This window comes from Mya arenaria, chromosome 8 (genome assembly GCF_026914265.1).
Source record: "Mya arenaria isolate MELC-2E11 chromosome 8, ASM2691426v1".
NCBI lineage: Eukaryota > Metazoa > Mollusca > Bivalvia > Myida > Myidae > Mya > Mya arenaria.
Window position 1 is genome coordinate 23414239 of NC_069129.1, and position 55393 is coordinate 23469631.

The 55393-nt window shown below is 33.4% G+C and overlaps 2 protein-coding genes across 3 annotated transcripts; both read left to right on the plus strand.

Annotated features, from left to right (window-relative positions):
- Positions 1-7407: 7407 nt before the first annotated feature.
- Positions 7408-15591, plus strand: LOC128242941 (uncharacterized). Its single transcript, XM_052960393.1, has 5 exons — positions 7408-7613; positions 9428-9771; positions 9995-10031; positions 11848-11967; positions 12426-15591. The coding sequence occupies exons 2-5, from the start codon at positions 9484-9486 to the stop codon at positions 12839-12841; spliced, it is 861 nt and encodes a 286-aa protein (XP_052816353.1). The 5' UTR covers positions 7408-7613; positions 9428-9483; the 3' UTR covers positions 12842-15591.
- An 8138-nt stretch (positions 15592-23729) lies between these two features.
- On the plus strand, positions 23730-40562 carry LOC128242943 (uncharacterized). 2 transcript variants are annotated; one of them, XM_052960396.1, is made up of 7 exons: positions 23735-23844; positions 24897-24959; positions 25772-26114; positions 26333-26375; positions 26923-27042; positions 28648-28866; positions 40437-40562. In XM_052960396.1, the coding sequence occupies exons 3-7, from the start codon at positions 25827-25829 to the stop codon at positions 40484-40486; spliced, it is 720 nt and encodes a 239-aa protein (XP_052816356.1). In that variant the 5' UTR covers positions 23735-23844; positions 24897-24959; positions 25772-25826; the 3' UTR covers positions 40487-40562. The 2 variants fall into 2 exon arrangements, 1 of the variants encoding a protein (XP_052816356.1); XR_008262739.1 differs by lacking the exon at positions 40437-40562 and having other exon boundaries at positions 23730-23844; positions 24897-24953; positions 28648-36770.
- Positions 40563-55393: the final 14831 nt, after the last annotated feature.

Below are 55393 nucleotides of genomic sequence, written 5' to 3' on the forward strand. Positions count from 1 at the left end.
TTATGCTCCTGTAAAATGGAAATATGGTGACTTTATTTATGAGTAAGTACTTTGAACACTTAAATTTGACATCCAAAATGGGACAGCTTATTTTTTAAATAGTTAAAAAATATTATTAAATAGTGCTGAAAATAACTGAAGAGATCATGTTTCATTCGATTTTAAACAGAAACAATGATGATATAAATAAGCAGAGACTAAACATAATTTCATGAGGTTAATTATACATGATTGCACTTTTAGTGCCAAGTTGAGGTTACTGCAAACCTATGGGAAGGAACATAATTATACAAACATATATATACATGTATGTTACAAACAAATTAACAAGATCAAAGAAAAAGATTCAAGATAATTTGGTCATTAATGATAAACATAACAGATGTCGCCTATAGTTTAATAATCTTATGAATTTGCAAAGTGGTTGGATGCAGCATTCAACAAATGACATTTCACAAAGATCAAGTTCACTTATAATATGTGTCTGTATTGACAATAAAAGAATCAGTGGTGTTTGCTTACAAATATTCTTAATTTCAGCAATAATTCAGTTTAAAATATAACAATGGACCCCCAGCTTTAATTATCAAATACATGGAATACTGAAACAATGGTACATATTAAATTAAAGATATGAATTATTGATCACTTTAACGAGAATCAATTCTATGAAACTCAGTGCATCATTTTTATGATAAGTTGAAACTGACTATAAATTCCTGAGAAAAACGGACGATATTTTTTTTTATTTTGTGTAAGCAAGTATAATTTCTTGTCAGTTAATTTCTATTTTTAAATTATTCAGATATATTGTGTCATTATGACTTGCATATCATTGCAAAACTGTTTGCATTTTCAAGCGGTATTCGTTGACCGTTTTGTATGAAGTAAAGAGTAACACCCTTGAATTCAGAATAAACCTACCCCTTGAAATGTTGCGTGTGTTTTATTGATCAGCAACGGGAGTAGCTTAAAAATACTTTGTACTGTTTTGTTGAATATTTACCATGTAACTTGTTGGACTGATTTAATGAATTTTGTCATAAACCTGCCTTTTAATAGTTTTTTTTTTATAAAAATGGAATGTGGACGTTCATTTTTTTTTATAAAAAAAGATACTTCCAATCTGACAGCTGTGCGGGAAAATGACGTCACTCTATTGCATTACGGGACATTTTGGTAAAATTTACCCTGGTAAATTTACCGCCTTGGTAATTTCTTTTATACAACGTATTTACCGCCATGGTAATATTACCACGGAATTTACCGGTGGTTTTACTTACCGAGGTAATTATTTACCATTGTTTATACAATTGGCTGCTGGTTTGACTTTAATAAATGCTTGTAAAACAAATACATTTTTAGCCATTAATCGCAAATATTTCAATAGAAATGACCTATTGACTACTATGAATTTTATTTCAAATTAGTTAACCTGTGTCGGTAAGGATAATTGGTCAGTACTAATCAAGTGTCCGGTTAGCGCAGTGGTAAGCGTACTCGCTTCTCACCAAGGCGACCCGGGTTCGATTCCCGGCGTGGGCGCATGTGAGTTTGGTTTGTGGTCACTAAGGTCGGCTTTCTCCGGGTACTCCGGTTTCCCCAACAATACAAGACCACACTCTCGCGCAACATCGTGCCAACGAGAGTGACTAAGTATAAGCTATCATAGCTTCCTTCACAATCGTTGTAAAATATATACTGTTAAAAGTAATCAAGTGCTCATGAGAGAATTCCAATATTTGATGTACGTCAAACACCTGGGTTAACAGCGGAACGCTATGAATTCACACGAGCTGTGGTATATGGCTAATTATGGAAAAGAGCTTTTGTGGAAGAATAGTTAACAACCACAGTCTCTGCGTAGTATTGAAACTCTTCATTGACATATAAGCGTATGCTAGATAATATACTTTCAAGGAAGGCAATGTCACGGTGCTGGATGAGTTGTATATATAGGACCATATATTTGTCTGAAATTCTCCGGGATCGAGCCGGCCTTCTGCATGTCAAGAGAGGTTTCATTGCATTTGAATTTCGACTAATGACACATTGAAACTGTTTAAGCTAAAAGACAGTGTAAATGTCTTCCTGCTATCATGTAGATTACTTCTGGACACATTTTATTGGTGTATATTAGTGTCTACTAATGCAATGACTTAAACAATATTTTACGACGCCCTTTAATCAGTACACACGTTTACTGGCAACTGCCTGAAACACATTTGTAATCTGTATGTAAAAAGGCACACCCTCGTTACATCCAAGGGTATTGTCATATGTCTTTGTAGTATTTTATTTTCTTAATCAGTGGCGTAGCTGCCGTTACGCACAATACGCCCGTGCGTACAATTCGTCGCACAAGTCAGAAAATACTTGGGGCCAAAAATGCAATAAAAACTTAAGGCTAAGAGGGGTGAAGCGTTCGCGGGCCGCCTTTTTTGAATATGTGAGACAATACAATCTAAAAAAAATCCTTTTATTCAGTAACAGCCTCGTTTACCGTTTAGTTGAAGGAACGCCTTTTTTATTTTTTAGTTTCGCTTATTGTTCAGTCATGTATGAATCGTCGATAAAAACTGAATATATCCGAATGATGTTTACAAAGCGGCAAGTTTCAAAATGTCAAACGCCGACCTTGAACCTCCTCATCTTGATAAGTTCAAAGATAATCTTCAAGCAGTTGACAATGCTGATAAACTAGACATCTTAGCAGTAACATAGAACATTTCTATGAGATTTTTAAGGAGGTGCATTTTGTTTAGGTTATTTGTGAAGCATAATAATATAATATTAGAGAACGATAAAGCACACTTAAGATAGAGGTGTCTGTTTTAACTGTTAATATTCATGATATATTTTGATTTTAAAGATGTGATGATAGCTATTTATTTCATATATCAGATAAACAAATATTCTAAACAGATATTGACAAGACCCATTTCTCAAAATTGTCGAATATACTGCGGATAAAATGTATGCTTCATGAATGTTCACGACTCGGTAAAATTTTAATGGCTCACTGCAGCTCATGTTTATACTTATGAATACGACAGAAATTGTCCTTGACTTTTTCTGGGGTATACCTTCTGTAACATCGCATTACAATGTAAAGGATCTTTTTTATATCACCCCCCTCGCAAATAATATTTGTCGTCACTTGTCCTGTCTGGGACTGTTGAACGTTTACCGTGAACGGGAAATCGAAATTCAACGGGTAATAAAGATCTTCGCCCAGAAGAAGCATCGACGTATTGCATTACTCTTTCGGATGTAATTTTATGGAGTAATCGTTGACAATTTCCTTCAGTGCATACTTTAAACGACCTTTTGCAATAGAAGTTTGTTTCGTGTTGAAAATGTTAAATGAGCTTAGAAAAACCTTTTAACAAACGTTCATATGCATATTCATTATTTAAGACAATTACCATTTTTGAATTGCATACGAAGCTGTTTTAGACATAGCATTTTTGAATTGAATATTCGTTGATTTAATGCTGATGATCCTGTACTAAGAATTTTTTTTTGCTATACAGTATCATTCTGACATATGACAAAACCGAGAGCTCCGGGGGGGCGAAGCCCCCCTGACCCCCCATAAAGGCATTCGGGCCATTTCAACTACAATTGTGCGTATACATCGAAACGCCCTAGCTACGCCCCTGTTAATCCTACGAAAAATCTTATTTCTATTTAAATTTTATTGTTCCCGCCTGCATATATATTTATGATATATATGTCTTGATTTCATTTCCTGTCCTCTTTTTGGGGAATCTTACAATTACGTTTACAATCTAAAGATCACAGTTTCTGGCATTTTAAACACATTCTTCTGTAGACTGATTTATCCCGTTAAAGGTTCCACCACAACACGTAGTTCTATTCAGATAAGCGTCTCAACTAACGCCTGGTAAGTTTAACACCTTCGTTAATTTATGAACCGCATTTCCATTAATTGTGGAAACATCATTATTAAAGAAGTATGGGATATTATTATGGGTATCTCGTCTGTAGACAAGAGTGTTTCTTCATACGAATTTGCCTAGTCAGATATCAACATCATGACAAGGCACAAGGAAATCATTTTGGTTTCGAATCCGAAGATACAGGAACGTTTGCTATCTCCCAAAGGCCTGATTAACTTGTAATGAGGAAGAAAAACCTGGTAGCAAAAGGCAGAATGTCACTGGGCAGCAAATACGCCATCGTATAGAAGTTTGAACTCAAAGCCTGTTATCATTCTGTGGTCAAACGGATGCAGAAGTCGGATGTTAAATGTTTCATCTTTGTACCCTTTTGGCCAGTAAGTAGCTTTTCCGTATAAAGCCAGATAACGAACGTATAATTGTCAACAACGGAACCATTAATTACCATACTGTATGAACAAAAATAACTTTTATGGACTAGTCTGACATTGATTGGTCATGGCAAACCTATATAGTATTCCGTATTTGGTATTTTAATCATTTTAATGCTTGTAAAGTATTCAACGAGTATTTTTGTTTAATACTCTAATAAAAGAATCAATGTATTAAGGAGCTCATTATTAACAGCTGACTAAACAAACATTAAACTTTGACATAGTCATTCGGAACAACGATTTTCCAATTGGGGGATTTCTCGCACACCGGACAAGCATTTCCGGCTAGTATTGCCTTGTTGGAAAATGCCGTCTGGCTACCCTCAATGCCAGATGAGTCACGCGCAACATCGCTCCCTTCTTATTTCGTCTACTTTTTGCTTTATGAAACAAACATAATGTAATTTAATAACGCACGAATTACGTGCAAATAAATTAATGTATGTAATAAAAATATCAATTAATGTGTCTCTGGCTCAGATAGAAAAATTCGACCCTAGGGAACTCTGCATGATCGGTAAATCGACAGGACTCCTTACCAGCTTACCGTCGTACCTCTGGGTCGGGTTTTGCCCACTGAAACGGAGAAAAAAGAGAAATTTTATTATTATTATTTCGGTGAATATGGCCGTGCTGTAAAATATAGATATGTATTTGAATGCCTTCCATTCATATAACTAGTAAACTAAAGTTCCTTTTTGTGGGCTGGTGCGTCCTCTTTTCACTAAACCAGTCTTCAATTTAATCCAATCACCAAATAGTCATGCAATAATAGTGTTTAAAACCAATATGAAATATGGCGTTCCGAAAGTGCTATTAAATATTTCAGGCACGGATATTACCGAGTAATTTAAATATCTGTACAATCATAGCAAGATTGTTGGAGTCTGACTACCTAATTCAAATCGAGGTAAGCAAAACATCTCAGGTTAATCAATATTGCTATTCTTACAAAAATGTAGAACAAGGTCTATTCGCAATATTTACACATTGGTTAACATATTAAAATGAAAAGTTGGCAGCATTGGCGAACAATTGGCCTAGTCAAAGTGTGATACGTTTGACACAAATAGTACCTTTGTCCTCTATATCATTATAATCAATAAAACTTGTTAATTGCCTCGAGGAAAGAACACAAAACCCCAACATCTTATGTGAAGCCTAAATATTTCGGTTTTTGTGAGGTGGAGGGGAGAAATCTGAGTTGCACCCTCCCCAAGTTTCTATCCCCTCTTTCTTTAAATCCTGGAATACGTTTAGTATTTTTTCGTAAATGCACTTTAAGTTAAATTTACGTTTAGACTTTTAATCAAATGCAGTTAAATGTAATATAAATATGTATGTGAAAAACTACAGAAACAAGCTCAGTAGCCAAAGGTTTAACCGAAAACCTCATTTAATGGCACAGGCTAAACGCCAAAGACATAGAACAAAAAAACAAACAAAAAAAATCACAAACAAGAAACATGGAACAACAGCACAAAACTCTACAAACAACACAGTGCATATCTACTATATAAAAAACTAGGTATGTTTATCAAATATTGTTAGGTAACCGCCTTGGAACGGTCAGTCAAATGTTAATTTACTGGGGGTTTAAACCAGTTAAGGTAAATATTTCCAACCGTTTGTGAACAGTTGACAAAATAAACAAAGAATAATGGAGTTCTTTAGAACGCTAATTTCAAACAAGTGAAAAACCCCATAAATTTTATCACAGTTGATATAATTAAGCATAATTTACACTGCAATTATACATTGTATTTAAAAGTCAATTATCTTATTGCTATCAAAAATAAAAAAAATCATTCTCGTACACAAGATTGATGATGCTATGCGTTTGATTTAATATTATTTATCTCTGATGATCGAGAATGAAGAAATTAAGATAAACAAGATTCAGATACAACCCTTTTGCACAAACCTGTATTTTGAGATATCTTCATTTTTTCGCGCCAAACAGATAAAACTGACTCTTTTACATAAATCAACTCTATCTAAAATCTAAATCAAGGTGTAAATGCAATTTATTCATATAAAGTGCTCGGACTTGAAACTGTATTAAAAAAACCAACGTGTAAGTGATAGGAGCCGAGAACCTAGATCAGTTTTTACGCTGTGCTGAACAATTTTCAAATGTCAGTTATAAACGTTACGATAAGCCCTCAAAGATCGATTAACATTATTATTTTTTTAAAGTTCCATTATGTTTTAGCAATGTAAACTGATTTAATTATCCGCATTACTTTTTTAGCCTTAAAAAACGACAATTTTAACCCCCAAGATGATAAAAAATGCAGTTATCTCAATTACAAACAAACAACAAATCTAAAATATATTCTAAATCAAGCGCGTGTAATGTCAAGAAGAAATTAGCGTATCACGAGACTTTCATAATACACATGTGGTGTGGTTTATGGGTTTATTTATACTCGTAATCGGGCAAGGTCCATTCGGCGAGTGCTCCGATAAGATTGTTTGACATATTAGTTTTTTGCACAGACATAATGTAACGTATTTTTTTCAGTGGTCCTGCGACCTCTGGATTGACAGTCAAGTATGTTACCATTTTACCACGGCTATATTCCTTTATACTTTTATATTATATAATTTTCATATTTTAATCAAGAAATTATTAGTTTAAATATATATTTTAATAAAATAATCATACTCACACCGTTATTTTCAGGTCCTATTTCAATTTACAGCTGAATTAAATTAATTGTTATTGAAAGATTAAGCTTGAGACTTTTAACTTAACAACATTGATGATTTGAAAATTTGAACATCACATTTATTTTAGAAATAGGAGATTAGTATTCTGAATGTTAAATTTCATTTCAACATGTTGTGTTTTTTAGTTATTTATCCTCTCTAAAACTGTAAAGGAATACGGAATTAGGCAACTCTCCAATACTGTTTACAAGACGCTATGATCCTCCTTCGAATCTGCATCATTATCATATATTGAGTGAGTGAGCGTACTTAGTGAGGTATTTCCCATACTTTTCCGTTAAAAAATCACCATGGTGACCTCGATGTTTTATCATACCTTATCTGAGACTCTTTCATAGTTTGATACGCATTTTCATTTTTTCCTCTACTTGTTCAACCCTAAAAAAAACTGGCCTTTGATAACAGTTTAAATTCCTGGTGAATGACGTGGATCTACGTCGATAAATTATGCAGTATTTTCTGGAAATCGGAGTGTTTGCTGTTAAGAAAATGGCGGAGTATGGAACGTCTATATTTTGTAAGTTTTTACTCCTTTCTTAATCAATTTTAGAAATGCGAAAGCATACAACAAAATAAGTTTAATCTTTACTTTCTCAATCATATAACTAAAGTAGGTCACCTCGCAAATTGTTGTGTAAATGTATTGCATTTTGGAACATGTACACGCAAGTAAACAAAATGCATTAAACTTTGACCATCGAAATAGTTAACCTACTCATTCACTTTTTATTTGGTGTTATGAATAAAGATATTTTATATCAGATAAGTTTTCAGCGTATATCAAACTCTAGCATAAATATATCAAACATACAAATTGTTTGAAAGATCAAACGTTTTTGTTATCAATGATATCAACGTTTATTTTAGAACTGTTTGTATGTAGAAGAACGACCTTGAATTAGCAAATACATTGAGCGACGGTTTATACTGTTAATCTAACAGCTGTATGCAACATATTTGTCAACAAACAAAGGCGGTATTCCCATTAAGTCATGTGCTATAAATATAGCATCACTGTAATCGGAGCCTGAAATGCAATAAATAGATTGTGACTCAGAAACGAAAGTAGTTATTTCTGAAATTGTATTTTCTTATTTAAATGTGTATCGAGCGTCTCTTTTTTCTAATTATTTTTATACAAATTACTTTTAATTTAAAGGTGCACTTTTACTCCCGATTTTTACCACAATAAATGATATTATTTTGATATTCCGAAAAAGGATGAATATATATATGTCAAAAACGATGATTCTTATGAAGTTTAATTTGAAAGAAATGGCCATTCAACACGCTATTTCAACATTTTGAAGCTATAGTAGATCACAGTAAGCATTCACCAATCATTTAATATTATTGCGTGTTCAGCTATAAAATTCACGGCTAAAATCTTATTATCAGTAATATTTTCCATAAATGCATTATTGAGTAAGTAGTTAAAGGTTTATCAGTCAAAATTAATGTCTGGTACACATCTGTATGTATTGATTTTGAATAAGAGTGTCACTTTAAATGAGTTCGGACTGAATGATACGCGCATCGTGTACCTATCTGTCCTTTTAGGGCCTTTTCGAAAATAAAAATGATAACCAAAAGAAACATGATCTCGATACTAGAATATATCGCAAGACATTTTCCATTCTATGTATTTTATTGCATTACAATATTTAATTAGGCCCGCAGCTGTTTTGTACACGATGTACACGAAATCGAAACGGACTTCCGGAATTTCCTATGTAGAATACTTATAGATGCTATTTCACGTCACTCAACCGAAAGCAGATTACGAAAGCGGACTGCGCATCATGCGTGCATATGAAGAATGGAAAAGATCGGCCCAAAATACAATAAATACCGGTGTTAAAGTATGCTTTTTTCAAGTCATAAGTAGAATATTTCGACACGGAAAGGTTTTTACGAAATGATACAAACCGAAGCCCAGATAATTTTAAGGGGACGGTAGTTAATATATTAACAGCAAATTTAATTGAAATAATAAAATTTTAAATGTGCTTGTTCTTTTGAAGTGGTCTGCGTCTTATAAGAAGCAGACAAGTATTAAATAATTGAATGAAAGATACTAATTTCCTAAATATCTACTATTAAGAAATATATGCGTGTATTATTTATAACATAATATATGCGTTTCCTGTTTTTAGATGTTGGAAGTAACACAGTTTGCTTACGTTTCAAGATGGCAGACAAAACACGGCTTTGCATCTATTACTTCATAAACATATGTGTCAACAAAAACATATGATCGCTTGGAAGATGCTGGGTGTTTTCTGAAGCATTAGCGAGACCCTTCAAGCTTTATCTAATTTTCTCCTTCAGTATTTCCACCAATGCAGTAGGCTTCAATACCATCGTTAACAAGGCCATAGCGGACAATGGATTTTGCTTGTAAAATAACGGTCAAAAAGAGGCATGCCGTCATTTGCATTGTGATAAACGTTCTTTTGACGGCTGCTTTTTTGATACTTATAACAATCTGGGCGTGTGTAAGAGCATCTCTAACGAGTCCTCATGGAAGCTCATCGTGTATTACTTGCGACAACATGATGTCTAAAACTTACAAAACATCAGGCCCAAGAGGTAGTCATTATGCTATCAAGATGAGAGAAGATGGGATTTGCTGTGGACCCGTCGAAATCCTTGCTCAGACTTTGTTACAAAAGGTACAATTAAAAAAATTGAACATAAAGCATTTTAAATATATTATATATTTTAAGTCTAAGAACATGAAACAATGCAGAAGTTAAATTTGAAATACTGATATTCTTGAAAATATTTTTTTGTATTTCAATTTTGATTATCATATTTAGTTAAACGTTGATCACATCCTATGCAATATGTCCATTTTAACATCATGGTATTTTATGTCCTTTATATCGGCACTAGGAAATAGTTGAACAGTACTACGACTACAGCAGCCAAAGTAAGCATATTTTGTCAATCCTACGATAAGGAATGAGAGACGATAAGTTAGTTTCTTAGTCCTTTTTCCTTATTCCTTTTCGAAATAAGAAATTTAGAACCAGTTCCTTATTCCTTATTCAAAATGCATTATTGTAGATATGCATACACTCACTTTGTTGATTTTTTTTCTTACTTTCATCCGAATTAAAAAAAAACTTTTTGAATAAAGTAATGCACTGAAATAGAAATAATTAGGAAAAGGTAACTAGTTCCTTATTCCGTATTCAACAAATTAGTAATGTGCTTATTTTCTCTTTTCTTTTGCATTCGTTAAAGACAAAACAGTATAAAAACAAGATAAGTTAAAGATTTACTTTTCAAGACTTCGAGTTCCTTATTCCGTATTCGACTTATTGCGCGTTTGTTAGTACTTGAAGCGCTCTATCCCGCTGAAAAAGACAATGCATTTATTAAAACGATTGGTTAAGATCAATGTGACGTTGATAGTTCGTCAAAGAATGAGCAAAATAAACATTAAACAGTTTTCCCCAAAATTATGTTTCTTATTCGCATTTTGGAGCGTTTTTATAACACATTAAGCACTGAAATCACTTTGAATTGACACTGCATTTCTGCAAACGTTTTATGAAGACCATTTCTGCATATTTATTTCAAGTTCCTTTTTCCTTGTTCGCAGTTCCGTGTATTGTTAATCACTTTGGGCCCAAAGAAACGTATACAATCAACGCAAGTTTTTTATGTTGACCAATGTTGCAAAGTCAATCCGAACATAGATGAAGAAATAATAATTTAAACTCTTTAATAGTTCTGCTTTTTTGCTTTGAATAAGGAATAAGGAACCAGTTCCGTATTTGAGTTGAAATAAGGGAAAAGCTATCAAGTGCCATGTTCCTTTTTTATGGGTTCCTTGCTTGTCATAAATGGGCGCAGATTATAGAAAATACTTCTGATGTATTTTCCAGATACTTTTTTGTCTTTAACGGACGCAAAAGAAAAGAGGAAATAAGCACACTACAAAGTAGTTGAATAAGGAATGAAGATTAAAAACCCTATTCCTTATTCGATCTTTTTTTCTATTTTCGTGCATTAATTTATTCACAAGTTGTTAAATTCTTATGGAAATACGAAAAACACTCCAATGAAGTGATTTTATGCATATCTACAATAATGCTTTTTGAATAAAGAATAAGAAACAAACTTATCGTCAATCAAGGAATGATATTGTGAACGTTGTTTTGATTTTTTATTCAGAAACGTTTACATTTAATTTAACGAATAGTAAATTCTACGTAAATCTATATTCCGCGAATATTTTGGTTTTCATTCTACCTGTAAGAACCTCGGAAAAAGTCTACCAACATACCACATTCACTATCAACCTCCATTTTTTAACCTAATCGGCTCCACAACGGGAGACACACTGGAGCATTGTATACACATATAACAAAACATGTTGGTTACATTGATTGCCGATCTTGATTGACAACCTTGAAATGGGAAACCATCAAACATGAAAGTTTATCATGTCATAAAGGGAATCAGTAATACCAAGTTCATTACATTAGTGACGATTGACGGCAATTGCCGATGATATATTCGTATACTCTTTACAAAACCTATAAAAATCATAGTTAAAGCATATTGGTTTCTTTGACTATCTCATAAAACTCACTAATGTTTATGTCGATATAAATTTAAGACAAGTTATAGAAGAAATTAAAGAAAGAAATTAAGCACGTGCCAAAAACATTAGGGCAAAAATAAATGAATGTTTCTCATGTTTCATTTACTGCTTTTATCATTTCAAAATATAGCCCTGCTTGACATACTAGACGAAGCGATGCTTGTTGATTGTGAAAGAGAAACAAACAACAGACAGCCCATCTCGAAAATTGTCGGAATTGTAGAATTCAAACCTAGCTACACAGTTGACGGTAGGTTAACACTTTACAATATGTGGGATTCGTTTAAATATACACTCTTACTCCCAAATAAGAATTACCACAATTAATACAATTGTTTTAATAAACCGGAAAAACATGAATTAATGTCGAAATTATTGGTTCTTATGAAGGATAACGAATTTTATTTGAAAGAAAGGTGCAGAAAACATGGGATTTCTACCTAATGAGACGATAGTAGATCGCACTAGATCTTTTAACATTCACCAATTATTTAATAATTTTGCTTGTTCAGCTATTTAATAAACGGTAACAATCTTTTTATCAGTAATTTTTTTCCATGAGTGCACTATTTAGTAAGAATTTAGGTTTAACACTCAACATTTATGTTTATTATACATGTGCATGTATTGATTTTAAATAAGATTGTCACTGTATTTTTATGGTTGTATCCATCACTGATGATATATTAAATTCTAATTTAATTTAAGGTCATTACAGAATCCTGTGGAATAAAAACGGGCGCACATTTTCAGCGAACAATTGCATCCACTTGGAACTTGAAGGAGAAATATTTGTCAGACAACCTGGCTACTACATTGTTTCTTCGCAACTGAATCTTAGACGACAAAAGGAGACAGGCACGTTTAGAAATGAAACCAGACCGACGATCTTCAATCATCATGTCGATCTCCTTTCACACCAATATGGTACGACGGGTATCCTGATGCAAACCAAGAAATCGATTGAAAGAAATGACGGTTACTATTCAAGTTTCCTGTCAGCGGTGTTTAAGCTAAATAAGTATGATAGGCTCTCAGTGTCTGTGTCGAATCCTGAACTTTTAAATATTAACAACCTCAACGATCATTTTCTGATTTACTTTACGTATGATCTGCCATACTAAATTTGGACTTAATTTTATCAAGCAATACTTTACTTTTAAGACCTATGTGATGCCCTTTTATTTCCACGCAAACGAATTAAATATTTTTTTTTTATATAAAGTTAGATTATAAAGTTATATTAGCAAAATAGAAAAACAATCTTAGTACCAAAACATATTGGGGTATATATAGGCCATACTATAACATGGCATATGCTATTAAGCAAGATTTGCAATGCGCTTAATTTAAAACTTTCTGTTATTAAGCATTCTATGAATGAAAATATGTAGTGTTTGCTGTACAATTAATATACAGTGTCTTTTTTTATTTTTGCTGACCAGTATAATCTTAAACACGCAGACTAATATAAGAAAAAATACTTATAAGCTATATCACTTGCAAAATAAGTATACATAAGCCTGTAGGAACACCATCAATTAAAATGTTTGAACAACTGAAAGGGGATGACCTTTATCTAACATATTCAATTCATTACTGTGTATAAAACCTTAAACAGCTAATGCCCTGAATATATGAAGGGTCTGATTACTTTCTCGAATAATGAAACGTAGAATTAACGATTGTCCAAATTAGATTTAAAACACAACACATTATTTTCTATTCATAGCTGGCTTTTCTGGAACGATTTTACTAAAAATGTGGGATCTGCTTTGACGGTGCAATCTTTGTAATCAAAGGTAAAAATTATTTACTTAACATCGATCTGTTTAGTTTAAAGAGATCAGACAATAATCATAGGCACCAAAAGAACATTATTGCTAGACTTACAAATAACAAGTTAGCAATTTAGAAATCAAATACTAACTGATTTTATTTGAACTTTGTTGTTGGTTTTATGATAAATATTTATGCAAAAAGGTACAGAAACATGCTCAGTAGCAAAAAGTTTAAACATAAACCCGGTTTAATGACAATGGGCAAACGCCAAAGACATAGAACACAAAAGACAGTTTGCCCTTAAATAGATCAGTAGATGTTTATTTTAACCGATTTTGGAATCCCACAACACTATTGTGCCACAAATACTAACGGGGGTCCTAACCTAGCGACTCTCAAACAGCCAATTGAATTGTAAATGATTGTTTTGCAAACATTTTTGTAAATATTTGTCTTTGTGAGGATAATCTCTATTGCTATTTTTATGCGTGGTGATTAACTCAGACGTGAAAGCATATGAATATATAACAGGGGTTAACTCTGAATAAAAGTACTAAATAAAAGGGTCTGCGTGTAAATGCTCCTTAGAATCCACATGTTCGACATTGGAAAAGTAATCAATATTTAAAATCGTAAGCGAACATGATTGTAACCTTTACTTCAAATGATTCATCATTATTTATATACCTTAAAATTCTTACTTTTTTGTTATTATCAACATGTTTCAATGTCTCAAGGTTGTAACTTTTGTTTGTAATTAATTTTCGACATGTACAGTGATTCCATGTTTGATGGTGATAATAACTTTTATTTGTTATGATTTAATGATATCATGGTTTATTCAAATTTGAAAACGGTAAATTGTATCGTTATTTAAGTGTGTCCATGTTTTTTGTTAAGGTGACAACCTTTTTTGGAGTGAATTATAGATGTATATTGTATATTAATATGTAAACCACCAACAATCCTTTTTATTTTTATTTATCTATATCCATGCTTCGAGGCGGTTACTTGTTTGTTAACGATTGCTGTATTATAATGTATCTATGATTCAAGCCAGTCTATTTTGTTCTTAACGAGTTATCGATACATAAAATGATGTATAGTGTATCCATGTTTGAAGGCCGAACCTTTTTTTTAATGTTTACTCGATATGTATAGTTAATTGAAGTTTCAATGAGGTAACTGTTATTGTGAACGATTTGTACTGTATGTTTATATGAAGGTTATGGCGTTGACATTGAACGATGTATTGACATTAATGGAATGTTCATGTTAAACATTGTCAAACACCTTTTGCCTTTTGAAATTATTGTAAATTATATTTGACACTATGATAAAACGTATGTTGTGTTATGGGTCCCAGATTTGGGGTTATGAATTAAGTCCTAATATGAAATAAATACAAAATATGTTTGCAGGAAACATCTTGGTATTAATACTATTTTGATTGGGATTCTAATTGCACATATGTAACTTATTTACTCTTTTGTAATTAAACCTTTCAGAAAGATTACACATTAATATATTTTGTATTGAATATAAATAGTTGAAGGGAAGAAATCATGCTCAATATTTATAATATGCTTGAATGAATGCATTCCCATGACACAACTTATCATGTGCTAATTCTGTATGCTATGTATTTTGGACCGGTGGCAATATATATTGTTTTCTGCGTTGGAGTAAGACGAATTAGAAGACAATTAGTTTTCATTGTCTGTAATGGATTAACCGCCAGTTGGCGTTTTATAAGCACGATTGATCTATAATTTACAAGCAAATGTTTAAGGTGAAAGATTTGTCATTTTTCAATTTCATCATATGAATGATCTATTTGTTGATCTTTTTTTCAAAGCGTTGTAATTGCCAATTGAATAACTTGATATAGAACGTATATATAAACCATATACATGATTTGTTTTATACATAATTGTAAAGTAGCTTACGGGTGATGAGGCCCGACATCTAGTGATACTAGACAAATCCTGTAAATCTGGATGACAAACGGGCAGGTGTTTTGAGTTTTTCCCCAGAAGGAGAGTTATCTCAGTTTCTCCACGGCCAGTAACAAATTAAACAATTGAATTTATTTGACTTGAGTGAATCCATGTTTCAAGGTGGCACCTTTAATTTAACGATTAATATATCGATTAGCTATATATACAGTGTATCAATGTTTTAAGCTACTAACAAGATTTTTCTTTATTTAAGTTTCAAGATGGTAGCTTTTATGTTAAATGATAAATCGCTGCAAACGCTGTGTTGTATTTTGCATGTTGGCTTGTCGCTTAATCCTTATAAATAAAAAAACGCTGAGGTTGTATCTAAGTTGCCCATTGCAAATTATAAAAAAGGCATAGCAGAGTTAACTCCTACTCTCGATTGTTCATTTTGTTTTGATAATGGTCTTACTCAACAGTAATCAAATTTAATGATGTGGGCCTTGCTATTCATGTGTGACTTCCCTTTGACAGCACTTGTACCTAGTTTCATTTGAATACCTTGAATGTGTTTTAGTAATAGCTAAGGTTAAAGTGTGTTCCTGTTTTTGTCGAAAGGTATATTTCAGAGTAATTGGCTTCGGTAGGTAATGTACATTAATATGTGGGAACATGTATACAAACTTTGATTTGAATACCTGGAAGGGTTTAATAGTTGGCTTGTGTTGAAGTTTATGCAAAACGCAGACACTGAAGACACCGAGGCCGAGGACGAAGACTCTTATGACAAATATACCAAGGCTATGAAACTATTTTGACTTTTTTCTTCGGAAAACAAAAGAGCTAAGAAGGAAAAGGGATAATATGCATTGACACAGTAATCTTACATTTTAGTACATTTACTTGCTGTAGTTTATATACAGGTATTAACATTAAATACAATGTTTAAACAATCTGACAAAGAAGTATTAAGATTATCATCGTCACATTTTTCTAAACGACAATGTTTAAGGAATGTACTTGACTACTGTTGCGAAGTAGTTTATTGTTTAAATGGCTTGGTATCTTGTTTTAACGACCTAATACCTCTTTTAAATATTTAAACACGTAACAATGGTTCAATGAACGCCCTTACTTACCCCAGCCCTTCCCAACTCCCCCGTGGGCCCCCCTTACGTATTTTACTGGACAAACTCCTGGGTATATAATAGTACTTCGATAGAAACAAAAATACTTGGTACTGATTGTGTAAGGAGGAACCACCCTCATATCTAGATGTCATGATTGCTTCTGTTCATTTGATACTTATTTTGAAAAAAGTATCATTGTAGTCCTTAAAGCATGTCTAATTAATTCCAATACGACAACCATACCGATTAAAATTGTATTGATCATTGCTATTAGGTTACACCAAAATAATAGGAACAAGTGATTTTAAGCAAACTTTGAAAAGAATGATTCAAAATCTTAAACAAAGTCAAAGGCAATCTTCAAAATGTCAACCATCCTACAATTAATTCGTTAATATCAAAACCATAAGAATATATAATAGAACATACATTTGAAATGAGGCGAATTAATTCCAAGGATGCAAAAGCGAGAGCTTGTTTAATATGAAAGACATCTACTATAATCAAGTAATAGTGTATCATTGAAACTCAGCTAAGTATGAGTTCGTGGCCCCATGGCATGAGTCGATTAAGTATGACATATCATAGTTTTACGCGCGGCAGGACCGGTAATTTTCTAGAAATGAAGCTCAGAGTTGTCTTAACCTGTAGATTGCGACCTTTTAAAATCAAATCAGTAGTAGTAATGGGCCATTTATTGTATTGTCGAGATCGTAAATAAATTAAGATAAATTAATACTGTAAGTCGGATGATACCTTGGTGTCTGTAACGTCAGTTATTTTGAATACTTTAATAACAATAAATTACTGAACGCTTGACAAAAAGCGCTGGAGACTTACTCTTTAACGATGAGTTAATCAATTGATTTTACCGAGAGTCACAACAGGTCTGAGCCAAGATATTTGGCTACCTGGTCTGAGGTTGAGCTACAATATTTGGCTACCTAGTCTGAGGTAGAGCCATAACATTTGGCTACCTGGTCTGACGTTGAGCTACAACATTCGGCTACCTGGTCTGAGGTTGAGCTACAACATTCGGCTACCTTGTCTGAGGTTGAGCTACAATATTTGGATACCTAGTCTGAGGTAGAGCCATAACATTTGGCTACCTGGTCTGAAGTTGAGCTACAACATTCGGCTGCCTAGTCTGAGGTTGAGCTACAACATTCGGCTACCTGGTCTGAGGTTGAGCTACAACATTCGGCTACCTTGTCTGAGGTAGAGCCACAACATTTGACTACCTAGTCTGAGGTTCAGCTACAACATTTGACTACCTGGTCTGAGGTTGAGCTACAACATTCGGCTACCTGGTCTGAGGTTGAGCTATAACATTCGGCTACCTGATCTGAAGTTGAGCTACAACATTCGGCTACCTGGTCTGACGTTGAGCTACAATATTTGGATACCAAGTCTGAGGTAGAGCCACAACATTTGACTACCTGGTCTGAGGTAGAGCCACAACATTTGGCTACCTGGTCTGATGTTGAGCTGCAAATTCGGCTACCTGGTCAGAGGTTGAGCTACAATATTTGGCTACCTGGTCTGAGGTAGAGCCACATTATTTTGCTACCTGGTCTGAGGTAGAATCACAACATTCGGCTGCCTGGTCTGAGGAAGTCACAACATTTGGCTACTTGGTCTGAGGTTGAGCTACAATATATGGCTACCTTGTCTGAGGTAGGACCACGACATTTGGCTACCTAAACTGAGGTAGAACCACATTTGGCTACCTGGTCTGAGGTAGAGCCACAACATTTGGCTACCTGGTCTGAGGTAGAGCCACAACATTTGGCTACCTGGTCTGAGGTTGAGCTACAATAGTTGGCTACCGAGTCTGAGGTAGAGACACAACAATTGGCTACCTGATCTAAGGTAGAGCCACAACATTTGGCTACCTGGTCTGAGGTAGAGCCACAACATTTGGCTACCTGGTCTGAGGTTGAGCTACAATAGGTGGCTACCGAGTCTGAGGTAGAGACACAACATTTGGCTACCTGGTCTAAGGTAGAGCCACAACATTTGGCTACCTGGTCTTATATTGAGCGACACCATTTAGCTATCTGGTTTGAGGTTGAGCCACAACATTTGGCTACCTGGTCTGAGGATGAGCTTCAGCTCTTGGTTACTTGGTACTCACATTTCTATTTATTCGCTGCATAAGGCATACTATTACAAGTAATTATGTAATAAGTAATTTCTTTACACACTTAAGAATTCACTTGAAAGAGCAACAAAAGTGAGAAAAGATGTACGCCTTAGCGTCACTCTTAATGATTTTATAATTATATTTTTGCCTATATCCTTTGTCAACTTTTTATGTGTAACTACCGCCTTATATCATTCGATTATACGTATATTTTGTACGTCCTTAAGTGCTAAAATGGTTGAAATAAATATTGCTAAAATCAAGTAATTCTGTTTGAATTGTTTAAGAATGCGAAAATAGAGTTGTCTTTTTCAGTCAATAAATTATGTCCGTACGTTTCATATTATTTTAATAATAATATATTGTTTGTATTATTATGTATTTGTATTCGTTTAAAGTGGATGATGCATAAAACAAAATAATCACGACATAATTGAGAAAAGACGTTGAAGCCTCTATAAGTTCGGGTGAGTAATTTTGTTTTTTTAATCTTTCATTGTAATTTTAATGTACTTATGAACTTATGTATATAAATGAAAATACATGCTGTTTTAATGATTCATTCATTTCAATAGATAAACATCATCTAGCGCATTCAAACAAATATATAATATAAAAGTAACCTAAATTGGCAAGGGAAAGTCTGCTAATTCACGAGGCTCGATACTAACTGGAATAATCTACTGACATATGAATACATAGAACATTCAATGACAAACATCCCAGATAGAACGCCGACAATGCTGAACCAACTGGCGTAATGACGTTGGCCCGATATTCTTTTCCGACGTTACCTCTATGACATGTTTATCGGGCAACCGTTGGTCTAGCCCGACGTTGGCCTAACGTCGATGGTTTCGAAATGATATTTTCCTTTAATTGTTTTGTCCTTGTCATGATATGCGCTTCCTTTTTTTGTAGGTGTTCTTCATTTGTATTTTCAGCAACTGCTAGATCACAAACATTTGTGCTGTTCTGGTTCAAAACCTGCAAAAGAAATAATTGTTATATTTAATTTTAGTTCAAGGCAGAGATTGAGAAAAAGTACAAAATATTCAAGTTTCGATAACTTAAACACCATTAAGTAGATTCAAACCTGTTTTAACTCACTTTTAGCAGACTAAGCATCACTTTATGCATTAAACCAAGCGTTAAGCAGCATATGTAGCTACAAGTAATTTAACGAGATATGGTATTTTAAAATAACCTGTTGCCACTTCAGGGTGAGGAATCACGTGACTTCAACGGGGTTCTCACATGTGTCACCACGGTTCAAATCCGATGTAAACAAGCAAGAAAGTGACAGTTATTGCTATATTGCTTTATTCTTATTATATTCATATTTTAATCAAGAAATTATTGGATTTATTATATATTTTAAAAAAAATATCATTCTTACACCGTTATTTTCATAAAAAATATTTGAATTTACAGCTGAATTTAATTAATTGATATTGACAGATTGAGTGAGTGAGCCAGTGGTCGTGATAGTTATTCCCTTGGTATTTCCCATATTTGTCGTGTTTACCTCGAGGTTTTATCACACCATATCTGAGACTCTATCATAGTTGTTTACGCATTTTATTTTTTCTCTTATTATTTCACCCTAAAAGAAGCTTGACCCCTTAAAAACTGTTTGCATTCAAAGGTTAATGACGTAGACATCGGTCGATAAATTATGCAATATTTCCTGAAAATCGGAGTGTTTGATGTTTAGAAAATGACTGGATATGGAACCTCTAAATTTTGAAAGTTTTTCTTCCATTTCAAATCGATTACAAAAATACGAAAGAGTTAAACAATATTATATTTACTTTCTCAATCAGAAAGACTTAAAGTAGATTATCTTGCAAATTGTAATATCAACGTTTTAGGAATGTATGTATGCAGACGAATAACCTTGAATTCACAAAAACATTTAGCGATTGTTTATACTGTTTATCTAACAGCTGTATGCAACATCTTTGTCAACAGACAAAAAGGGTATTCCCATTGACAGGGGGGGGGGGGGGGGGTACACGTATTCCGAATCTGCAACGATTTAAGTGAGGTTTTGGAGTCTGATATGCAAGATGGCGGCGAAGCAATGACAACATAGGATAGGAACATATTTTTTATAGGAAGTATTCAACACCTCGTAGTATTACATTATGGAACGTTTGTCACAAGTTTTATTTGTCACAATGTATGTTATCACTTATAAAAGCTAATCAAATTTCTTTCAGTTCAGATGCCAAAGGGTGGCCATGAAGGCTCTTGTACAGTAAAGGAATTGTCAGGAAATAAAAATACCACATTAAAATAATGTTAAGTAGAATCCATTGCAAAAATTTGTTTTTGGAGCATAAACGCCCTCAAAATCATCAAATTCTCGCTTCCCACATTTCTAAACAATAGACTGGTCGAAGGTTTTCCTTTAATAACTTTTTTATTCCGTAACCTAGAAGCATGAAATAAAAAGCCGAGTGAGGCATGGCGATTGTAGAGCCGAATGCGGGTCATGATATTTTGGAAACATACACTTTATATTACTTACCAGGCGAAAACAGGTCCCGAAAATCTCATTTTGTCATTGTTTCGCCGCCATCTTGCATATCAGACTACAAAACCTCACTTAAACCGTTGCAGATTCAGATTAATAGTAACCTCCTGATTTAGTCAAATGCTTTAAATATAGCGCTGTAATCGGAGCGTGATATGCAATAAATAGATAGTAGCTCATCTTTTCAGAAAAACGAAAGTAGTTGTAAATTTCTGAAATTGTATTTTCTGAAAATGCTTTCGATTTTCAAAGAATAATATACATTTATAATGTGTATTGGTGTGTGGTTTGGATTTAAGCGCAATATCGAACGTTACTTTTTAGAAAGAAGTTTCAAATCGATTGCACAAATACGAAAGCGTTAAACAAAATAACTATTATCTTTGCTTTCTTAATCAGAAACACATACAGTAGGTCATCTTGCAAATTGTAATATCAACTTTTTTAGAAATGTATGTATGCAGACGAATAACCTTGAATTAACAAAAACATTTAGCGATTGTTTATACTGTTTATCTAACAGCTGTATGCAACATCTTTGTCAACTAACAAAGGCGGTATTCCAATTAAGCCATGTGCTATAAATATATGTAATAGTGTGAGATACAATAAATAGATTGTAGCTCATATTTTCAGGAAAACGAAAGTAGAACTTTGTTAATTTCTGAAATTGCATTTTCTGAAAATGGTTTTGATTTTTAAAGAATAATATACATGTAAAATGTGTATTGGATTAAACGTGATATTGAACGTTACTTTTTCGTAAGTAGTTTAAATTGTGTCGAAAATGCCTTAGTTGTTACCTAATTTTTTTCCTGGTTGCTGAATCAGTCCAATCTTTCGAGTCATTTAGAGCGAATTATTGTTTTCATTTAAATAAGTTCAGACTGTCTTATTCGCGCGTCATATCTGTCTTTTTGGGGCTTTTTCGCAAATTAAGTAATCCATGCATTTATTGAAGTAGTGATTATAATGAGAAATTGTTGAATTAGAAAGTGTAATCATTATAGTTTAAACACTCAAAATAGATAGAGCAACCATAAAACATATTTACTATTAAACAGGAAAACATGAATGAAAACGATAAACAATAGAAACGACCCCGGTATACATACTGGAATATATCGCATAAACAGTTACCATTTAAACTTGCACTCTCACAGATATACCATTTTTATAACATCACAAAAACATTTAGCGATTGTTTATACTGTTTATCTAACAGCTGTATGCAACATCTTTGTCAACAGACAAAATGGGTATTCCCATTGACAGGGGGGGGGGGGGGGGGGTAAACGTATTCCGAATCTGCAACGATTTAAGTGAGGTTTTGGAGTCTGATATGCAAGATGGCGGCGAAACAATGACAACATAGGATAGGAACATATTTTTTATAGGAAGTATTCAACACCTCGTAGTATTACATTATGGAACGTTTGTCACAAGTTTTATTTGTCACAATGTATGTTATCACTTATAAAAGCTAATCAAATTTCTTTCAGTTCAGATGCCAAAGGGTGGCCATGAAGGCTCTTGTACAGTAAAGGAATTGTCCGGAAATAAAAATACCACATTAAAATAATGTTAAGTAGAATCCATTGCAAAAATTTGTTTTTGGAGCATAAACGCCCTCAAAATCATCAAATTCTCGCTTCCCACATTTCTAAACAATAGACTGGTCGAAGGTTTTCCTTTAATAACTTTTTTATTCCGTAACCTAGAAGCATGAAATAAAAAGCCGAGTGAGGCATGGCGATTGTAGAGCCGAATGCGGGTCATGATATTTTGGAAACATACACTTTATATTACTTACCAGGCGAAAACAGGTCCCGAAAATCTCATTTTGTCATTGTTTCGCCGCCATCTTGCATATCAGACCACAAAACCTCACTTAAACCGTTGCAGATTCAGATTAATAGTAACCTCCTGATTTAGTCAAATGCTTTAAATATAGCGCTGTAATCGGAGCGTGATATGCAATAAATAGATAGTAGCTCATCTTTTCAGAAAAACGAAAGTAGTTGTAAATTTCTGAAATTGTATTTTCTGAAAATGCTTTCGATTTTCAAAGAATAATATACATTTATAATGTGTATTGGTGTGTGGTTTGGATTTAAGCGCAATATCGAACGTTACTTTTTAGAAAGAAGATTCAAATCGATTGCACAAATACGAAAGCGTTAAACAAAATAACTATTATCTTTGCTTTCTTAATCAGAAACACATACAGTAGGTCATCTTGCAAATTGTAATATCAACTTTTTTAGAAATGTATGTATGCAGACGAATAACCTTGAATTAACAAAAACATTTAGCGATTGTTTATACTGTTTATCTAACAGCTGTATGCAACATCTTTGTCAACTAACAAAGGCGGTATTCCAATTAAGCCATGTGCTATAAATATATGTAATCGGAGTGTGAAATACAATAAATAGATTGTAGCTCATATTTTCAGGAAAACGAAAGTAGAACTTTGTTAATTTCTGAAATTGCATTTTCTGAAAATGGTTTTGATTTTTAAAGAATAATATACATGTAAAATGTGTATTGGATTAAACGTGATATTGAACGTTACTTTTTCGTAAGTAGTTAAATTTAAATTGTGTCGAAAATGCCTTAGTTGTTACCTAATTTTTTTCCTGGTTGCTGAATCAGTCCAATCTTTCGAGTCATTTAGAGCGCGTTATTGTTTTCTTTTAAATAAGTTCAGACTGTCTTATTCGTGCGTCATATCTGTCTTTTTGGGGCTTTTTCGCAAATTAAGTAATCCATGCATTTATTGAAATAGTGATTATAATGAGAAATTGTTGAATTAGAAAGTGTAATCATCATAGCTTAAACACTCAAAATAGATAGAGCAACCATAAAACATATTTACTATTAAACAGGAAAACATGAATGAAAACGATAAACAATAGAAACGACCCCGGTATACATACTGGAATTTATCGCATAAACAGTTACCATTTAAACTTGCACTCTCACAGATATACCATTTTTATAACTTTTTTTGTCTCGGAAAGTTCAAATTTTTGGAACCAAGAATAAAAGATTGCAGATATTCATATTTCAGTTCGAAAATGTATGTTTTATGGCTTAAACCGTTACTAGTTTTTTTTGTCAGCAGTCTTTTATAACTGGTTTCCATGGATTTTCGCAAAAATTGGCTCGTTCCAAGACAAAAAAAAAAAAAAAAAAATGTCAAATCGTTCAATCTGTGAAAGTGCAGCTTTAACGCATTTTATAACATTGCAGTATAAAATTACGTCCGCAGCTGTTTTGTTTCCGTGAATAATCGCTTAATGCACGGAAACCGAAACGTATACGAAAGCGAAACGGACTTCCGGAAATTTCCATGCAGAATACTAACATGTGCTATATCACGTCACACAAACATAAGCGGAATACGAAAGCGGACCACACATCATGTGTTCATATGAAAAAGTCAGAATTATCGGCCAAAAATATCATAAATACCGATGTTAAAGAATGCTACTTTCAATTCATTAGTCGATTGTTTACATGGAAAAGTGTTTGCGAATGAATACAAACCGACTGTCAGATATGTTGATATATATATATATATATACAATGTATATAGATTCAAATCTTACCAACGGTAGCTAATTTCAGAGCCCATGCAACGGAAGTTAAACCTGCCAATCTGCTGGTCCGAAGCCCAGAGAAAAGGTGACGGTATGTAATTTACTGAATTATTTACAGCAAAATTAATCGAAAAAAAAGAAAAGAATTATAAATGCGTTTTCCTTTTGTCCTACGACTCATAGGAAACAGACACGTGTTCAATAATTGCATTTATAATACCAATTTCGGAAATTATCGAAGATATACTATAATATTAAGAAATAAATGGATGTTTTATTTATCAAATTGTATATGCGTTATTGTGTTTAGATGTTCGAAGTAATTTAAATAACAAATTACATTACACGTGTGCTTACGTTGCAAGATAGCGACAACACAATACGGTTACGCATCTTTTAATTCATACACATATGTGTCTACAAAAAATAATGATCGCTTGAAAGGTGTTGGGTGTTCCTATTTGTTGAATGGACTCACTCATGCGTTGTAAAATGCACTCTTTTTATAACGAAATAAAGTTTGGTTAATTATGAGAAGTGTATACACTTAAACACTGACGGCGGTTGGATCCCGTACACAAATTTGAAATATACTCCAATGTTTTTGAAGTCAACGATTATGAAAAGTTTTTCAAAAAAACTTAATTGAAAAGTTATTTCTGAGTTTACGTAATAGTCCTTATAAGCAAGCGGTATGTTGTCAGTTGTATTCATGCCTTTTCCGGCGTTGGGTATCTCCCCACAATGACCAGTTTTTAATTGTATTTGTATTTTCCTGTAATTTCGGTATTTAAGAGAAAACTATTTGTAATATTAGTGTTTTCAATTGCATTACCGTGAAAGCTAATGTTGGTCAGAAATATGAGAGAGTCTCTTTAAGCTTTATCTAATTTTCTCTTTCAGGATTTCCATCAATTCAGTAATTTCAATACCATCGTTCACAAAGTCATAACGGACTATGAATTGTGCTTGTGAATTAACTGTCAAAAAGAGGCATGCCGTCATTTGCATTGTGATAAACGTTCTTTTGACGGCTGCTTTTTTGATACTTATAACAATCTGGGCGTTTGTAAGAGCACCATTATCGATTCCTCAAAGAAGCTCATCATGTATTACTTGTGACAACATGATGTCTAAAACTTACAAAACATCAGGCGCAAGAGTTGATCATTCTGCTATCAAAATGAGAGAAGATGGGATGTGCTGTGGACCCGTCGAAATTCTTGCTCAGATTTTGTTACAAAAGGTTCATAAAACACAATTGAACATAAATGATTTCAATAGATTATATTTTTTAGTCTAACAACATAAAAAAATAAAGAATATACATTTGAAACGCTGTTTTTCTTTAAAGTAATCTCCGGAGTTTAATTTTGAGTATCGTATTTAGTTAAACGTTGATAACATATAGTGTAATGTGTCCAATTCGATATTATGCTAATATATACTTTATTTCGGTACTAGGAAATGGCTGGGCAGTACTACAACTACAGCAAAGTCAGTACAAGTAAGCATGTTTTGTCAGTGCAACGACAAGGAATCGATCTTGTGAACGTTGTGTTGATTCTTATTAAAAAACGTTCACATTTTACACCAACGCATGGTCAATTGTATGTTAAACTACATTCCGCGATTTTTTTCCATACATCTTGTATGAACTTCTAAAAAGGTAAACCAACATACCACAGTTACTGATAACCACCATTTTTAACGTATTTTTTCCATAACGGAAGACGCGTTTAAGCTTTTTTTTATCACATAACAAAATGTTGTGGCTGCATTGATTGCCGACGTATATGAAACTCTTGAAAAGGGGAACCATCAAACATAAAAGTTTCCCCTGCCATAAAGAAAATCAGTAAAACAAAGAGTAATACATAGGATTGACGATATATGTATCTCATACATAATACGCAATAATGTTTAAGTCGATACAGAAATAAGGCATTTTATAGACGAGATCATGATAACGAGCGAAAAACAATAGCAATGACATTAATTGAATGTTTTGCATGTTATATTTATTGTTGTTTTTTTATCATTTTAAAATAAAGCTCTGCTTGACATACTAGACGAACCGATGCTTGCTGACTGTGAAAGAGAACCAAACAACAGACAGCCCGTTTCAAAAGTTGTCGGAATTAAAGAGTTCAAACCTAGCTACACAGTTGACGGTGAGTTTACACAATATCGTCCCATTGGTGCAAAAAAGGTACTGCATATAAACATTGTTTTGGGAGTTTCATGTAAGCCCATTCAGCCGGAAGTATGACGTTTTAAGTTCATCTTGTGTTTTTCCAGCTATTGTGTTAATATTCTATTACCAAACAAGCCGATAAACATTTCCCCCAGGTCGAAACATTATTTAGAAAGCCTAAACGTGATTCAGTAAGTCAAATAAATTCATCAAACCCCATAAGGGTGCAATTTCAAATTGTCTCTTGTAGACACAATAGGTCCCGAGCAAACCTCTATATCCTTATTTTTGTTACAATCAATCCGATCCATTATCAAACAAGCTCCAGACGGGCACTACAAAAGTCAAACCAGAGCTCATTCAACCACATTATGACAACCATCAAACCATATCTACCCTGCAGTCACTACATTACAGACTGTTCTTAAGTTCATTGTGTTTTCAAATAAAACTTTTTGCCAAACAAACAATAAAGGGGCTCTGTGACGCTCTATTAAGTGCCCAATTGACAATTATTTTGTAATATTTGAGAATATTTAGTGTACAGAAATCAAGTCAGTTCGGTGCCCTCTGAATCCAAACTCTGCTGCAATGAGGTTTACCGATTGTAAGACATACCACAGTAGGTCTCTGCATCTGCCCTTTTTGGACGCGTTTATATGGTAATTGACAACATAATATCCATAATTTTTGTTGAAAAGAACATTTAACATAAAAATGAAGCTGAAACTATTCACGTAAGATATCAATATATTGAAAAATGTATTCATACTCCTTATGACCATAATATGTACCTTGAAGTGGTGAATTTTTTGGTATATTTTAAGTATAAATTTTAGAGAAGATATATCCATGCAAATATTCATCTTTATCTGAGTAAAGAAATTTTCCATATTTAAAAATACATTTTTTTACTGAATTGAAATTTTATTTTTTTGAACGCTATCCGAGATTTTTCGGGGATAACAAAGCTTTGTTAATTTAGGTCGTCATTCCCTTTGACTACAGACGTTGCCGGTCATTAGGATATATAACAAACAAAATAAACAAACATTAATGAACTACAATATCCATAACATTAGAAAAAAAAATCTTTTGTGGTGAAAAATGGAAGCAAAAAGATTATTGAATAGATACAATATTTGAATTTCAAAGATTTTTGGCAAGTTCTTAACAAAAAGTTAATTCAACCATCTTGTCCATCTTGGACGAAATTTAAGTGGGTCCTGAGCTTCTTTGACCTGAATATGCATATATGTCAACATGCAAAATTTCATAATTTTAACCATAAGTGCACAATTTGGTACAATTTTGTCACCATATGATGATAAGTAATTGGATTGATATACAATTCAGGGAACTTTTAAAAACACCATTTAAGATATATAGATAAAAGATTAAATGTCGTCTAATATCTTTCTGATTTTAATTTAGGAATCGCCAGACCTTTAAACTCAAATTCCTCGAAAGTATGAATATGTCGATTTTTAACTTTTTGCACCCTTTGGAGATATGAAGGAATCGTTCAAATATATGGTTGTGTCCATCAATCATGCTTTAATCAATTCTTATATAATTTAAGGTCATTCCAGAGTTCTGTGGAATAAAAACGGGCGGACATTTTCAGCGAACAATTGCGTCCACTTAGAACTCGAAGGAGAAATATTTGTCCGACAACCTGGCTATTATATCGTTTCTTCGCAACTGAATCTTATACGACACAGGGAGAAAGGCACGCCTAGTAATGAAACCGGACCGACGATCTTCAATCATCATGTCGATCTCCTTTCACACCAATATGGTACGACGGGTATCCTCATGCAAACCAAGAAATCGATTGAAAGAAAAGACGGTTACTATTCAAGTTTCCTATCAGCGGTTTTCAAGCTAAACAAGTATGATAGGCTCTCAGTGTCTGTGTCGAATCCTAAACTTTTAGATATTAACAACCTTAACGATCATTTTCTGGTTTACTATACCTATGATCTGCCATACTAAAATTGGACTTAACTTAAAAAGCCCTTTTATTTCATGTAAACGAATTCAAAATATTTTTTTAAAAATATGTGTTATCAAAATAGAAAAACAAATCTTAGTACCAAAACATATTGCGGTATATATAGACCGTAATTTAATTTTACCCATGTAAATAAGCTAAAGCGTTTGTGTCATTCTTTAAATGAACATATGTAGTGATTGTGTCACAATTTATATATAATGTCTTATTCCGATCATTAGCTGTCCAGTATGGGCTAAAATGGGCAAACGCATAACAGAAAAATAACTTCACTGCTAAAAAGCTGATAAAATAATTATACATAAGTCTATCGGAACACCATAAAAAACATTTAAAGAACAACAAAAAGATGACCTTAAAATCGAATCAAATAATCATAAATGCATTTCTGTGTATAAAACATTAAACAACCAATGCCTTCAAAACATGAAAGGTCTGATTACTTGCTCGAATAAGGAAATGTACAATTAACGATTATCTTCAAAACAAATAATGTCCAAATTAGGTTTGAACAGAACACATTATTCTCGTACTAAATCTGACTCTTCTGAAACAATTTATTTGAAGATGTGTGCCATGCTTTGACGGTACTATCTTTTAAATCAAAAAGCCAAAATTATTCACTTAACATCGATCTGTTAATTTAAAATCTTAGGCACCAGAAGAACAATATTGCTACACTTACAAATAACATGACAACATTTTAGACATCTATTGATTATTACATGCATGAGCATTGACATAGTGCGCACAGTTTTTCGAGCAAATAAACACAACATTTTTCGTCATTTTCGAAGCACAAGGCATATGTTAGAGTAAACCATATCAAAAACATAGTAATCGCCCTAATGGCACTCTTAAGCTTTGGCGAAAAGGTTCCATTTCTCCATGTGTTGCAAATACCAAATGATTTTCTTTGAAATATGGTGTTGGTATTAATATTATAAAGACATAGTTACTAAACATAGATCAATAGATGACTATGTTCACCGATTTTTGAATCCCAAACCAAGTTTTGCCACAAAAAGTAACAGCTTTTTTAATAAGCATGCATGTGTAGGGGCTTGGGAGTCCTAGCCTAGTGCATACAAACATACGACTAATCTGTAAATGACTGTTTTGCACATTGTTTTGTACAAAATATTTGTTATTGTGAAAAGTAATCTATATATAAGAAATATTACACACTACTGAGGGCCATATGACATTATAAGGACTGGCCAGGCAGCCACCGAATGTGTTGACACCTCGGTCCATTCACCTTCGGGCGTTGACTGGTAGGTCCTTATAACGCCATATGGCCCGAAGTGGTGTGTAAATATTAGAAATGTTATACCGAATAGTTGATATTACCATTCATTATTTTTAATGAACTTACGATGTCTTGTCTTGAACATAGTTAATTATGTTTACTTGCGATAAAGTTGGGCTATTGTGAAAACAGCAATCCGCACTTACCAGTTGTATGTCATCAGCGGTCCATATTACATTTCTGGCGAGGTCTGGACCGGTCAAAAATGATATGGACCGCTGACTTTATAAAACTAGATTTTTAACAAAATACAGAAATATACGGACCGATGGACGTTATATATACAAAGAAGTGACACATTTATGTAAGGTATTATATTGCGATGTATATGCTTTGTGATTGGCTTCCTGGATAAACTCAGACTTTAAAACAAGGGGTAACTCTAAGAAAAATACTAAATAAAAGGTTTGCGAGTGGATGCTCATTAGAAGTCACATGCATTACATTGAAATGTTAACCATGTTTAAATCAATCAAACACGGTCGTAACTTTAATATTGAAATGATTTAACAATATTTAAATATCTTGGAGGCGGTAACTTTAATTTGTAATAACTTTTCAGTATTTATCCATGTTAAGGGAGGTAACCTTTATATGAGATTTTATACGATATTTTAGTGGTTCAATGCTTAAATGCGATATCTCTTAGTTGTGGTGTTTTAACGATACTTATTATGTATCCAAGATCGAATGCAATATTGTTTTGGTAATGATTTAACAAAATGTTAAAAAAAATTCTAAGTTTGAAGACGGTAACCTTTATTTGTGATGCTTTAAAAATATTTATGATGTATCCAAGTTTGGAGGCAGTAACTTTTAATTATAATGTTTTAACGATATTTATATTGTATCCAATTTTGAAGGCGGTAATTTTTCTGTACGGAACTAATTTAAATAACATTATCTGGCAAAATGTTGTGTAATTATGTTTATAAACTTAATTTTATGATTGAACGATATATTGTGTATCCAAATTTGAAGGCGTTAACGTAAATTTGTGGTTATTTAATGTAATTTATGATGTTTCCAAGTCTGAAGGCGGAAACTTTTATTTGTGATGATTTAACGATATTTATGGTATAACTAAGTTTGAAGGCGGAAACTTTTATTTGTGATGCTTTAACGATGTTTTTGGTGCATCCAAGTGTCAAGGCGGTAACTTTTATTTGTAGTTATTTAACGATATTTATGGTGTATCCAAGTTTGAAGGCGGTTACTTTTATTATTTTTTTTGTGATGATTTAACGAAATTTATGATGTTTCTAAGTTTGTAGGCGGAAACTGTTTTTTTGTGATAATTTTGCGACATTTATTATGTACCCAAGTTTCAAGGCGGTTACATTTATTTGTAATGATTTAATGCTATTTATTATTTTAAGGCGGTAACTTTTATTTGTAATGACTTAACGATATTTATTGTGTATCCAAGTTTCCAGGCGGTAACTTTTATTTGAAATGATTTAACGATATGTATTACGCATCCAAATTTCAAGGCGGTTACTTTTATTTGTAATGATTGAACGATATTTATTGTTTATCCAAATTTCCAGGCGGTAACTTTTATTTGAAATGATTTAACAATATGTATTACGTATCCAAATTTCAAGGCGGTAACTTTTATTTGTAATGATTTTACACTATTTATTATGAATCCAAGTTTAAAGACGGTAACTTTTAGTTGTAATGATTTAATGATATTTATTATTTCAAGACGGTAACTTTTATTTGTAATGATTGAACGATGTTTATTGTGTATCCAAGTTTCCAGGCGGTAACTTTTATTTGAAATGATTTAACGATATGTATTACGCATCCAACTTTCAAGGCGGTAACTTTTATTTGTAATGATTGAACGATGTTTATTGTGTATCCAAATTTCCAGACGGTAACTTTTATTTGTAATGATTGAACGATGTTTATTACGTATCCAAGTTTCAAGGCGTTAACTTTTATTTGAAATGATTTAACGATATTTATTACATATCAAAGTTTCAAGGCGGTCATTGTTATTTGTAATGATTGAACGATATTTATTGTGTATCCAAATTTCAAGGTGATGACTTTTATTTGTAAGGATTTAACGATATTTATTGTGTATCCAAGTTTGAAGGCGGTAACTTTTATTTGTAATTATTTAACGATATTAATTGTGTATCCAAGTTTCAAGGCGATAGCATTTACTAATAATGTTTAACGATATTTATGATGTATTCGAGGTTAAAGGCGGTAACTTTTAATAATAAATTTTAACGATATTTATGATGTATCCGAGGGTGAAGGCGGTAAATATTACTCGTTTTTATTTGTCGATTTTTAGTTATCTATGTTTTAAGCTGTTTCATCTGTACTTTAGCAATATATTGAATATCCATGTGGTAGCCACCAACATTGTTTTTGTTTATCAATATCCATGCTTCAAGGCGGTAAACTTATTGTTAGCGATTCCTGTATATTCATAGTGCATCAACGTTTCAATGTGTCTGTTTTTAACGAGTTTTCAATACACACATCAATTCATAGTGTATCCATGTTTGAAGGCCGAACTTTTTATTGTAAACGTTTAATCGATATGTAAAGTTCATCGACGTTTCAAGGCGGTTTCTTTTATTGTGAACGATTTGTAGTGCATGTATGTGTCAGGGTAATAACATTGACTTAAAGCGATTTATCTATATTAATGAAATGTTTATTTTTCAAGATGATGACTTTTGTTTTATTATGTTATCGATATATACAGTGCATTCATGTTTTAAGCCGCTTATTTCTTAATTTCTCTTAGTTTAAGATTAATCGATAGTGCCACTGTTAGAATGGATAGTATATTCATGTTTCAAGTATATATTTTACGTTTAGCGAAAAATCTATACATATGTTTAAATTGTATAAGCGTATTTATCAATTGTGCTTTGAATAATTTAAATATAATCGAATGTGTATATACACGCGTTGACAATTGTATAGTATAATATGCTAACTGCTTGTAAGTTTACCGATGTTAAATATGTATGAATTTTACATTTGTTTCACGTGAAGGCTCCACGTACAATTATAAAAGGCTAAAAAAATAGCTCTGTTTTATTGTATGGTCATTTTGTAAAATAGAATATGCGGCTTGATTATTTTGATTCTTTGGTATTTTCGTCAGGGAATAATAGTTTAGGCTTCATACTAAATTATATACCTTAACAAACATTTCTGTAATGTGGAATACAAGGGAATGCATTTTAAATCCCTCGAAACAACATCTAAATTATGATTTTGGTAAAACATTAGCACATTTAAAAACAATGTTCATATTATATATGGTAGCTGTGAAGTAATATTAAAGGATAATTTATATTTAGTATTTTTTCGAACGATGCTGTGAGCGCTGTCAACTTTATAATTGCCTAAACTAATTGTTTTTTAAGATATAACAAATAACAAATATTTCAAAGTTTTAAAAAGAAGCAATTTTTATCATGTGCTTCAGATTTTAAGTCTTTAAGAACAGTTACTGAGTAAACAATTGCATGATCAGATCATATTTACACACAGAAAGATATCGTTAACAAAATTCCCTAAGCAAGACATCGCGAAAAGTCAAGATCGACAATTATTGTTTTCTGCTTTATACCACTATTTTTTTTGCTTATATATCAAACTTCTGTTTAATCCACAATCGACACAAAAGTTAAAGATAAATGGCAACTCAAGCTGAAAAGCTATTTTTGCCATTAAAAATTGTCAAAAACATTTTGCTTTGGTTATGTTTATAATTGTTCAGAATATTTGACACTTTGATTAAACAAATAAGGAGTAATGGGTCCCAGATTTGGGAATATGAATTTAGTCCTAATATAAAATAAACACAAACTGTATTTATGCAGGAATTTTCTTGTGTGTAAATTTATGTCCTTATGCATTTTTTTTTCGAGAGTCTGTAAGATTGCCATCGTGTATTTTTTTCTTATTGAATGAGATATCTAAAAAGGCTTTGTAAGTATCACTTGAATACATATTGATATTTTAAGAAGTTGACGACGCATATATTTCTTAAGAACAGGCACGAATCCATTAACATTTTATGATAAAAGACATTTAACATAAATGTTATCTTTAATTTATACCCTTCAAACAAAGAATAGCTTTTTGAAATTTTCGATATTCAAATAATCAATTACGAGTTAGACACTCAGATCTGAGATATGATAAGACAGCAGTCGGTAATAAAGATTAAGAGCAATACACAGAAGTTGTGTACTATAAAGATTGGAACGCATAATAATAGACCCTAGACGGGGTTTCATACCATTCTAATTTGGATTCTAATTGCACATATATATGCCTTCTTTTCTCTTATGTAATCAAACCATTCAGAAACATTACACATATTCGAATATTATGTATCGAACATTAATAGTTAAAGGGAAGTAATCATGTTTACTATTTATTATATGCTTGAATGAATGCATTCCCGTGTCACAACTTACCCTGTACTTATGCTGAATGCTATGTATTTAGGACCGGTTACCATCTTTTGCAAATTTACTAATTGACTTGACTTAACTCTTATGAATCCATTATTTAAGGTGGCATCTTTTTATCGATATATTAATATACACATTGTGTCCATTTATAAAGCTTTTAAAAAGATTTGTTTTTATCTATGTTTCAAAATGGTAGCTTTTATGTGTAATAATGTATCGATGTTAACGCTTTCTTGTGTGTTGCATGTTGGCTTGTCTCTTAATCTTAATAACTCAGAGAACGCTGAGGTTGTATCTGTGTTGCCCATTGCAAATTTAAAAAAACAAAACATTGCGGAGCGAACGCCATCCCTCGTCTGTTTATTTTGTTTCGAAAAAGGACATTACTCACAAGTTATTAAAGTTAAAGTTGTGGGCCTTGATATCCATTTGTGTATTGCCTTTGGCAACACTGGTACCAAGTGTCATCATCATCATCACATTCTTCGACAATATTAAAGAATTATACTTGACTTCTGTTGCGAAGAAGTTTACTGTTTAAATGACTTGGTATCTTTTTATAACGACTTGGTATCTCTTTAAAATATTCAAACACGTAACAACGGTTTAATGCACGCCTTTAGTTGCCACACCCCTTCCTAAATCCCAAGTGGCCCCTCTTACGTCTCCTGGGTAAATAATATAACATATACTTCGATAGAAAAAAACATATTTGGGACTGAATGGGGAAGGAGGATTAACCCTCATATCTAGATTACATAATTTCTTCAGAGCCACAACATTTGACTATCTGGTATGAGGTAAAGCAATGGCTTACTAGTCTAAGGTAGAGCCATAATATTTGGCTACCTGGTCTGAGGTAAAGCCGCATTATTTGGCTACCTGGTCTGAGGTAGATCCACAGCAATTGGCTACATATTCTGAGGTTGAGTCACAACATTTGGCTACCTGGTCTAAGGAAGAGCCACAACATTTGGCTACTAAATCTGAAGTAGAGCCACAGCATTTGGATACCTAGTCTGAGGTAGAGTCACAACATTGGGGTACCTTGTATGAGGTAGAGTCAAACATGTGGCTATCTGGTCTGAGCTAGAGCCTTAGCATTTGGCTATCTGGTCTGAGGTAGAGTCACAACTTTCGGATACCAAGTCTGAGGTAGAGCCACAACATTTGGCTACCTGGTCCGAGGTAGAGCTACAACATTTGACTATCTGGTCTGATGTAAAGCCACAACAATTGGCTACTTAGTCTAAGGTAGAGCCACAACATTTTGCTACCTGGTCTGAGGTAGAGTCACAACATGTGGCTACCTGGTCTGAGGTAGAGCCACAACATTTGGCTACCTGGTCTGAGGTAGAGCCGCAACATTTGGCTACCTGGTCTGAGGTAGAGTCACAACATTTGACTATCTGGTCTAAGGAAGAGCAACAACATTTGGCCACCTGGTCTGAGGTTGAGCTTCAGCACTTGCCTATTTGATACTCGCATTTTTAATTATTGGCTACATAAGGCATACTATTACAAGTAATTATGTCATAAGTAATTTCTTTACACACTTATAATCCGCTTTAAAGAGCGACAAAAGCGAGAAATGATATACGCCTTTTTCCCGATATCCTTTGTCAACTTTTCATGTGTAACTGCCGCCGTAGATCGTACGATTGTACGTATATTTTGTACGTCCTAAAATGCTAAATTGAAATAAATATTGTTTAAACCAAGCTATCAAGGAATGTAAATCTGTTTGAATTGTTTAAGAATGCGAAAATGGAGTTGTCTTTTTCAGTCAACAACGTAATTTTGTCTCTACATTTCATATTATTGTAATATATTGTTTGTATTATTATGTATTTGCATTATTATTAGTATCGAATTTTGCTTAATAAGAATAAAATATGTCCGCGTTGTGTTGATTGTATCCATGTTTTAGCCTTTAATGACGTTGCTAAATAAAGCGCGGGGGTACTGATGCGACGTAGTCATGCTTCAGCTACATTATTATTATTATTAGCTGTGTACCTTCCACTTTAATAACTGAACGAGGCTTCCGTTGTTGGTTTTGTAATACTGCGCCCTTCTCCGTGCAAATATTTGAAGCAGAAAAAATAATTAAATCACTTTTTTTCAATATTGTGGAGCCATTATGCACACAATGTCCAGCAATAACCTCTAAGCCATAATCAAATGTAGTAATTGTGACGCAAAAGACCAGTTAATCTTAGTAATACATGTTTATGGTCCTGTGACTTTGTGTGTCGTTTGATTGTCTGTAAGGCATTGCTCCTTGTCGCCAAATTCCAACTCAGTCACTGTTCACCTGTTTAAAGAGTGTCTCTCTTTGGACTGTAAACAGGGCACTTAATGAGTTCTTGTAACGGGGATTTCAGTCAGTGTTGTCTCATGCTTTTGTGTTTCTCTTTTTGGGTTGTCGGTAGGACAGTGTTCCTTATCACAGAATTCCAACTGACAGTTGTTATATTACGTTTTCTGTTTCACGTTTGGTTTCGACTCGAACATGAGCCTTGCTTCATTCCAACTCAGCCAACTGTTGTTCTATGACTTTGTGTGTCTCCCGTTAGATTGTCACTGGTCATTGCTTTGCGATTCCATCTCACTATTGTCATGTGACTCTGTATTCTCCTGAGGTTATTGGTTTCGACCTTAATCCTTATCACGGTAACCCACTTAATCCTTCAAAAAATGAAGTAGAGCATTTTGACTCAATTACATGTTTCAACAGTATAGACCAAGTACCGTTTTTTTTTAGGAAAAAGATCATCGTTTAAAGTATTGAAAGTGGCGATATGGCATAAACTGTCAATTTTGTAAAGAAAAAAACTACATTGTCTTTTCGAATTGAAATTCATTTCGGTGGCATTAATGCAACACTTTACTGAGTTGAAAGCACTGTATGTGTATGCAATCAGAAACTAAAAGCATTCGGTTAAATAGTTTTTGATAGTTAGGAAACAATTTCTTTTCTATCAAGTCATTGCGCAGTTTTTCAGTTACTGTCAGTCATCAATATTAGGTTATGAAAATCAATATGACAAACTTTGAGATTCATGCAGTGATTTATGCAGTGCTGATACCTTTACTAATATACGGGGCATCTGGAACATCTCATAAACTATGACTGTACATGGTTGTTGTGAGGTGCGGGTATGTACAGAGCATTACTTTTAATACTGCATCAACCTGGACTTTAACGTTATTTAGAAGGTCGTCGTAGCAAGTTCGACAGACGTATGGTCGACAGGAAGACGGATTTAAGAAGGTAGTTACGGAAAAACAAATTTTGGCAAACTTTATTTATTCAACATTTCTTTAATTGAGGATGGGCCTCCCAACAATTGGTACACTTGAAATATCAGGTTTTTAGAAGCATATCATCAAAATGTAAGCTTAAGATGTTTCAATGTCAAAATGATCATTGACAATCAAGCAACGTATTACAAATGCTCTGTATATAGCATTTTAGTCACGAATGTATGTTATTTTTTATAATCTGCTATGTACACATGGGATTAAAAACCATTTACGATTCCTGGGTTATTACCCGTTATTACCGAAACAACGATACACTTACAACTTATATATATATATTAATTTAATGAACGATTAACCCATACCAACTTATAACTTCTTTAGCACCCAATAACTTCCTTAGCAAACACTCACTTGGTAAAAAACCACTTCCTTTCTAAGCAATCAAGTACTTCTTTAGCAACAATTGAATTTATTATCAACTACCTTAACCTTTAGCAACAAAAAAAAATCCTATGAACTTATAACTTAAAATATTTTCAACTTTTTATGGAATCTAAAGACTTTCCAACACATTTTGCTAAAAACCTATGCAATGTACAACATATGTCTGAATAACACTAGACTGCGCTTTATTTCCTTAAACATTATTGGCAAAAATATTATTATTGGCATTATTGGCACCTTACAGCGTTTCACCTTTACAAATAACACTTTTCAAAAGTGACGTCAAAAAGCACGTGATATTATATTTGCTCAATTATATCTAGGTAGATCACTTGTGTATTATTTTCTGAAAATTTGTTTGGTTTCTGTTTATATGTTTCTAAAGATTTAAAAGGAATGGGACATTAACTGTGTATATTTAGTAAATATTTTCTACATTTCAAATTGAATGCATGAATGCATAGAGATATAACAAAACTTGCAATTTACTTTACGAAAAGTAGATCGCGATTTGTTATTCTTCGATTTTCCATCGGAAATATACCTATTTGGAAGAACTTTCTTCGTTATATAGTGTGAAATTTATAAATATGTTTTGTGGTTGTTCATAATGTTTTTTTACAGCTGTTTGAATACAAACAAAGCCGTTAAATCACATGGTATTTTATGCGATTTCTCAATGTTATGCTTGGAGTGATTCTCTTATGACCATAAAAGGACCGGGTTACCGAATAAGTCTTTATTAAAGAGTGTACATTAAATGGACTCACATCATAGTAAATTGTAGTTTTTAAGGAAAATATTCCCTTTTTAAAAATTATAAATGGCGAATGATTTAAAGAGGTACGACTAAGTTATCGACAATTTGCAACCTTCACGCAAAGCTGTTTTTTTAATCTTTCTTTAGAATTCGGCGATTTTAAAACCTCAGTGTCACTTAGGAGAAAAAAGTGAGTAAATAACTATGATAGAGTCTCATATGATGTCTGCATTGAAAAAAACAGGGACGAACCAATAGTCAAATGCCAAGTATAAATTCTTTTTAGAGACAGATGGTAAGGGCCCAAAGACCCTGACACTGAGAGACACAAAACGTACAACCACCACAAGCACATCACGCATGCATTTACATAACTTTACCAGTAAGACATAAGATTACTGTCTTGTTATGTCAGAGAAACACGAGTTAACTGGAATACGACTTCACTAAAGGATTTAAGCCAAATTTATAAGCGATATCCCCGCACTTGCTCCAACCATTATCAATAATAAAGATGACGGTATGTAATTTACTGTTTATTTAGAGCCGAATGATGATTTTATTGAGAACATTTATATTTATTTAAATAATAGTCAATTCTACGCGGAACTTCATTCCGCGATTTTTTTTATTCTACTTCGATGAACTTTTGAAGAGGTAAAACAACACATCACATTAACTGTTTACCACCATTTTCAACCTAATTTGCTCCACAACGGAAGGCACATTGTATCGTCCTTAACACATATCAAATATTGTGGCTACATTGGTTGCCAAACGTGAATCATAACCTTGAAAGGTAGATTCATCAAACATGTATCATCCCTGCCATAAAGGAAGTCAGTTAGATAAAGTGACATACGATTGACGGCAATTTTCCAGTGATTAATTCGTTTATTATAAGCCCATACAAATCATAGTTAAAGAATATCGTTTTAGTATTTTATAAAACACCATAATGTTAAGGACGATACAGATATAAGACACTTTATAGAAGAAATCAAAGAAAGAAATTCAGCACGTGCGAAAAGCGTTATCAAGACAATAATTGAATGTTTCACATGTTATATTTACCGATATTAAACGTATTAAAATACAGCTCAGCTCGACATTCTAGACGAATCTATGCTTGCTGACTGTGAAAGATAAACAAACAACAGACAACCCGTTGAAAATGATGTCAGGATCGTCGAGTTAAAACCTAGCTACACAGTTGACATTAAGGTAATACTTTACAACATGTAGGAATCGTTCAAATTTTATTTAATTTAAGGTCATAACAGAGTCCTGTGAAATAAAACCGGGCGTACATTTATACGAATAATTGCGTCCATTTAGAACTTGAAGTGGAAATATTTGTCCCTGCAACAATAAAAACATCAATAATAGTTCTATTTCGAAGAAATATTGCTTTCTTTAATCCATTTATCTATTTTGCATAATCAATAACTCATAACTTTGTATTTACTCGTTCATATTTTTATGATAAATTTCATGGAATTTCTCACGGCAAACGGAAAGAAAGTGTGCCGGTTACATTAAGATAAGTGCCTTTTCCCTCCATACATTCAAAATACACTAAAATACCCTCAAGAACAAATGTATTGTTAAGTTCTATAACTAGCCTGGTTGCTGATGCTTAAGATAGACGTACAATGACAGGAACCCGTGCCGGTCAAAGAGGTGTCCTGGCCAGAATCCCATGCCGCCTCCTGACAAGGCTTTCCGAAAAAGAGATTTTGTTTCTAAATAATACAACAATTTTGTTAAATAAATAATGGTTTGCTCAACTCCAAAGTTATTCCCTGTAGTTAATTAGTGGAGTTTAACATTAGAATTGATAAAAAATGTCCAAAAAGGTAATATATTTCATGAATTTTGTCTTCAATTTTTTTTGAATTCATAACTTTTCTTCTCTATAAATCAAGTTTATCAAGTCAAGTGATAATTATCAGGCATTTTACATACTTAGTAGTAGTAAGTCGTAGTTGCATTCTGTGTTGAACAATTTGTTTTGTTATTTGCAGATAATGATGTGGCAGGAAGCAGCGGTTTGGCTCCGTAAGTGGTAAAGCAATCTTAAACCAGACGTGATGCAGCTCTGAATCCCATATTTCAAGAGAATACAAGTGTTAGTTTGTGTATAAATAATTCCAAACATGGACACTAACTGCCAATCAAATATAAAAAAGCAGCATGCAGACAATCAGAATGTGCTCATCTCCTGAACGCATTCTCAGTTCAGCCTTAAAAACTGATACTTAAAGTAAAGAAATATAAATTTTTGAGTGTTGTTTTCTCTGCATTTTCTGCATTATCTTGTCATCTGACATATGAATACACCAGCAGTTATGATGAATCTTTCAGTATTTAAGTTCACCCGAGCACAACATGCTCAAGATGAGGTATTGTGGTCGTCGTTTGCCTGGCTTCAAGCGTCAGAATTTTGAAACTAAAACAAAACCTTCTGAATCCGCTGGACCAAGCTCCATCATATTATGTATGCAGCTTCATGTGGAGGTCCCTTACCACGATTGTTCAAATTATGTCTCTGATGTAAAAAGTTGTTCAGCTCATGGCGTCCAGGGATTTCTATAAACTGATATGGTCAAATTTCAAAATCACCTTATCTGAAACCGCATGGTCCAGACCTTTTATGTTTGGTTTATGGTATGTAGTCTCATGTCTTGGCCTTTTACAAAATTGTTCAAATAATGCCCCTGGGGTCAAAGATGGATACTCCCTAGAGTCCCAGTTTGTCTATATACTTATTTAGTGAAACATCTAAAAATGTCCTCTGAAACCGCCAGGCCCAGACACTTAATATTTGTTATGTAGCCTCATGTAGTGGTAAGTAACCACCTACATCCATAGCAATCTATGACTTCCTTAGCAACCAAAAACTTCCAAGGCAACCACTCACTTGCTTAGCAACCAATTACTTCCTAAGCATTCAAGTACTTCCTTAACAACCATTGACTTTATTACCAACTGCCTTCATCCATAGCAACCAATTACTATCTTATGGTCTAATAAAATCCTTAGCAACCATTTACTTATATTTTTTTTAAATATATTATAAAATATCTATTTATACTTCGATTTTTAGCAGATAAAGAGTCAGATTTGCTTGGCTGCAAATAGTTAATTAAACGTGTTAAATTAATAAAACTTTCAATTTTAAAGTTTATGGAACTTTTTGTTTCATTAATTTTAGCAATTAAGTATATTTTTGGCCTAAATTTCCTTCCGATTTCATTGTCAAAATTTGGGAATTATATAATTTAGTATATAAATTATATTATTTAATAAACATGTTTACACACGCAACTGCAGTAAAACTGATTTTAATTAAAGATAAGATGAAATACTTCTAAATTGCGTTAACAGAGGACTTAAACGTTCCCAGAAATATGAATTCAAGCCCGTAGAGGCGGTGCGCCTTATTTCATATTAATATGTCATTCCAAAGCAAATATATACGGTTCAAGAACATGTCTGTACCTTCCTTAAAGTCAAGTCTAGTCAACAGTTTATTGAGTAATTTAAGGCCACTGGCCCAAAATACATAACATACAAGAAAGACATGAGTTGTGTCAGGGTAATTAATCAATACAAGCAAAGTGTAAATAAAAATCATGATTACTTCCCCTTAACCATTAATGTTAAGAAGGAGATGGTATACATAATAAGCTAGTTTTCGTAAATCTTCAGATTGATTTGTGTTAAATAACCTATAAAAATCTTCTAATTCAGTACCATTAGAATACCAATTAAATAAATATTGCGTCCGTATATCATTATATTTACAACATATAAAGAATGCATGGTATTCACAGTCTAAAACAAAAATGTTAACATTATCTAGACAAAATCGACAAACGCGTTCTTCTCTTGGGATATTATTATGCCTACCAGTTTCATTTAACAATTTATGATTTGAACATCTAAATTTGCTAAAAGCTAATTTGAGTTTGTAAGGTATGTCTAAAGATAAATAACGTTCCACATTAAGCAAAGTTTTGTATTCTTTATAATGAAAACACCGACTGGAACTGTTAATAGAATCGTGCCAGTTTTGGTTGAAACAATCAATAATTCTCCGTTTAAAAACACTTATAAATATAGATATATCGCCAACATCTTGAGATATCCAGATATAACCGAAGCCATACATAAAAAGCATATTCTTAATATAAGTTGCCCGGCAAGTGCGCCCAACTTCATCCAACGACTTGAGCATTAAGTAACATTGTTAAGGGTATCTATTATTAGAAAGTTGTAATAATTTGCAATAATATCTAATACCATTAGAAAAATAATTTAAACATAAAGGCAATCTTCCACATTCACCAAGAATCATACATGTATTAGCGCTTTTATTAACACCAATATGCTTCCTACAGAAATCGTTTTGTACATATTCAATCTTAGGACAGAATGTATAGCCCCAAATCTGGGACCCATAACATAGAATAGGTTTTATCATAGTGTCAAACATTTTACACAGTTCTTTTGTTGGAAAATAACCAAAAGGTTTCTGATAACGTTTAATAGCAAAAGTAGCTTTTTGAGCTTGAGCTGCTAGTTTGTCTTGTGCTGGCGTCCATGACAACTGTGGACTAAACTATATACCCATGTATTTATAAACAGATGTTGTTTTTATATTTTCGCCACGAAAGAACCATTTCTCATTATTTCGTAAATGGCCACCATTTCTAAAAACAATTATTTCAGTCTTATCAAGATTGACCTCCATACCGGTATTTGAACAAAAACTATCTATTACGTTTAATTGTTGTTGCAATTTAAAAACCGTTTGCGCACAAATAGTAGAAATGAAAATCCCAGAACCACAATTTTCTCGTAAAAGGGCTGATAACTCATTAATGAATAGGACAAAAATTGTCGAACTTGACTTGTCTCCTTGTCTTGTACCGACATTACATGGGAACGAGTTTGTTGTACCATCTGGTGTTTTAACACATGAATTTAAATCGTGATACATAGCTTTAAGAACTCTTAAAACTATCATGTTTACCTATATTTTGGAGTGATTAGAACATTTTAACGTGGTTTATTTTGTCAAAAGCCTTACGAAAGTCTACGTATAAACTGTAGAAGCGCCCTCCCTTTTTTGATAGATATTTTTGCACCATGACTTGTAAACAGAATAGGTTATCGACTGTCGAGTAATTACGACGAAACCCAGCTTGACATTCATCAAATTTATGGTTGTCTTCAGCCCAATTATATAGCCTTTTATTAATGGCACCTGAAAATATTTTGTACATTGTATTAGTTTTAGATATCCCCCGGTAGTTCCCCGGTACAGTAATGGGTCCAGATTTGTACACAGGACATATAATACTTTGCCCCCAAGACTCAGGAAAAATGCCAGTCGACAGAATGCTATTAAATAAGTGTAACAAAAAGGTATTATATCAGATCAAGTATATTTATAAAACTCGGAAGGGATTCCATCTAATCCACAGCTTTTATTATTAACAAGATTAGAAGTAGCAAGTTCTATCTTATTTAAAGTAAACGGATCGTTAAGTGGGTTAGCACTATGGTCAATTGAATTGTGAATATTTTTAGTATTGGGATCAACTAACACAGCGTTATCGTCATATAGTAAACTTTTAAAATAATCAAACCACTCATTTGGAGAGATACTACATACAGTCTTTTTGGTTTTTTTACACCAAGTTTCAGTTGTTTCCAAAACGAGTTGGGATTAGGACTGTTTACAAGGTTCAATCTGTTTCTACGTTGATAGTCGTACTGTTTCTTGAAGCAACAGGTCTTAAACGCATTGCATATATGAACGTATATTAACGAAGTGTTAAAACCATATGTTTGACAACTATGATCAGTTATGTTTTCTATTTCATTACATTACATGCCAAACATAAATAATTAATTATTTACCTAAAGAATAATAATATAAAAAGAAGACAATGCATGTGTGTAACAGACGGGATACTTTAACCAGAAATACACTCACATTCAAAGCAAATGGTTCCAAGAAAAAAAATGCGCCAGCAAAATACACCTGGCTCCAATGTTCTTATACACAAATCAAATAGAAAAAAACACTGCTAAAGAGCAGTCATAGTTTCCGGAACCACTGCTGCAAAGACTCTCAGACTCAACATCACTTGCACTGCCATGGTAACAGAAAATTACCAAACTGGAAAGATAAATATGCATGAGACAGTATTCAAAAATAATGTACGCAACATATATTCTTAGTTTAAACATCCATAGTAAATGAAAATTTTACAATTTGAAAAGAAGTTTATACTCGTCGAATGAACAATTCAATACTATAGAAGCACGAGGAAAACTACTAATTTACGCACGAGTAACCAAATCTATACCAAATAGTACTCTTATAATCCTATACCGCAGATATAATAAATACATTTATGTTTTCTATTTCATTACATTACATGCCAAACATAAATAATTTATTATTTACCTAAAGGATAATAATATAAAAAGAAGACAATGTAGGTGTGTCACAGACGGGATACTTTAATCGAATGAAAAAGAACGGGAACCTTCTTGTTCATGCTTTAAAACAAATTCATATACTTGTAACAGTTGATAAAAGTTCTACTACAAATAATCAAATATCATGACAGAGAAATATATTTACATATTCATACAGATAAATAATTATATTTAGTATGTCGTCTGAAACATATATTCATTTAATATTCCACTGTTCCATTGAAATGTTATTACTCCTCGTTAGCTTCATATTTTAAAGCGTAATATGTTACAAAACATCTCCGACTGTAGCTAATGTAACAACATTAGTAAAAGCAAACTAGTGTTTATTTATCTAGCACGCTGATAAATCATATTTCATCCTAAGTGAAAAGATACTATACAGAGACATCGTAAAATATTTATATGCCTAAATTCTTCGATACACTAATTTTGATTGCTACTGAATCTCTAACATATCCGTCGTTAGCACTGTCGGACTTCCAACGTCTGTGTTTTTAAGTATTCTATCGGGCACGCCATTTACAACAGCCGCTGTAGCTCCGCCCGAACGAAAGGAATGAAAACCATATTGTTTACTATCAATACCAACAACTTTTAAATTGGTAACTCAACTTTTCCTAGCTCAATTGTAGGAAATTGGTTTGCCCGAACATAGAATATGTTTGTTCAATTTATGAGAGTATCTGATATTACAAAAAAAATAATCACCTGAATTTTCATTATTCTCAGCTTCAGTGAGATAATTCTCAAGGAAATAAACTGGACATGAACATTTGCTTGTTCTGGAAATATAAACCTTTTCTCCAGCTTTGCGATGATCTGTTTTACTAGAAGAAATAAAGATTTCTGCACAATCAGACAGAATCTTTAAATCAGATCTTTTTAAATACAAAAGTTCATCAAATCTCAAAAAACATGCAAATCCTAGTAGACACATACTTATAAATCTTAAATCCAACAAATTATTTTATACCTCCAAAATGAGCAATAAGTTTAAGAAATCATCTTTAGAAATTTCAGATTTTTGTTGAACAGATCTCTTAGAAACTCGCAACATGCCATTTTTAGTGAAACTCACTAAATTACAACAGAAAGGATCAGTAAACCCCGAAATCTTATGAGCCCACGAAATACTGTAAATAATAGTATTTACTATTGATGCTGACGATGAAGAGCACTTCATGGATGACAGAAAAAGGGCTATATGATAATCGGAAGCTGGAAGCGGTTGGAATTCATATTTTTTACATCATATGCAAAACGATTTAAAATAACAGTTGTATTGTTTGAAAGTGTTGTTCGATTTCGAAAGTTTCACTAGCGTTTGTATGTAATCATGATGTGTTTTGAGATCATCGGGCAGAGATTCTCTGTGAAAATTCCTCTATAATCCAACCTTGAATGCATCTGTCAAATGTGCAATATAAGATATTATTAGCAAATTTAGTGTTTAAAAATTAAAGCATCCTTTACACATATTATAAATAAAATAAATTTAAAAAATAATAATAATAAAACGTCTTTCTAATACTCTTCGTGTACAGTACACGACTTTATTTGTACCAAGTACAATTGTACACTCCGGCTCAACAGACTGAGTAAAGGAAAAAAAATCATTACATTCCGGTACAACAAACCGAATAAAAGTCATATTCGCAAATTTTGATCAATTGTAGATTGTTAGTATCTGATACCGACATTGTGTAATAAGAACTCTTTTAAAACTATTAAAGAGGGGCAACAACCCATATACAATGAAATACCGTATTGTCCTAATTATCTTTCTTATATATTTTAATACTACTGATATTCATAGTTTTATGTACTGAAGTAATACATTTTCTCTTCATAATACATAATCGTGTATAATACACGAGACACAAATAAACACTCAGGTAAAACAGACCGAGTTATTTTGAAAATAAAATAAACTAATTCCTGCCTAAAAAATGCTTACGTTTGAAACCAAAAATATGCATTGGAATAACACAATTATAAACGGAAAGCTAGAACTTTACTAGAGAAACGCCAAGAATTGAAAACGCAATCACTCCTACTATCAAAGATTAGTTGTCCCTTATCGAACTCCAGGACAAAATCTCTCTTTTGGCAATTCGCTTCAAACAACATTGGCCAAAATACCGCACTTAAGAACAACTAACGTTCCGTAAGCAGAACAAGCCAAGATGAAAAACAGCTCTATTGACTAGATAAATTATTATCACTGGCCCAGTTCTGTGTGAACGAATCAACTGCCTAAGTTTCAAAATCATAAAATTTTGAATTAAATCTGCGTATTTTTCTATTACTATAATTAGAAAATCTGTCAACTGTGAATGGTCCCAATATCCTATTCATATTACTGAAGAACTGAGGAGAAACCTCCCATTCCTCCGTATTCATGTACTTTCTAAGATCATCAGCAACATCGTTCAAATCCCTGGGAACCCACTGAATATCAAGGTCAATCTTGTTTTGAAAACATAGTTTAAACACCTTTAGAGCTAATTCCTGTAACTCTTAAATGGAGTTACCAACCTTAATAACATGAACACAAACTTGAGAATCAGAGAGCCACTTCACTTGATGGTTTGCTAATATATGCCCATAAGCTCTCAAATGCTAAATATACAGCTTTCATTTCCCGAAAAAAATCTGCGTCATCTTGAGATTACATGTCATGAAATACAAAACCTGGCATGTTAACAATGTGAGCACCACATGCGAAACTACTAGCATCCGAAAAAACTTCCAGCGTATCTACAAAAGAACTTTTGCTTAAAGATCTGTAATTTAAATTGTATTCATGTTCAAGCCAGAATCTTATTTTGGATATACACGGACAGTCTATATCTAATGTGAATGGGCAGTTCCAACTATTCCTTTAACAAATTTGTATATACATAAACCTAGACATAAGCCGTGCAATATTACCAATTAACGGCATCATTGAAATAACTTTTCCAGTACACTTTCCTAGCTTCCTAGCAGTAACAAAAGGAAAAGAATCTAAAAGTTTTAAAAGTGACCTTTTGAAATCATCAACTCTACGTGCAGGAATACTGATAGAACTATCAGTACTATTCCACACCAAACCAATCCATTCTAGGTTTTGTACCGGTACCCATACGGACTTTTCCTCATTTATGATAAGCCCAGCCTGATTTAGACTATCTTTCACAAAAATTGTATCACGAGTAGCTAAATCACGACTCGTGTTAGTACCTCATCCATCATCAAGAAACATTGCAATTTTAATGCCATTAAATCTCCAAAACTTGACTATTTCACGCAATAGTTTTGAGAAAACAAAAGGGGTGCTTGACAATCCAAAAGCAACGACTGAATAGCGGTAAAAAAATTCTTCTAAACTAAAACCTAAGAATGTTTGATGTTCTGGAAAAATATCAATATGATAATAACCATTAGACAAATCAATTTTATAAAAATATGAATCTTTTTCAAAATACTCAACGCCTACCTTCCAATCTTCAATTGTCATCTTTTCCTTGGCTTTTGGCCTTTCGATTGTTCTTTCGCCATCGCTATCTGACCCCAGTTCGGGGATCTCGTATTCTTTTACAGTGGCCCAGCCCCCAGGGGAAATATCAGCCAATCGGATGAGTTTATTCGATGTTTATTTTTTCTCAAAGCTTATTTTGCTTTTACATGGCTTAAATCAAGGCTGTCAGAGTCAACAATTTCATGCAACAGATTTGCAATATCAGTATTGAACTGGAACTGAATTTTGCATGCGGTACTCTTGAAATAAGGAATAGAGTCTTTTTCCTTCTGTTTGGATGCACTGTTCGTAAGATCTTGTTTTAAAGTTGACAATTTATTGTCAAAATAGTTTCTTAACAAGCCAAACGCCTCAAACAAATCCCCTTCTCTATCCCCCGAGGGCCCAGGCCTACCTTTATCACTACTGTAGCTTCCGTCAGTCTCTCTACTACGAAAAGTCTCCGAGTCCCTGCCACGTGTGCAGTCCGGCTCCTTGCCACGTGGTTCTTCCGGCTTCCTACTACGACAATCATCCGACTGGAAAGACTGACCCAAGGAACTCGCTGTAAGCTGCCGATGACTAACGTCTAACTGATCTTGGTCATTACTTGCCACAGAATCAAATGACATCTTCACAAAATAAAGACTATTGAAGCATTGTGAATAACGCAAATGCAGAACTCGAAATTGACAATTTGAAAGAAGTTTATACTATCCCGTCTTAGCATCGAATGACCAACTTAATACTATAGAAGCACGAGGAAACTACTAATTTACGCACGAGTAACCAAATCTATACCAAATAGTATTCTTAAAATCCTATACCGCAGATATAATAAATAGATATACATATGCCATGTATACCAATTACTAATTAGTAAATACAGTGGGAAAATACCCGAAGCTTAAGATCAATTGATCCTAAGAATGCTCTTCTTAATCCGTTGAGACCAAGACCCGTGCCATAGCTATTGTTGGAACAAACACCTTGTGTCTATCAATGCGGGTTTTTTGTCGATTGCCGAATTAAAATGCACCTGGCAATACTGTTTGTGCCATAATAATCAAATTGACACATTTGGCAATGTTTGGTCGGAAAAACAAACACATGCATCAGATATAGTGATTGTTCTTTAGTGGTATATGCAATGCAATGCATTCAATACAAACCATGCAATTTAGAACAAACAACATGATCAAGGATACAATATATTAGTTATAAAATCATTAATAATAACAGCAATTTAAAATAGAAACACGAATGACAGCATGTAAGCTACCTATTAACGATGTGACATATATAGTGTATTTTTCATTTTTGGCTTAAACACTGACGATCGCAAAAACCTTTGTCAAAAACATACTGTGGATTCAGCACCACAAACAGCCACGTCAAATAGTATCTTTTTAAATTATAAAACAAAATTGCGTGCACAACTGAAGTCCTCTTTAAAGACATTTAGAAATTATGTTCCGTTGGATATTAAATGTTGAGAAGCAATATCGAAATTGAATATTAAAAAGTGCTGTTAAGCTCATCAAGTGTGCTTGTTATCACGAATGCCAGAAGATTTAATTCTGTTTGATTTGAAACAATACAAAATTGGAGTTGTTTTCTGTCTGCTAGTAAAGCTTTGCTTGCACTTCTATTATATTATGTTTTGTGAAACAATATGGAAGTAAAGGCAGATAGTTAATTATTTAGTTTGTATGGGCCTAAGCAGGTCATGACTATACTTTGCACGGTCCTAAGGCGATATTGTTTATAGTGTGCACGGTTCTAAGAAGGTTATGTCTATAGTTTGTACGGTCCTAAGCTAATAATGTCTATAGTTTGCACGGTCTTAAGCTGGTTATGTCTATAGTAAGCAGGTTAAATCTATAATTTGCACGGTCCTAAGAAGATTATGTTCATCAATTGCACGATCCTAAGCTGATTATGTATATAAATTGCTAAGTCTTAAGCAGGTTATGTTTACAGGTTGTACGGTCCTCAAAAGGTTATGTATATAATTTCCGTGGTCCTAAGTAAATACTGTTTAAATTTTACACGGTCATAAGCAGTTTTTGTCAATAGTCAACGCGATCCTAAGAAGGTTATGTCTATAATTAGTTTTATAGTTTTTACGGCCCCAAACTTGCTATCTCTATACTACTTCCTAATGCAGCTAGACCTATAGTTTGCACGTTATTACGCTCGCTATATATGTAATTTGACCGGCCATTAATGACTCAGCTACTTTATAGCTTGCACGGGCCTAAGCCGGTTATGTTTCTAGATTGCACAGTCCTATCAAGGGTACGTTTATAGCTTACACATTCCTATGCTGGTTATGTCTATTGTTTGCACAGTCCAAAGCAGTTGATGCCTTTAGTTTTAACAGTCCTTAGCAGGTAAGTACTATAGTTTGAACAGTTCTAAGCAGGCTATGCTAATTTGCACAGTCATAGCAAGATGTGTATCGTTTGCACAGTCCTATGCTGGGTAAGTGTATATATTGTAGGGCCTTATGCTGGGTATGTCTTTGGTTTGCAGGTTTTGAAGAAAATAATGCCTGCAGTTTGCACGGTCCAAAGCTGATTATGTTTATAGTTTGCACGTTCCTAAGCTGGTAAAGTCAATAGTGTGTACGGTCCTTAGCTGGTCATACTTATTTTGCACGGTTATATCTATAAATTGCACGGTTAATTAAAAATATAAATTACATGGTCCTAAGCTGATAATGTATATAAGCTGCACGTTCCTAAGCACGGTATAAAGCAGGTTATGCATACAGTGTGCACGGTCTGAAGTAGGATATTTCTATAGATTGCACGGTCCTACAAGGTTACGTCTATAGATTGGACGGTCCTTAGCTTATAATGCATTTAGTTTGCACGGTCCTAAGAAGGTTAAATCTTTAAATTGCACGGTCCTAAAGCGGTTTAGACTTTAATTTCTCATCCATACGCTAGTTATATTTAAAGTTTCCATTTTCATAAAAGGGTTATTTCCTTCCGTAACAATCCATGATCACAAATTTATATGTTGAACTTATCATGCTCGGTCCGACCTCGAGGCAGTATCAGTATCAAATATAATACCTAAATGGCTATAGCATTGTGAATAAAACAAACGTATCGATTGTATAAGAATGAAGAAGTAATGTTTAAAGCGTTCAAGTCATATAATACTGGTATCAAATTTCATTAAATAATAGGTTTTGTCGATAACATCATACAAGGGACATGCCATATCACCTTTTTGATGAGCAATTATACCAGGTGGAAATACGTTCCAATTTTGTGATTAAACTATCGCAATCAATGTTCAACCAGTTTAAGAAACACACTTTTCACAAGTTTGCTCTTCACACTCTGCTTTAGTTATTCCATTCCTTATGGCAAGGACTTAGAACTACAACGTTTATTTTTATGCCCCCTTTTGAAAAAAGTGGGGTATATTGTTTTGCACATGTCGGTCGGTCGGTCGGTCGGTCGGTCGGTCGGTCTGTCTGTCGGTCGGTCGGAATACCAAATGGTTTCCGATCAATAACTTGAGAACGCTTTGACCGAGGGACCTCATACTTGGTATGTGTATTGGTCATCACCAGCAGATGAACCCTATTGATTTTGAGGTCAGTGGGTCAAAGGTCAAGGTCAGTGTGACCTTTACATGAAAAACGGTTTCCGATCAATAACTTGAGAACGCTTTGACCCAGGAACCTCATACTTGGTATGTGTATTGGTCATCACCAGCAGATGAACCCTATTGATTTTGAGGTCAGTGGGTCAAAGGTCAAGGTCAGTGTGACCTTTACATGAAAAACGGTTTCCGATCAATAACTTGAGAACGCTTTGACCCAGGAACCTCATACTTGGTAGGTGTATTGGTCATGACCAGCAGATGAACCCTATTGATTTTGAGGTCAGTGGGTCAAAGGTCAAGGTCAGTGTGACCTTAACATGAAAAACGGTTTCCGATCAATAACTTGAGAACGCTTTGACCCAGGGACCTCATACTAGGTAGGCTTATTGGTCATGACCAGCAGATGAACCCTATTGATTTTGAGGTCAGTGGGTCAAAGGTCAAGGTCAGTGTGACTGTAAGCTGAAAAAAGGTTTTCTGATTGTCCATATTTTATTTTCTTATATAGTAGACAGTAGAAATTTATATGTCACTAAATGCATGAGTTGAAGTATCAGTTTTCAGTGAACATCTAGTTTAATTATGCCCCCCTTCGAAGCAGAGGGGTTATATAATTGCTTTGCACATGTCGGTCGGTCTGTTGGAAGACCAAAGCTTGTCCGAGTGATAACTCAACAATTCCCGGACCTATGGTCATCAAACTTGACATGAAGATTAGGTATGACCAGTAGATGACCTGCCTCATATGCATCCAATGACAAATCAGCTGTCATTTCAGTCCATGCATATTTCATTCAATTGTCCAAATATTTCTGGCAACTTGGCGCTCAGGGGGCATAATGTTTGACAAACATCTCTTGTTTTAATTTGTTTTGCGAAAGCAAAGACTTATTACATGGTTGACTTTTTTTCAAAAAAACGAGCGTAATCGGGGGTTATTTATGATTTCAAGCGCAAGGGTAGTTAGTGACAGTAGTATGTGTTTGTTCTATTTTGTCACTTACTGTATAATGGGAAATGCGCGTTCATGGGCTTATTTTTGTTGTATATCTACAAGCCAGTAATGCACGATAAGAGCTTTGTTTTATGTAAAACTACCGTTCAAATATTAGCACTAATTTATAAATTCCAACTAAACTAAGCACTTTGCAAAGAGAACTGTTTTGAAAGATTACCGCCGGTAATGACTTCCTACTAAGTATTCTGAAACAGAACACTCGATTCGATATTATAACTATTCCTTGGTAGCAAGTAATCTGACACAAAGGCCCTTTTGACAAAATGGCCTTTAAAGTTTGTAAAATTGCGTTTATTAAACCCGTCAATGGATTGTAAAATTCAAATTTGCAATGAAAACAAGATAAACTGGTTTAAATCCAAAGAAGGCTCGTCTAAATCTACCATCTAAACACGGCGTATGCAAAAACAATATTATCGAGTTATTACGGCGGAACGTATTTTGGATTAATCAGAGGTGAGTAGCGATTAAGGCGACGGGAGGCGTCAGTGGTTGACGACTAAATGCAATTGATCCTATTTTTGAAAATTCAAATATGAAATGACAGGTGAACAAAACTGCATAAACAGCTCCTTATCAAGAACCTCATTCATAACGTATTTGATTAAATATATCATGACATGTTTATACATTATAATTAACCTATTGACCAAAAAAGTGTAAAAAAAACCCTGAAAAGCAAGAACACCTGGTTTAAATCAAACGAAGGCTCGTCTTTATCGATCACCTTAACACTGTGTATGCAATAAAAAAGATTGGATTTATCTGCGCGGTTGGAGTTGGCGGCGGCGGGCAGCGACAGTGGGTGACGGCAGCGGCACCTGATCCATTACCCATCTGTATTGTTACAATGTATGCCATAATGCTATCCTTTTTACAGATTCGTAAGCTTTTCTTAATAACACAAACGCACAAAGAGTTTGGGCTCAAACATATTTTATGTTGTACTGTATTTATTACAAAAATCACATTGTATCTGGTTAAGTAACTCATGATATTTAATGTTTACATTTAAATGCTATTAATTAACACAATAAGAAAACAGTTCTGTATAGTAATGCGTCCGTCATTCTCATTGATCATTAGCATTACCTTTGTAAATAAGCGATATGCAAAATAGATTCATAGCTTAAGGCATCAATTTCAATATATTTTGGAATATTTCCCACAAGAGAGAAAAATAAACGTAAAATAACGTTTAAAAAGTTCTCTAAAATGAAAATGGTTGCATGAGCCACAGACTGTTGACTGGGGAAAGTCTATCCATACAAGAACACGAATATACAAAAACGTAAGACAATTTGTTTACATGCATATCAATGAAAAACATTTACATATTACGTGTTTATTTTGAGTGTGTTTTTATGCACTCGGTTATGTC

Bases quoted from the DNA above. Each gene is read 5' to 3' on its own strand.
- LOC128242941 (XM_052960393.1), top strand. From the start codon at position 9,484: ATGGATTTTGCTTGTAAAATAACGGTCAAAAAGAGGCATGCCGTCATT. The intron at 9,772-9,994 runs GTACAATTAAAA...TATCGGCACTAG, and splicing joins CTCAGACTTTGTTACAAAAG to GAAATAGTTGAACAGTACTA. The intron at 10,032-11,847 runs GTAAGCATATTT...TTCAAAATATAG, and splicing joins CTACGACTACAGCAGCCAAA to CCCTGCTTGACATACTAGAC.
- LOC128242943 (XM_052960396.1), top strand. From the start codon at position 25,827: ATGAATTGTGCTTGTGAATTAACTGTCAAAAAGAGGCATGCCGTCATT. The intron at 26,115-26,332 runs GTTCATAAAACA...TTTCGGTACTAG, and splicing joins CTCAGATTTTGTTACAAAAG to GAAATGGCTGGGCAGTACTA. The intron at 28,867-40,436 runs GTACGACGGGTA...ATTAAAATACAG, and splicing joins TCTCCTTTCACACCAATATG to CTCAGCTCGACATTCTAGAC.